Raw genomic sequence first — 72,089 nt, forward strand, 5'->3', positions numbered from 1 at the left:
TTCCCAAATTTGGAAAAACATGTATCGACAGGAGATCAAGAAATGATGTCGGATATTTTGGCCAAAAATGAAATAATCGGAGTTTCTGTTGAAACAGCGAAAATCGAAGACACAAATAAAAACTATCTAACTCTAAAAATATATTACGAATGATGTATTTGAAGAGAAAACTTTAAGATTTTGTTTAAATTTGTTAAGTTTCCGAACGTCTTATAACTAACATCATCACTTATTTTGCTGTCTAAAGTGCTCGCTTTAATTTTGTGCCGCTTGATTTTCATTACATTCATCTCAGATAATATCCATATATTACTCTTATTTTTGTATCCTCATTAATTCTTAGATTTATAAAATCATCTTCCTGCTGCTAAGCGGCTTTTCGAGTTCTTGGTTGTTGCTCTCGAGTAAAAACACTTGTAGATCATCCTCTTAAGTTTTGTGTAAATTTGTCACCTGAACGGCATTCCACTTAATTAACTATTCCATTCTTAATTTAGCAATACATACATCACGTTTTGATTTTGAAGGTCTCTCAAATAGAGTATACAAGTTTTACGAGTAAAAAGAGTAAAGCGTATGCGGCAAATTCGATAGATCATTCCAAATAAAAATGAGACAAGCAATTTTTTTCGATTTTTTTATGACGATTTTGTTCCGACATTTGAAAAAAGTAGCGGAAGATTTAGGCGTGGGTTTTCTCTATCCGAAGCAATTTTTGGGATCGAAATAACAACGTTCAACACATAAAAACGTTGAACAACAATAAAGGTATGATTCTCTGAGTTCAACTAAAAAACAAGATTTTAGACGGAAATTTTTTTATTCAAAAAAAAATCTTTTTAAATTCTATAAATTTTTAAAATTGCCATTTAGGCCATTTTCCGGACTACTTTATGCGCGCTTTTTTAAAAAATTTTTTCTATGATAATGAAATAATAACCAGACTGCTCGTATCAGGGCGAAGCCCTGAATGTTCCGACTGCCTTTTAATGTTTATGGAGCAGTAATAACCTATAAAAAAAATAATGAAATTTTTTTTTCAAAAATTTGAAATTTTTTTTTTTAAATAATCACCCCACACGCCATTTAAGGTACCAAAGGATAAATTTCGCTCCTTGTAACAAATCAATTATGGCAAATAAGCTAAGCTAAGCTAAGCAACCAATTTGGAATGATTTCTAAGAGGGATTAACTCTCCGCTTACTCGTTAATAGCGCGAAATATATCGCGAGTTAATTGTCCCAAATTGGCCAAAATGGCAATATTTAAACTCCCGTAGCTTTACGAAAAATGATCACAGGTAAAAAATCTTTTCAAATTTAAGCTCAGGACAACAAAACCTTTTGAGTTATATAAAAAAACAATTCCGTCAAAAATGGCTAGTTAAAAAGTAGAAATTTGTCTGAAGATAAAAAACCCACCCCGAGCACAAATATTGCGTTACTTTCGTATCGAAAGTCGGAACAACAAAGGTTATGTATGACTAACTATCCCGCACTCAAAACTGATCTAGTGTGGATTGTGGCAAAATGATCATACGACTTAAGTTGAATAAAAACATATAATTCCGACTTTCAAAGAAAGCGCGGAATATTTATACGTGAGTGGAGTGGAATTGTTTATTAATCAGTCAGTTCTCGACTGCTTAACTGAACATTTTTGACGTTTTTTTATACAATCTGAAAGATATTATTGTTTTGAGTTCAAAATTAAAATAGACAAGATTACTCGAATCATGGCAGAGTTCTGAATTTTCCGACTGCCTTTTAAGATCTCTGGAGCGAAAATAATATGAAAAATTAAAGTTAATAAAATGAAACCAATTTTTTTTTTTGATATTTTTGTAAAAATCATCCCACCACATGTCATATAAAGTACGAAGTAAAAGATTTTGCTCCTAGTAACAAATCAAACATGGCAAATAAGCTTCCTTCAAACAATTCGGAACGATTTATAAGACGGATTAAATCTCGGCTTACGCGTTAATAGCGCAAAATATAGTGCATGTAATTGTCCCAAATTAGCCAAAATGGCAATTTTGATCCCCCATAATTTTACGAAAAATGATCACAGTTGAAATTTAAGCTCAAGATAACAATTTTATAAATTTGAATGTTATAAAAAAATCCGTAAAAGTTAAAAATTCGAAAGTTGTCTGAAGAAAAAAACCCACCCCGGGCACAAATGTTCCGTTACTTTTAATACAAAAATTGGAAGAAAAAAATTTCAATTATGATTGTTTTTCGAAACGTTACGTTACGGGGGTGTGAAATTGAATATTTTGGTCAGCTTGAGATAATTGACGCGTGATACAATGCGTTTTTATAACATGCGTAAGCGGCAAATTAATGCGTTCAAAAGTGAATTGATGCCAGCAAAGTTTTGGTCAAAGTTTTTCAAAATGTTCTCAAGTTTGCCTTTTTTGGTCTGTTTTTTCAAAAACTTGCCTGCGTGCAGTAAATTTGGTCAAAATGGGGTATTTATAGTGATTTGGGAGAGCTTAGAAAATCAACTTGTTCGACCTAAAAAAAAGTTGACAAAACTTTTTTTTTGAAAATCCTTATGATGTTTCAATTTAATTCTAGTTGTGAAATCAGTGCTTTGAGCTCAATGATATGTCTGTAGAACCGTTCATAAAAAATCAAAATAATGATCATCACTGCTTAAGACAACAAATAATTTTTTTTTAAAAAAGACTAATACCATGTGTGTCAACTAAAAATATATTTTGAACTTCACCAATGATTTACTGACCCAGAAAACAAATTCGATCCAGATAAAAATTGAGTGAGTTTCTAAAACAATTGACATTCAACGTAAACGAGTTTTGAAAAAATTCTCAATCATTCGCAGTTATGAAGCTTAATTCAACTCAGATTGGGGCTGATAAAGAGTCCGATAGTTTTGAAAATTGAAGCACAAATCATGAAGGTCTAATATTTCGTCCTCCAGTTTGAGAAATTCGTCCTCCAGTTTTTGGCTTTTAAAACTGTCGCAATTTTGATCGAAAAAAATACAACTTCGGTTTTTTAGGATGGTTCAGTTCAACCTAACAGTTTGTGGAACATTTTCAGCCTAGCATTTAGTGTTTTGACAGAAGAGTCAAACAAGTTGCGTCAAAGAAATTAAGAGCTACGCGGGCAAAATTGGCGCAAAATAGTTTTGCACCTTTACAGGCTTTGGAGCAGGGGCAGACTTGAGGGGGGGGGGGGTTGGGAGGGGCTCCTTCAATGAGGGACTCAACGCCGCGCCAATCAATAATGTTTCCCTTTGGTACAGTTTTGCGCCCCTTTTCTAATCAACAACTAGACACTGATATCGTACATATGTGAATGATTTGTTAGTCCGCTCGAATAACAGTCACAGCTGTTGAATGCCTGCCAAAATCTCAGAAAACTATTTCTGATTATTGAAATGAACGTTTTTGGATGTACATCAAAAAGAAGTTGTGCGAATTTTCATCAAATTTTTTGCTCCAAATTAAAAAAGGACTGAAAAGGCTAGAGGAATTATTTCAATTAGGAAGGTCTTTTCAAATATTTCAAGAAACTTTTTATATTTTACCCAATCAAATTCAGGGATAGTTAAAGGGGCTTTCCAGTTATGAGAGGCGAAAGTTTAGGGATCTGATGAGAAAGAGTTTGGAGGTTTGAAATACTTTTTTGGAAACAACTGGCCGCTGATTTGGACATTGAGTGATTTTGATTGTAAAGTGGGCTGTAAAAATTACCCTTGCAGTCTCTATAGTCGTAAAGGGACTTGGGTGCTAAAAAAACCGACCCTGCGACTTGAATTTATGCCGCTTGTAAATTGAATCCGGCGGTATATTTCATAACAAAACTGATTAGCCCAATAAACAGCGCTTGGCCGGGTATATAGTCCATTTATTTTATACAACACGGGGGTCGGTAGGGTAATTAAGATGAAATTTAGAGTACTTTTGGGGGTAGAAAATACACGGGCATTGATAAGCTGTGCATCGATTAGTTTATGCGCCGATAATTATTATTGCACCCCTATTGCACCATAACTTATACGCTCCTGCTGTGTCTCTACCACACAAAGTGTATTCTCGCTCAGTTTCGGCTATAATTCGCTGGATGATGAGTTATTACTGTTATAACTAGTTAGCGCGAAGCCACACATCAACCGGAACCAGATAAAAAAGAGTATGAAAAGTGATAACGGTTGTTAACTTTGTCACGCACGCAGCGCAAGTTCAAGGGTCAAAGTCAGCGTCAGGATATATGCACAACAAAAACAGTTCGAAATTTAAAAAGTGGGGACCCGTTGAACTAAATGGTACCTGGAAATTAAGAAGGTGGCATGTGCAATAATCTAGCTTGCAATTATTAGCTAATTTTACCGGAAAGGTACTATTTTTCAATTTGATTGTAGTTTCTCAAAGTTATGAAAAAGTTTGATTTCTACAGGAACCATAAACCGAACCATAAACATAGGTTTCTGTGCAAGTAGCACAGCACTTTTTGACCAAAATATTACAAAAATACATATTAAAAAAAATTTTCAGAAACTATTTTTTCAAATTGCGTCATTTTTTGTTGGTGGTGGCTTGAAAAGATCTGAAAGAAAGCTTAGAATTTCGTACTTGCAGCAACCAATTTCGTCAACAAACATATTTAAATAATCAGCGTGCTTTGCAGAAAATTTTTTAAAACATTATTCCCAATAAAGCGTTATAAGAAGTTTCAAAAACTATTTTTACTGGAGTAAAACTAGGTTTTTACGACTTGCTTTGGTAAAAAAAGGCTACTATTGTGAGCATACTATGAGCCTGTTTGCTCGTTTTATTCTCTCGGACTAAGACTAGAGATTTTCAAACCGGTTTCTCTCGACACGGAGAATATTTTTTAAAAATATCTCAAGCCTTTGAATCACAAATGAAAGATTTGGACGCATTTTGAAGATTCCTTGTGGTAAAAAAATTAAACCAAACCTGAAGACATAGTTTCTCCCGATTTTCAATCGCCGGAACTCAAAGTAATATATTCATGATTATTGCCAATTAAGCACAACTAAATTAACAAACCACAACTAACAAAATATAAGTTTTTACCATTCACTAATTAATAAAAGGCCGAAAACAGAATCAACTCAGTTTTTGTTCCGACTTTCGATACAAAAGTAACGGAATGTTTGTGCTCGGGGTGGGTTTTTTTTTCTTCAGACAAATTTCGACTTTTTAACTAGCCATTTTTGACGGAATTTTTTTATATCATTCAAAAGCTATTGTTGTTCTGAGCTTAAATTTGAAAAGATATTTCACTTGTGATCATTTTTCGTAAAATTATGGGGGTTTAAAGATTGCAATTTTGGCCATTTTGACCAATTAGCGTAAGCGGAGATTTAATCCGTCTTAGAAAGCGTTCTAAGTTGGTTGAACGAAGCTTATTTGCCATAATTGATTTGTTACTAGGAACGAAATCTATCCCTTTGTACTGTATATGGCGTGTGGAGGGATGATTTTCATTAAAAAAATTCAAATTTTAGAAAAAAAAATTTCATTTTTTTTAATTTCATTTAATTTTTTTATGTTAAAACTGCTCCATAAATTTTAAAAGGCAGTCGGAACATTCAGGGCTTCGCCCTGATACGAGCAGTCTTGTTTTATTCTGGAATCAAGCCAAGATTCTAAAACCAAATTTGAGATGTTTCATTTCGAGTAATGTAAACAGCTCTAAGACTCAGCATTTAAACTAAAGGTACATAACATGCATCTATGAGTTTTTTTGTGTGTAATACTCTGTTGATAGCCCTTTTATTGTAGTATTCGTTACCAGGGAAGATTTTTGATGTTCTTTTTGCTCTCTTAACAAAAATTTTTGAAAGTGAATTAAAAACCAGCTTATTTTTTGTTGAAGGATTTTTTTTTCATTTTCTAACCCAGTTGATGAGCAGTTCTCACAAGATACAAACGTTTGAAAAGGGTTTTTCACCGGAGTTAAGCCATTACTTTTTCTATAAAAAACTAGTGATTAATTTATGGGCTCTAAAAACGCTGTGCAAACCATAAGGTATTGCTTGTTTATCATGCCCAAAAACATTAAAAGCTTTATATCTGAAAAACTCCTCAAACTGTTATTCAAAAATTTGATATGGAATTTTATTAATTTATGCTTGATCTATTCACACCAAAATATCAGTGAGCTCAACTTTAAAAAAAACTCAGATAGTCTTCAAAGCAACAAAACTTGCTGAAAAAGAGTTTACTCTTGTTCTTCCTTTATATATTTCTGATTTTTGTTTTTATTGAGCTAGATTGCGCGTCAGAAAAAGTCATTTAATACATCAAAAAAAGATTGCGCGTCAGAAAAGTCATTTAATACATCAAAAAAATTTAAAAGAAGTCCAAAAAACGGCAATTTTGGAAAAATTTCAAAAACTCACGATTGGCATTTAAATACTTTTGTCAAACTTTGATTTGTGATTTGTTTTGATAGAACATTTGATAAGAATTTTTTGGCTGGATCAATTTCTGGCTGGAAATTGGGTGAAAAATTTTAAACAGCAAACAGTCAACATTACTTATGCTAAAATGATGTTTCGGTCGTTTAAATTAGTCGGAACGCAAAAATATTAGTTCATGCATAACTCTTTTGGTACTTTCTTCATTGTTTTGAACGAAAACAGTCTGCTTGACCAATGTGCTCGTCTTTGTTCCTTTGTTTTTCTAGAATATTCAAGCAGAAACTATACAAACACGGCGTCAACATTACAAATTATGTGCACAACGCTTTTTTTTACTGCATTGCTCCAAAAACTTTTTCGAACAATTCACCTTATCTGAATTTTTTAATAACTCAAACTTAGTTATGCTCCCAGGACCCATTATTATTTCCGAGTTTCATTTTTGAAACAATTGAGTAACTTTTTTGACGCCATATAAAATGGGAAAAAGGGGTTACAGGTAGAAGCACAGAATATTTGAAAGTATGAATGTTTACTCCAGAGAATTTTCTTTTTTTTCTATTGACAGTTTTTGATTTTTTATTATAAAAATTCAAATTTATTAATGTCTTGAACTCAAAACAGAGAAATTTTTTGCTTGTGCCCCTTTGTCATTTTTGAAATGATAAACGCAAACTATATATGTTCATAATCCAGCGTGAGCGGCAAGTTTAACCATTCTTAATTGAATAATTTTTCGTCAAAAATTACACTTGTGAAAAATGAATTAAGATAAAAAAGGATAGCCGGTTGCTGCGCAAGCAACTCGTAGTGTTCCAACTACATTCATAAAAAATACTAATCGTTTTTGTGCGTGCGTAAAAGGAGAACTATACGAAAACGCAAAAAACGCTATTGAATTGGGCGTAACAAACAACGTTTGTCTTGAAACATGAAAAAAAAATAGAAAAAAACATAAAAAACAAGCTTTCAAAAATTTCTCTTTTGCAGACTTTTTTCCAATTTTTAAAAAATTTTTGCTAAGGAAGAGCTAATTGAAGTAACCACAACTTTTTTGTATACCTATTCTTACTAGCTCATTTTACTCGCTCGAAATTAAACAAAACCTCATATCAAACCGGAAACCGGGTTTTCAAACCAGGTTTTTTGACACTGGGACAATTTTTGAAGTTTTTTTTCCAGTCATTTGAGTCATGTCTCACTAGATTCTTTTCCACAATTGTTTTGTGGTACCTGATTCTGCGCGGAAAACAAAAAAAAATCTTAAACATATTCGAAGACAAAAGCTCCTCCATTTCATTGGACCCGAGTAGTTTTTTTTTCAAAAAATAACGTTCGAAAACAGAGTCAAACTTGAGCAAAAAAACTTGAAACCAGCATCATTCAAGTTTCAAAAAAAGCAGACAGTTCTGGAAAAAAACGGTTTCTATAACGGGAGTAGAAGGAAAATTTAACAAATTGAGTGAGAAAATGGGAGCCATCAGTTTGGGCTTATCTGCCGAAAACAAAATAATCAACAGGATGTCAAAAAGGCAAATGAGTCTGGGCTACAATTTGCCACTTTTAGAAACTTTTTAAGACTACATTTTTTATCGATCATTAGTCATGAGAAACTAAGCATCCCTTAATACTAAACCTGAATAAAAAATTAATTTAACAGGATAATTTGTGACCACATTTTGAACCAAGAAAGTTAATTGATTCACTGGCATGAAACGGCAAATACAAGTTATATGTTAAATACAAGGGCAACTAAAATGGGAAATTTATTTCAGAGAATGAACAGCCCATTTTTCAATTAAACATCCCTGCCAAAATAAGAAACCTCAATTTTTTTTGGGCTTTTGAGTGTGTCCTTTTCTGAATGAGGCCTAAAATATTTTCGTCATTCAGAATTCAAACCCGGTTATCTGGGCAAAAAAAGAAACCTAAGTCCGACCAAAAAGTGTAACTTGAGTAGAAATTGGTATTTTTCAAAAAAACTAACATCCTGTATTTTTCTGAAAATGTAACTTTTTTGAAAAGAAAACAAGAGAAATGAACCAAAATCTTGCCAATTCAGGAATAAGTTTTTACTTATCCAAGATTTTAAAAAAAAAACAATTTTGGGCTTATTCGGCTAGCATATTTGTTTCTTGTCAGAAGGGGTGACGTGGTTTTTTATAAGCAACACAATTATAAAGTCCCCCAGAGTAGCAGCCTAAATATTAGCATATAGAACTGCCTTTTTACGTGTATCATATTTGAATGTACGTTCAAATGCACTCTCTTCGTCTTCCCTTTTGCCTTTATACCATCAATCCCACATGGGACGACGGCGGAATATTATTCCATCACGTATCGAAGAGAAATGAAGGTAGGAAAAGAGAGCAGACGCCAAGGAGCTCATTGGGCAGATAGATCGAAAAGTAGAAATTTCAATTTCAACCCATTTTATGGCACACTCCATAGTGAACAAACGCTATCTTTTAGGAAAACTGCATAATAAAAACATTTTTTCCTAATTTTTGCAAAGAAAAAAACGCATAGAAATGTAAAAAATTATTTTTTCAGTTTTTTTTGAAAGTTCGTTTTTCCTTTTAGTGAAAAGAAATAAAAGATTTGAAATCATAACTTCAAAATTAAAAATTTATAAGATGATAATGTCAGTTTTTGATTTTTTTTCTGCTCTATTTAATTCTTCTTCTGTTTGAGTTGTTACCTTCCCTTATACATACCATTTACCTGTTCAAGTCTTAATACACGTGGCTTTGGTTATATTTTGTTGCCAGCAATGCAATTCTGTGTAAAATTATTCTTCATACACCATTCCCATATTACATAGGAAACCCTTGCAGCTTATCACATGTATTAGATTAGGAAATAGTTCTTCACTTTTATACATTTTAGTATTGTATTTATCAATCCACAATCAGCGAAAGCAGAAAAACTCAGCCAATATGTTAACATTTTATACAAAATAGGGTCACATACACAAAACAAAAACTTTTTTTGCCTTAATTGCGGTCCAGAATATTGCTACACGTGTTTTGACTGTATCAAAAACCATTCATGTAAAATTCCGGCTACGTTTTCAGGAATTTTTAAACGTTACTAGGAATGCATTTTACATATAATTAACCATGTTACCAAAAACTTTGAAATGCTTTCTGCAGTTTTAAACCATTTCATAACGAGCCCTTTTGAGCAACTCTCGTCCTTAGCCAACCCATAATGACCACTTATCGCGGTCGTGACTAAGACGTTTTTAACAGCAGACTAACGAGGGTTGTCTCGAGATTGTCAGAGTCGATCTATATGGTAAGTAAACTTTATCAATTTGCTTTTTACTTGAGGTTGGAAAAATCTGAAATTGTACATCAAAAAACCGCACTGATCTCATTATAAACGCAAATCTCAGATACAAACTTATAGTTGATAGTTATTCTAATTGATCATATAGCCCTTCTATAGCCACTAAAGGCAGATGACTACACAAAAAGCAACTCTAGATTTAGCTGGGGTGAAAGAAAGATGCCCGGGCTGAGGCGCTCGACTCATGATTCGACCAAAACGGTCAAACGATGTCCGTCGTGTGTCGAACGATGTCCGTTTTCGACTTTGCTCGACTTTGCCGGACATTGTTTAATTTTGTTCGACTTAGATCGACTTTTTCAACTATGACACACATTGTTTGACTTTGCTCGACTTTGTTCGACTTTTGTCGGACATTGTTAGATTTTGTTCGAATTACTCCCACTTTACATGACTTTGGTCGGCTTTGTTTGACAATGTATGCGTTTGACTTAATTTTGAAGGGTTTAGGCCGTGCTTTAATCTTCAGACCGTTGAATAACAAAAACTCAATATAAATATGAATCCACCCATGATTCGAATAATTCGACTCCTGATTCTGACCTGTTCGATCCTTGATTCTACAGCGTTTGACCTACGGTTTCACCCTCTTCAACCCATGATTCGACTCTGTTTGACCCATGTTTCGACCTTGTTTGACTCTCTCGACCCTTTTGGACTCATGATTTGACCCTGTTTGACCCATGATTTGACTTTGCTGACTAATGTCTTTCATCTTGCAACCATTTCCGTCCAATTATGAGTCGAGCACCTCATCTCGGGCATCCTCATCTTATTAAGAAGCCATGAAAACATGGATTGCTTAAGTTTCGATTAAAAATCAGTACAATTGATCAATTTGATAAAACGTTCATAACATTTTTCAACCTACTCTTAACACTTCAATTAAGACTTATTTCGATCGTGATATATGGACACTTCCATTTGACCGTTTTTAGCAACAACAAACATATTTTAACCGTTTTGGTTCACAATTTTTATGCAAAATGTTGCAAAACAAAAGTCAACACGCATCCAGTTTCATCCAGTTTTAAGATCAAATTATAATTAATTTTATAATCCATTATAATCGTTTATAATCGATTAATAATTTGTCCATTTTTCGATAAAATTATAACCAATTATATTTGATTATAATCCATTAACTTTATTCAAATTTTTACTTCATTAGCTTTGCACAAAAACCAATTATAATCGATTATAAATGATTATCATCCCTTTTGGTTATCCATTTTTGTCATCAAAGTTGCATCTAAATTGCTTATATTTTATGCTTTTTGTAGACGTTGGTTCCTATGAAAAATGAGAAAAATGTTTTTAAAGTTTTCCAATCAATTCAAAATTTTAAGATTTTTTTTTCCTTTCTTCCCCATTAGAGTTGTTTTGTGATGCATTTTTTAGCTTTTTAACCACCAAAACATCGGCTAATTGATTTAATTTCATGATTGATTCGGAAGATTTATTTTTCATCTACCGCGGGAATCTTTCCACTATTATGAAAACATCCCTATGAAACTTTTGTTTCGAGGTAAAATGTTGTGTTCAGATGAACCAAAGTGTTCAAGAGATCTCTCTTTTAGAGATTTTCGTATTGACACAAAAAAACCCATTAGATATAATTCAAATATAGTTTTGAATTGACATAATTTTGGCAAAATATTGAAATTATAATCGATTATAATTGATTCTAAGGGTTTTTTGTACGAACTATAATCAATTATAATCGATTATAATAGATTATAATCTTTTGGAAACTATCACGATTATAATCAATTATAAATCCTTGAAAAACATAATGTCAAAAAATCATCATAATAATCCGTTATAATCGATTACTTAGGCCTAAACTTGGATGCGGGAACTTTTTGGAACTGGCCAAAGTATCACAGCCAAGGGCGGATTTAGGGGGGCAGACACCCCCTCCCTCAGGGATTTGACCCCATGCCGACCCAAAGGGTCCCCCTTTGTAATATTTTGAGATATCCATTTTTGGCTGACTGACCCTAAAATGTAATTTTCAGGGGGGAGCGCGCGCCGAAAAAACGCGCTTTCTTGCTCAAAATTTTCCAAAAATTGTCTACAAACGCCCTTTTTGGCCTGTTTTTTTCAAAATTTTGCATGCAGCGCAGAAATTTTGGCAAAAACAGGGTCTTTGTAGTGCTTTAGGAGAGCTCAGAAAATCAATTTGGTCGACCTAAAAAACAAGTCGACAAAAAATTCGATTTTTTATTGAAAATCCGCCCCCCCCTAGAGAAAATCCTAGATCCGCCCCTGATCACAGCTAAGGGTGCAGAGTAAGGTTGATCATAGAGAATTATGAAATCGTATGTAACGTGGCTATCATAATCACAAAATTTTGGTTGACCAGAACTGAATCCCAAAAGTTTGTCAAAGCTGTGAAAGATTTCATCAAAAATTGCACACCATCGATTTGAGTAGCAACAGCAACTCGTTTTAATCAAAAAGTAAATGTACAAAAAGACGCTTGCCCTTAGCTACTTAAGAACATCAGCAGGAAATACATCCTAAAAAACTTTATTTAAAAAAGGTGTCCTTAAAGAAAAGAATATAAACAAAATGAGTATGTACAATGAAATCAGTTATATTCATTTCTTACCTGCTTCACCCAGCAATTGTTTTGCCATCGGGAGCTAGTTTGGAGCCAGGGATCGCCCAGCCCTTCAAATACCTTTTCAATAATTCAAAAAAATTTATCAATTTAGGATACAGGGACTATTCTGCTCTGGTTTTTGGAATGAAACAATTGATTTCATATATTTTTTGGACATTTCAAGAAATAATTAATTCAAATGGTTATTTAGAGTCTCCAAGTTTGCCAGTTTTATAACAATTTGAAGTTTCTTGGACTTTTCTAGGCATTAGGATTTTAAGTAGGCAACCGGAATTAACTATTCATTTTTTTATTCAATTTGTTTTAGTATGAATTTGGACTTGTCTCTGAACGATAAGTTTTTTGGCTTCATCGAGCGCTTTTTGAATTCATGTTTGATCTTTTTTCTCGAAGTACTAGCTATCATTTGGTGTCAGGACAAATGATACCGTACCAAAAATTCCCATGACAAAAGATACCTACCAAAAGATCCCTTGTACTAAAATTGCCCATACCATAAGATCTTATGCCAATTAAAAAGATCCCATGAATTATGATTAAAATTAATGATCAAAATGTAATCAGAAACAAATCTTGAGAAAGGATCTCGAAATTTGGTTCGCGCTATTAATGAACAACGCAAACCTAAGACAAACAATTTCAAACAGGAATCATTTTTCGGATTCACTTACTGCCAGAATGTCTTTAATTTGTTGCTAATATGGCCTTGAATTAAAAGAGTTCATGTGAAAAAATTATACACTGTGCATCCGTTATATCAATCGTTAACTCACTGAATTTTCAAAAATGAAATCTTTTAATTGGGGAACCTCACAAAAAATCCAAACCCTTATTATTTTTGACGCTCATGAGTTTCAAAAGCAAAACGATACAAAGAAAACAACACACTGGTGCTTGAGCAAATGGAGTAATATAAGTTTTCGAAAACATTGCCCACTTGTGGGAACGATATAATCACAAACAGCAACGATCACAGTCACAAACTCAACGCAGGACGGTCAAAAGCTCAATAACTAGTTCAGAAAATGAAGGAGGCAGTTAGGAATTGAATAAGTCGAGTAAATAGCCAGATAATTGCAGACAATATGCAATTGGTACAGGACGACAAGGCAACCTAACTGTCTTTGCCCTCTCGGTTGGTGATAGTGCGAACTCTTGACTGAAGTAAATAAACGAAATCCCTGCCCACTATAGATGACCGTCATTTCCAAATAACGGATCGTTTGAAAGCAATTTGTTTTTTTTTTCGATAGCGAAAAACCAGATGAATAACGCATGTTGATGTTTGACGATATCGAGAAACTCCTTGCACTTAAATTGTAAACAAAAAACCTGGCTTGTAGACGGTACTATCAAAATTTGTCCCAATCAATTCTTCCATATTTACACTGTTCACAACCAGATTGTCCCAGTCAATTCTACCAGCTTTACACTACACATCCAGATTGACGGGTCTTCTCCATCTTGCGTCTACAGATTCCTAACTTAAATCGCTTATCGGCGAAGTAACCCGGAAAGGCTTCTGATTGACTCTTAAATTGCCTGGTTGAATGCTTTTGCGTCTCATTACAAAACTGACAAAAGCGGATCACCTCTGTCAGATCTATATGCGGAAAATATCCAGGTTGGCACTTGAAAAACTTACGAATCAAACAGCGACATAGTCTTTGCGCTGAATATGATTCCTGCTCCTTTTTATGTGCCGGAGTCAAAAGTAGAGTTCTCAGTCGACCTACAAATTGAGGAAGTATGCAGTGTGGCAAACAAACTGGATAGTTCACGAAACGATCTCGAAAAATTAGACAAGCTCACTGCTAATTTCCAAAAAATTTACATTAAAGGGGATTTGATTGACCAAACATATTCTTTCCTATTTCTTTACGGAACCATTATCAAAATGCTGTGGGTGGCGATTACCCTTATTTACGAGACGTTAGGTTGAAGGTAAGGGCTAGTCGGCCCTTTGATTATTGCATCTAGTAAAAAAAAATTGATCAAAACTGAGAATTGATTTTTGTTATCAAGTAGAAGGGCAACTGATTCGCAATGAAAGATATTTCATAGCCACAGTTTTTCAAAACCTAGTTTCAATTTTGTTCTAACGTGAAATGTCTGGGAACAATGTCTTGATATGTCTGTTTGGCAAAAATGGTTTTGTTGAACTGAAAACTTTTTCCAAGTTCATTTGTAATCTAGTCTGTTTTTTGAGGTCTGAGTTTCAATTTGACGGCCAAGTGATTAGCAAGGTCATTCATGCTCAAAACTTGCTCACCAAACGTTTTGTCGTTTTTTTGAATTTAACCGACGCTTTTTTTTGCTTTGATTTATTAACTGCTTTTATTTTCATTTCTTTAGCTTTTTGTTATTTTACTACAGTTTCTTATGACGTGGATGATTTTAGAACGAGGTATCTTTTGGAATGGTATCTTATCGACTGGGATCTTCTCGTTTGGTACATTAAGGTAAGGTATCTTTTGTCATGTAACCTATAATTCGTTATTGATTTTTGTTAGCTTGCTTCGTTTGCGTTCACCTGAAACAAAGTGAGGAAATACGCATTTTCAATGCCGAAATCAGAATTTTTTTGAATTCATTTGATTTATATTTTAAACGGCTATAAATGTGTAGGGAAAAAGGATTTCAAGAAAAAAAAATATGATAAAACTATATAAAATAAAAAAATAGCAGGGTAAAAATAGGTTGTGTGATGCCATTCTTGCGCAATTTCAAATATATTAAAGAAAATGACGTGTAGCATGTTTTTTGTATTCTTATTTTCGAAGTTTAATTAGCAGCTTTTTCAATTAGCCGAAAAATGATGACATTTTAAAAAATTGGATTAAAAAGTTTCTGAAAAGTAAGAACTACTCCCCTCAAAATCATTCCCCCACAGGCTAAATAAGTTTCAAAGTGGTTGCAAAAACAAAGTTTTAAATAGACAAAATTGCTCGTCTCATTTAATTTGGAGCGGTTTCTAAGACGGAATAAATCTCCGCGGGTTAACATGGATTTAATATATTGCGAGTTAAATGTCCCAAATTGGCCAAATTGGTAATTTTTAAACCCCGTTTTTATCAAAAAACAATCACAGAATAAATATAGCGAGAAAAATTTGAGCAAAAAGACTGCTCTGATATCAGGGCAAAACCCTGATTGTCCTGGCTGCCCCTTACGATCTTATTAATAAGTCCTCTTTTTCTGAAATTTGATAATAATGGGTAAAATAGGCACTGTATAGGCGCACAATTTGGTGTCTGTACGTCAGTGAAATCGGGAGACAAATCTCTACACATACTCTAAAAGGTAGGTGGATTTCGTCGACAAAATTTCCGTGGAATCCGCGTACAAATAGTTTTAACGTAAATTTTATCTTCACGATTGTTTTGTCGCGGATTCCGCAACAAACTAAAATATCATATTGTTCTGGATTCCGCAAAATGTAGCTGAATGCCAAAAATTTAAGTTGAAATTGCAAAATCTTTAAGCTGAACCCGCAAATGTAAGCGGAATCCGCAATTTCAGTTAATAAATTGAACCAAACTAGTTCTTTCGTCTGAACAATTAAAATGTAGAACTAAAATTATTATCTAGTAGAAACAAAAGTAAAACTAGCAAAAAGAAGAACTTAAAATCAAGGACTTAACCATTGTCAGCAAATTCCACGAACAAGTCATATTCTTAAATCATTGGTTAACTAAATCGTGGATGCATCCTTTGGTATCTTGGATAAATTTGCAAGTGAGCACTAAAATATTTGAGTTTTTCGAGATAAATTAACTCAATGAAAGTAATAATTCAAGTTTGCATTTTTAAAGAATTTCAGATAGCAAATTCAATTGTAGTATGATCTTTTTGAGATAATAAAGCTTATTGTTTTAAACATATTTGAAAGAACGGAACCGATTGTCAGTATTTGAGATGCAACAAAAAATGAGCTGCAAAATTGGAACGAAAAGAACGGAACTTTTTGTCGGTCTCTGAGATGCAACTAAAGTTAAACTTTAAACTGGAACAAACTGAACGGAACGTAATGTCAGGATTTGAGACTTTGGGGTCCGCTACGCTCTATAAATCAACGAATTGTTAAAAGTATTTGGAACAAGTTGTCAGTATTTTAGAGAAATAATTGTGGACCTTGTTAGCTATTGCCCCATTTTGGACCTTGCATTTTTCCCTTATGCATTTAATTTTTTTGATGAAACACACCTGGTAAAATATAATTATTTTGAAGGTGCTATCATATATGTTACTGGAATCCATAATTTAAACAAGCATGCGGATTCTGTTTTTGGAGCGATTAAAAAAGTAGCATTATCGCGGGTTCCGCAACAAGTCTTATTTTTACTTTTTGCGGAATCTATCTGAAATTCACAGAATGCACAGTTTGGCCTCGTAATGTTAAATAAAGAAAAAAAATTATCTTCAAAGACAAAGTTTTGAGTTCGCGTCTATGACTGTCTTAATAGTTCCATAATACTTGCCTCAAAGCCAATTGGAACTATCTTTTAACCTGGTTAAATTGCCGCTTACGCTTTAAGAGAACGTAATAAACCGCATGAAAAATTTTAAGATTTGAAATTGAGGTTTGTCTGGAAACAAGAAATTTCGACCAGTGTGGATTCATTCGGACAAATGTCTGAAAGATTAATTGTCAGCGCACAATTTGTTAATTTTTTTGACATTTGTAGCAATGATAGAACAACAATTCTTAGCAAAATAAAAGTAGAAAAACAATTTTAAAAAACCGTCTGTTATAAATGCATATTCTAACTTTCTAACTATCAAACATTCTAAAATTCTAACATATTCTTTTTTTCATTCCAGCTACTCCGTTTACATTAAAATTAAATCAAAAATGAAGCCCATATTGACTCAAACAAAAAAAGGCGCTGGCTCGTAGACCCTTACTAGGCCAACACTCTATACCACCGTTACAACAACGCAAACCTAATAATATGAAAGAATTCAAATGCAGCGGACGAATTCATTGTCACATTAAACGTAAAACTGACCAAATAGCCATTTGTGCTAAATTCGTGGGAAATGAATTAACTTTGTAATCTGAAAAAAAAAATCTTCAATGACTTTTAATCTAAAAGAATTTGTCTCAGTGCGATCTTAACAAACGTTCCAAATGAAATCTGATCATTTTCCTCCTCATGAAAACAATATCTAGATGTGCAATCAGTACTGAGATAACAATGCAGTACTTTTGATTCTAAGTAGTGTTACTCAGTCAATAGATTTTTAAATTTTATAGAAAAATATTAATTGAATAGCGAATGTTTTTGATTCTCCTGACAAATTTCGACTTTATAAGTAGCGATTTTTGTTGGAGTTTTTCTCAATTTCATTCTAAAGGTTTTGTTTTCCACTCAAAATTTAAAAAAACGTTTTACCATTTGATCTTTTTTTGTTAAGTTGTGGAGCTTCAACTTTGCCAATTTGGTCAATTTGGAACAATTAAGAATTAATTAAAGAGTGATATATTTGCGGAGATTTAATCCGTCTTAGAACTCGTTCCAATTTGGATTGAGATATGCTCTTTGGTCTACTTATTTTTTTTGCTGAATACAAAAAACATTACTTTGTACCTTACATATCGAGTAGGGAGATAATGTTCAAAAAAATTTTTTGAAAATCATATCAATTTTTTTAGCTTCAACTACTCCATAGAAACTAAAAGACTGTTGGAACTTCTACGGCTTTGCCCTGTATTTTTTGTGCAATTTTCGAAGAAAGTGAGGATTGTATATGCTCGTGTAGATTTTTCAGTCAGACCAATTTCACAAAACCCTTTGCTGCCTTGGGAACCAGTCCCTTGATTTGCAAGGGCCCAGCCTTGTCGGAACACACTATAGTATTCTGCCACAAAACTTTCTCAGCTACCTCTTTATTTTTTGCACCAGGCAAATTGTTCCGCACTGCAAAATTGAACCAAAATGAATGGAGGCAATTAGCTAATTGGTCTCATTAATTCTATACGCATTTCAATATTTAACACTTAAAATTTGATATCATCAGTCTAAAATTCGAAATTGCCAATGAATATATTGAAAAAATTATTCGAGACAAATACAAGGGCAGTCGAATTATTCGGGGTTTTACTCTGATACGAGCAGTCTTGTTACATTTTCGAAGAAATTTAAAAATCGGCCGGCTTGGTTTCACAAAAAATTCATTTTAACTGACTGGATTTAGATCCATTGGCTATTGAATGTTCTTTTGTCTATTATCTAGTTAAATTACGTAACCTAAGAAGCAAAAAATCAAAAGTTTAACACAACCTTCAGTGATAATTCTTTTGTGCCATGAATTAAGATGAAAACTTTCTTATTTGAACTCATGAAGTGAAATTTTACGGTTTCTCTGATTTTACTTTGTTCAATTCGAACAACAGAACACACAACATTTTTTCTTTTTTCTCCGATGAATTACAAGACTGCTCGTATCAAGGCGAAGTCTGATTGATTTTTTTATGACTTTTTTTTTCAAATCATCACCAACACACGCAATATAAAGTACAAAGTGATAAATTTTGCTAAGTTTTAAGTAGATCAAAGAGCATGCCTCAATCCAATTTGGAATCTTTTCTGGAATAATTCCATTCAGCTTACGCGCTAAGGACACAAAATATGATACGCCATATTTTATAAACTCAGGTTGATTACAAATAAAAAATTTTTAACTGTTTTGATGAAATTTCCGTTAATATTCTTATTCAAAAAAGCCATATTTTCTGGATATTGGCCAATTCATGATTTTTTGTGAAGCGCAAACAACGACTAGGCAGATTGAAATTTTTTTACTACAGTATTTGAAAACTACACTATTATTTTAATGTAGATTTGTGAGCAAAAAAGCAGATGTGATGTTCATTCTTTTCTTCGGTAATCGTAGCAAAAACGTTCTTCTTTATCTCTTTTCTATTGAATTAACTTATATCAGATTACGTCTTTTTTCGAGTTTTGATCAATGTTTTTATAAAATCTGAAATAATGCTATATAATTTCGCTTTTTGTACGATTTTCAAAATCAAATCAACCAAGAAGCATTATTTTTAAAAACATTCTAGCAATCCGCGGTCCTTTTTTTCGCGTAAACTTAGCTAATTCAACAAAACTTCATGCATCGTTAAGTGATTCGTCATATTAAAGTAATATAGGTCGTGGTTCGGACTCTTTTGAAACAATTGAAAATAACGTTCTGGAAACTTTTACCTCAAGATGCCTAAAGATGCTTGTTAAAATTTTTTCTCTCAAAAAACAAAAGCGATGATGAATCACCCCTTACAACCGCTGACAACTTAAAGTGTTTTTACAGCTATACTTTTATTGAAAAATTCATAAAATATCTTTTAATGTCTCCTGACACCTCTGGATGAAAAAAAACGATGATGAAAACTGCTTTACGACAGTTCTTTGCATGCGAAAATTAGTCACAAGCGACAAATCGTCGCATTAAAAAAGCGAGGTTTTGTTGCATACCAATTTAATCAGGATCTTTTGCTTTATAATTCAGATAATTATTCCATATGAAAGTGCCCGCATGTTGAGCACCCGCTAACGCATGGCCGTTTCGATGCTGTGCACTGCTAAAATAATTTATATCGAAATACATCTAGAAATATTATGACAAATTGCACTGCAACGAATTTTCGCTTCGGTGAAGGCTACTAATTGTCGCCTGTGTCATTTTTTGCCTCGAGCTAAAAAAAATTCAGTTTGCTCATTTTACTTTTGAGTTTTGCAAAAATAGCTGGTGGTTGTAAATGTTTGCTATTTTTTCTATATTTGTCTAATGGATTTTTTGTAATGTTCCGACTATGAAGTGGAAGGAACTTCGTCTTCGTTGGTAATTTCCCGCGACTTTTGAAGTTTTTTTATGCCTACTAAGTTTTTCTTTGTTCATTTTCCGAAGAAAAGAGTTTTCGGGGGAAAATACAAAGCGAAAAAACATACTAGAACTGGTGTTAAGAAAATTTCCTGGGCTATAACTTGATAAAAGTCGTAGAATATGTTTCTGTTTTCTGCGAAATTGGTTCAAATATTTTGTTTTCATTTTTGCGTCTGGTTATCACATTGAGTTTGCCAAAATATTTTTCTCACACCCATATTTTGACTACCAAAGGAAAAATTTTAGATCTCAAACGATCGTTGGTTTGTTTGTAATTACGCGATTTCGCGCATGGCTAGTAGTTTTGAAAGTGGAATGGTAAAAGAATCTTTACTTGGTTTAAAGTCAGTGGATAGAAGGTTGAGCGTTCATAGCTTCAAAACTGTTGAAGGGTTTTAGCAGACTGTTACGTTAATTTTGTTACGTTAAGGCAAAACACACACATTCAACATGATTCATGTGCGTTTTCAAACACTAGCCTTGTCTTTAAGTTGGCCACTGGTTCCAAGTATAAATAGCTAAATCGTATCTTTTGCTTAAACTCTCTGCTAAGTTGGCTCTAGTTAAGTATGAATGGTGTGTTCTTCCAGGTACGTACGGCTTAGTTCAAAATTTAAATTTATACCTGGGTTAAGTGTCATATTTCGCTCCAAAAGGTTAACTCACGAAACATCTAGACAGCTGAATCAACTTTGGAACCACTGATTCTTATCCACGTTGCTGTTATTTTTTTTTTAAACCTGTAGTGAAATTTCTTCATAACTTGTATGACTTTTGTGAGTTCTGAGTTTTGCCGAAGAAGAAATGTTTTTCAAGAAATTTCAGATCATTTTACAAAAAGGCTAGTGTTTCTGTCCTCCCCCCCCTCCCCCCCACACACACACACTCACACACACACACTCACACACACACACACACACACACGTTTAAAACAAAGCATTAAGTAACTCAAAAAAAAACACTTGGGAAATATTTCTTATACTGAATTTTGTGCAACTCTTACTGTGGTCGGAACATTCTGTACTACTTCCACTGTTTTAGTCCTTGTATCCAAATATGGACATAACAGTCAATCAGCTCTTCGGTGATCAATCAGACTCCAACGATGCCACCTCCGAGTCCCCGACGTGGCTTGGATCTGCCAATCAGCTATCAATAAAACGTGCAATCTCGGACCACTACATCCACGACAAGCTTTCGTTCGACTCAGGAATTATATGTTCGGCAAATACTACGAACGCCGAGTGTAACGGGATCCGAGTCTCAAGTAGAGGTGTCCCGCAATCTCTTACGAAGTTTTTCGACGAAGATGACGAAGATGTTTTGGCGCTCGGCGGGCAAGAAATCACGAGCACTAGCGATGCTCAGTGTGCGAATGAGTTGTCGTGTCATAACCGAGAGCTTGATTGGGTCGTATACGTTGAGTCGTTTGCAGAGCGTTATTACATGGAGCAAAATGGAGTTATAGAACGAGTACCAGTTACGTCATACGAAGACGAAATCGAACGCATCGCTCGCAAAAGAACCGAGACGAAAACTCTCTCGGGTAATAGCCGGCAAAAAAGCTTTGGGTTGGCTCTTCCAGACAGTAAGTCGTCGGCAAAGTCGTGGGCCGCTCGGCGAGCTGACTTGAACTTCGCTAAGCAAGACACCGATTCGCCCTTATATTTTGGAAACAGTTCGGTTGTTCTCGTGAAAGAAAACTCGTTGTACCCACCGGATCCGAAACTCGAAAGCCCGTTTTCACCTGACGACGAAGATAAATTCAATTCGTCCGGAAGCTCAAGTAAAAATCTTACTTCGTGGAACCGAAAATTTAACTCAAACAACACGCCGCGTTCGGGTAAAAACCCGAACCGTGGGCTGCCATTTCACGAGTTCACTCGCAGTAGTCCGACCGAACGGGAGATTCGGGATAGGAAGCGGAATTTGAGGCTCTCTGGTCTGGTAGGGACCAAAAACGCGAAATGTCATCGGGTCGCAATGCGAAGCCAGATCTTAGCCCGGAAACGATCCATGTCTTGTTCTAGTGTGTCTCCCTCGCCCAGTATTCTCTCGACTGAAAATGAATTCCCAGGTAAGCAGATTTAAATTTCAATAAAAACTTCCTATTTTACTATCCGATTTCAAAAGATTTTGACACCAAAGATCAACATAAATTCTTCGCGGGAAAAACGTTTTGTTTAGAAAAGTTAGATGTCATAGTGGCAAGAACTCTTCATGTTTTCAATAAAAAAAAGATAATTGATTTTTTTGATACTTACCTAGATACTCAGTCCTTGAATCGTTATCTCGGGTATGTGATCGGTAAAAAAAAAACCAAAAAAATAGGTGTAGTTTCCAAGTTAAAACGGTAAGTCCGTCCACAAGACCGTCAGCAGGGTCACGAACTGGATGAAACACAACCATTTACGATATACTGGTTGGTTATCAATGACCTTAGACACATCCCGGGAGTCCGCATCTACGTTTGGTAAACTATTAAAACCCAAGTCTAGAATCATAGTGCATTCAACAATTGAAAGTGCATCCACTGGATACGTATGCAATTTTTTCTTCAATGCGAATTTCCTTCCAATGCCATTTGAAAACTCAATATTCTTAGCGAAAAAAAGTTAGGAAAACAACAAAAAAAGTTAATACTCAGCTTTTTTTTTGCTGCAAAGTAGTCGCTTAACAATAATTCTTATAGTTTTTTTTCAAGTCAAACTTCAGCACAAAAAATAAATTGAAAATCAAACATTATAACCTGATTTTCATTTTTTTAATCAAATTATTTGTTAGTCGAAAATTTACGTATATAATCTATAAAAATTCTGGATAAAATGATTATAAAAAACTATGATAAAAACCGTTTCCAATCTATTTATAAAGTTAAATTGTTCCACTCACTTATACCTATAACGTTTAAGCAAATTAACGCAAATTTTATTAACGCAAGAACTGCAGCTAACTGCGTCATCTAAAAACGTCACGATAGAGAAAACTTTATGCCAGGCGGACTATGAGGATATATACTAAATTTGAACAAAGCTGCTCGTATCAGGGCGAAGCCCTGAGTTTTCTGAACTGCATTTTATGGTATACGGAATAGTGCTAGTTTTTAGAAAGTGGGTGAAATTTTAATAAATTTTGAAAAAAAGCGAAACTTATTTCAAGTTTGTAATGAAAATCCCCCACAAACTATTTAAAGTACAAAGTGAAATACCTCCCCACAAAATATTTTAAGTACAAAATCACACACTTTGCTTATAGCGAAGCATTGAAAAGACAACAAAAAAGGAAGATAACAAAACTGCTTGTATGAGGGCAAGGCCCTGAATGTTCCGACTGCCTCCTAAAGTCTATGGAGCAGTAATAACATGAAAAATAAATGTGATAAAAAAATGATTTTTTTTACTTTGAGATTTTATGTGAAATTCATCACCCCACACGCCATATAAAGTAAAAAGTGATAGATTCTGCTCCTAACGTAGCAATTAAATTACTTAAATCGCTCCTAACAAATCGTTTATGGCAAATAAGCTTCCGTTAACCAATTTGGAACGATTTCTAAGACGGATTTAATCTCCGCTTACGCGCTAATAGCGCGAAATATATCGCGCGTTAATTGTCCCAAATCGGCCAAAATGGCAAACCTTAAACCCCCATAACTTTACGAAAAGTGATGACAGGTGAAATATCTTTTCAAATTTAAGCTCAAGACAACTATACTTTTGAATGATACAAAAAAAACCTGTCACAAATGGCTGGCTAAAAATTCGAAATTTATCTGAAGAAAAAAAAACCCACCCCGCGCACAAATATTACGTTTCTTTTGCTTTGAACCTTTTTTGTTACAAAAATTTCAGTTTTTAAGCAATTTTTTGTCTGCAAAAACATTTAACAAAATTTAGAGAAAGTTCTTATGCTGTATAACTGATCATTTGATGTCCAAATTCAAATGGTACACAAAATATTTGAAAAAGGTGTCAACAATGATAATTATCTCTAAAATTAGTTGCAATGCTCTAGGAAGTTAATTTAAATTAATATAAATTCTTGAGAGGCTGATCTTGAGAGGCAATACAATTTTGAAGATATGTTATTATTTAAATTTTCTTTTTAAGTAATAACGTTATTATTTAACAAATACTTGGACAACTTCTACTTCTGATTCCTGCATAAGTTTTTTTTTCAGCTGCCTTCTATTTCTCAAAATTTAATTTGAAGTCGATCGGAAAAAATTTTTGTAATTTTTTCGATTGTTTAAATATAAATATTTTGTTCATTTTTTATTGTTTCTAGCAAATGATTTTTCTTGTTAGAGTTGTTAGCTTCGTTTAAAAAAGATCACGAGAACGATAATAAATCGGCTTTAGAATTTGAGTTTTTCCACGGAAAACTAGGTGCTAGAAACAGTTTTCAAAAATTGATCGAGTACTACAACCTATCGAAGTTTTTTTTCAGTTCTGAATCGATCGCTTATTAAGAAGTCATAAAAGACCTAGCTTTAAAAAAAAGCAAAATTCTTGTTTTCAAGAGTAATTTCAATGTTTTCCTATTTTTGGCTATAAAAATGCTATGAAGGCTACTAATAAAACAAATAAAAACTTTTGTATAGATCGAGAAAACCAGTTTTTGAGGTAACATCTAGCGTTTCCTTGTAAACAGAAAAAAATGCAAATAAAAAGGATATAAAAAATGGAAAGTGTTAAATTTTTTTTGGTGTTTTGTTCATTTATGTTTCTTGTTCTTGTCTCATATCGAAGAAAATTGTAGTCAAAATGACTAGCTTACACACAAAATATAAGCTGTTGCTTTGCACTTTTTATTACGTCAGGCAAAAAAATGACATATTTCAATGGGGCCGGAACTTTTGTGTTTCTTGTGCAACAACTACTTCTTATTATTTTTATGAAAGACTTTGAAACATAAAAACAATTTCAATTTTTGAGACAATTAAGTTTGAAACTTCACTATCTGAGCTGATAGACTGATGGTAACGTCTTTGTCTCTAATAGAGGCGCTTAGCATAGTGGTATGGCGATTAAGCGCTTAGCATCAGATAGAATGTGATGAAGAGCTCTTGAGCTCCCGCTTCAGGTCCACAGCAGACTGACCGATTTTGGCTGCAATAGTGGTAAAACGTAGACGCAAAAAAACGCCCTTGAGTTGCTACAAAAGAGTGTCGCTTAACAAAAAAAAACAATCTGGAATGTGGGGAAGTAAAGAAAAACGGATTATGCTTTACAGGCTGCAAGTCCTTTGATAGATCCTCTGCGAATCGCAGAAACGCCAATTAAAATTATAATTATATCTCAAAAATTTGATTCAAGTTTTGAGGTTCCCACAAATATTAGCAATTTTGAGACATCTAGGCACAGGAACTTGTTCGCTAATTCTCCCAAAAATTATTACCAAATGAAAAAACATGCACCAATTTTCGATGCGCCAAACATTACGAGGCCAAACTGTGCATTTTGTGAATTGTAAGCGGATTCCGCTACAAGGACGCTCCCTTTGTTCTTCTGTTGTTCATTAATTCCATTGATCGTTCCGACAAAATTATAACATCTTTAGAGCATACAGACAGAAAATTGTGTGCCTATCCAGTGCACAGTTTGGTCTCGTAATGAAAAAACATGCGCAAAAAAATTGACACATTTCAGTGAGGCAGGACTTTTTGCGTTTTTCGCGCAACAACTGCTTCCCGCATCCAGTTTCAAGCGTTAATAATCGATTATATTACAATTTTAGTATCAGTCTTACTAAAATTGAAAAACAATCGATTTCAATCAATTTATAATCGTTTATAATCTCTCTTTTAAAAATCAAATGATAATCAATTATAATCCATTATAATCGATTATAATCGAATATTTATTCGTCTATTTTTCGATACAATTATAATCGATTATAATTAATTATAATCCATTTTTTAATTCAAATTTCTAGCTCATTAGTTTTGCACAAAAATCAATTATAATCGATTATAATTGATTACAATCCCGAAGTTGCATCTAAATTGCTTATATTTTATGCTTTTTATAGACATTGGTTCCTATGAAAAATGAGAAAAATATGTTTAGAGTTTTCCAATTAATTCAAATTTACAAGTTTTTTTTATTCCTTCCCCAGTAGAGTTGTTTTATGATGCATATTATAAGCTTTTTTAAACACCAAAACTTCAGCAAATTGATTTAGTTTCATGATTGATTCGGTAGATTTATTTTTCATCTACCGCGGGAACCTTTCCACTCGTATGAAAGGATCTCTATGAAACTTTTGATTCGTGGTAAAACTTTGTGTTCAGATGAACCAAAGTGTTCAAGAGATCTCTCTATTAGAGATTTTATTATTGACACAAAAATAATAACCCATAAGATATAATTCGAATATAGTTTCGAATTGACAAAATTTCGGCAAAAGAAGAAATTGTAATCGATTATAATCGATTACAATTGATTTTAAGGGTTTTTTGTAAGAACTATAATCAATTATAATCGATTATAAGAGATTATAATCTCTTGAAAAATATCACGGTTATAATCAATTATAAATCCTTTAAACGCCTAATTTTGGTAATTATAATCAATTATAATTGTCAAAAAATCATCATAATAATCCGTTATAATCGATTACTTACACCTAAACTTAGATGCGGGTTCTTATTGTTTTTTTTGTTAAATCTGAATTAGTTAATGTAATAATTTTCTCTAGTCCTTGGGATTACTGGGGAAAAAAATTGTCAAAGATGTGTATTGTTAAACAAAATTGTCAGAAATTGTCAGAGATCTGTTCAGATCTCTGACAAGATCTCTGACTAACGAAGCTGACAAATTAATATAGACCTTGTTAAATGAATAAGTTTATTGAGAAGGTTCATTGGGTATGGGGTTGTGATCAAGAACTCTGAAGTGATCAAGATTTTATGCGGCCGCCTCGTGTGCTGAATACAGAAAAAAAAGAAAAAAAAATCGATCGGTTGGTTGATTTCAGAAGTGGCCTCAACTGAACCAAACCCCGACGGACTCGAGCTAAATGATCTGGCTGTTTTACTTTAAATCTTATCAATTTGCACTTCTTACTAAGTATTTGCAGTCTTTGTTTCTCCCTAATTGCATATACAGGCTTGAAAAATGCTCAAAATACTGTTCATTGAGCCTAATTTTCAAGTAACATAAGAACTACAATTACCTTTGTTGTTCAATCTGATTGTTGAGGTTTTTCTAACAGGAAACAAAAACTGCAAAGAAAAAACTGGCATCAAAAATTACTAATTTTTGATTTAAGAAAATATTGAAAAATAAAAATAGGCTTTTTAGACAATATATTTGTCGATGCAGGACTGATTACAATGGAAAAATTCACAAGTGGGGGACTTTTTTAAAGAGTCTCCCTTTGCTTTTAGGAAATCAAATCTGATAAATTATCACCCCTCACAGGGCGTGTCCTAATGTGCATCTTATCTCAATTTAACTTGCATTGCCCCACTGATAAGTTCAAAATTACATTTAGTTAATGAAATCCCAAATTAAGTATCAGGTAAGGGGTGCAGCCATAATCTTCAATTCAATGGGGGGTGTGGTCTTCGATGGTAGCGCACACAAGGGATGGCCCATTTAGGAGCCCTGCCCTTTAGAGGGTGCTGATTTGAAATTGATTTAAGTGGGGTCCAATATCCCGAATAACAGATTTGAAATTTACATGTTGGATTCTTTGTATCATTTCTATTTACCGTTAGATTTAGTCTAAAAAACGTACAATTTTGTTTCCTTTTTCTAATGAAGTAACTAGTAATGACTTAATTCAGTTAATTTTCAGGAAAAAAGGCCATTAATCTCAAAATTTTAAGTTCATAATATAAAATATTAATAAAGGCTGTTTTGGAGAAAAAAAAAACAACTAAAACAAGCAAGCTCATGACTTTATCCGAAATGAAAAAAAATCTCAAATACAAGGATAGTCGGTTGCTCTGCAAGTAGCACAGATTGTTCCGTCATGTTAACATTCACTGGAAAACTTTTCCTTTTTTTGCAATTTAGCGTCGTTTGTTTTGTGCATGGTATGATGAAAGATCAGAATGAACGCTAGAATTTAATTATTTTTGTTATTAATAGTAAAAACGCAAAAAGGCACTTAGCATCGTGGTAAGGCGTTCCCTCTGAAATCGTTAGATCGTGCATTCGATCCCATGCCATTGCAATGATAGTTTGTGAGGACTAGCTCTCACTTGAGCTCTAGCTTCAGTTCTACCATAACCTGACCAACTCCGGCAAAAAAGGTAACACGTGAAAATTATATATGCAAAAACGGTCCTGAATTGCAAAAAAAAAGAGCTTTGCTGAACAAAATAATACAGTCTGGAATATAAGGCGATAATAAAATGGACTATCCTTGACAGTACTGTTAAGGCCTACTGATAGCTCTTCTGCGATTTGCAGAAACAACATTAAATTAAGTAACAGCTTTTGACAAAATATGTCAAGAAAAAAAGTCTTTAAAAAATTAGCAAAAACATTCAATTTTTTCTTGAATACTATGCTTAAACGTGAAAAACGTTTATTTTCAAGATGACTTCGCTAAAAATCTTTGAAAAATAGTTAGGCTGGAGGAAAGCTTAAGTTTCACAGCTTATCTTTTTACAGCAAGCCTGCTCGCTTTACTCGCTTTACTGAAACGCAAAAAATGTAAACAAGTTTTTCTATGTCGTTGGAATCACGGCTGAAAGGTTATAATATGATAAATCACTCCACCCAATCCGAGGATTAATATGGTACTCAGGCATTCGTCCCCCCCGCCAACCAAAAGGTCCTCCTTTAGGTAATATTTTATGACATCCATTTTCAACCAAACAACTAAAAACTTTCTAAGAGCGCCTCTGGCGCCAATATATACCAATTTTGAAGGGGAGAGCGCGCCGAATAAACGCTGTTTTTTGGTCAAAACTTGAAAAAATCAATGGTTTTTTACCTTTTTTTTTAAAAAAAAACTTGTTGAAAAACGGTATTTATAGTGTTTGGATAAGCAATTTGGTTGATTTGGAAAATAAAGTCGACAAAATTTATTTTTCGAAAATTTTTTGACAATTCGTTACCCCTCGAAAAAGTACTAGATCCGCCATTGCTGGTATCTGCTTTTGCGTGAAAAACAAAGAAGAAAGAAAAAAAACTAGAACACTCCCAAATACCAAGTTGCTCTCCATTTTCAATGGTCGGATCCTCTAAAACGCAATATAGTCAGGGGTGTTGTTCGGCATTTCTAAAAACCAGTTGAAGGGAACGGGTATCTTTTGGCTATGATGAGAAAAATAATAAAAATTCAAAAATGGGCGATCCGACCTAATCAGGTTACTCGAAACCTTAAATAAAAATCGCCAGCTTGTTATTTAAAATGACATAAAGAGACATTTATAATGATTCTCCCAACTACCTGCAAATCTCTAAGGAAATCATACCGCGATTCAATTTAGGCCCTCGTCAGTCACTCAAATGACTGCCTTTTATTGTACCTTTTTAGTACAGTACAATTAAGTCTTCTTCGTTTTCTGCTACAAAAAAAAGACGATTTGAGGTTCTAAATTGATGCTCAGTTATGTTCGGGCTTTTCCCTTTTGACCGGGTACTGTTACTGATGTTGCGTTAAACATGCAGAGAGGGAGGGGGTTGAGGGAAGGGGGAAGGGACATAATAGGCGGCTGGAAATAGGAGGGTATAGGGGGAGGGTATAGGGGAGGGTACAATTAGGGGGTTTATAATTTGGAATGTAGGTCTTTTTGGGTTGTTTTGCGTTTTGATGCTTTGGGTTTGTAAATTAGATTTGGAATTTGTGACTGGCTATTTGCATTTGGGATTCTGCGTTGCATCACTTTTGGGACTTTGGCTAAGTACTTTTCGCTTGTAGGATGCGCCGCGAGGCAGCGAGAATCACAAATTGAATTTAATTTCCAATGACTGCCCGGGTCGAGAGGCAACTCTTGCTGTACCGGCTGCATTGAGCCCCTTTGGAAGATTTAATTCAATTTATTACTGGGATTTCTAGTCTATTAGTGATGCTTTTATACTATGCAAATCAAATGAAAATACTCGACCGAATCACACTAAAAGTACAGCTCTGCCTTTCTGTGCAGTTAAGCGTGGCTTAAATTGAACAAATCGACCAACATAGCTCAAAAAGTCCAATTTTTTTTAAATAAACTGATTATCAATAGATATCAAAATTTCATGCAATTTATTATAACAATAAATGATAAAATATAGCAGATTGGATTAAAAAAGTTTATAAACTCGAAATGAAGTCTTAATTTGAAGTTGTAATTAAACTTCAGCACTTGAACTTGCTGCTTCAATTTCAAAATTTTGATTTAAAAATTTTTTTTGAAAATCTGAATCGAAAATTTTTCAGAGTTTCTTCTGGAGATCGAACGTTATATTGCCTAACGGTTTCCGCAACTCGACTGGTTTCAAAATCTTTTATTCTGGGTTGAGTTGTTTATTATATTTTTTGGTTCTTCCATATATATTTGATTATTGCATTGTGAAATTATAGAGATATAAAATAGTTCTTGTTTCACTAAAAAAAAGTTTCTCGGTTTTTTGGCAAACGAAACTTTTTTAGAGATTAAGTTACTACCAAATCTGTTTGGCAGAAACTTCACAAACATACTTTTAATCAACATATACGCACTAGCTTCATCTTTGCAAAAGGGAATTAAGTGAGGTATTTCTGGTGTTCGACCAATTGAGCTGTCTGCTAGATGAAGCTTCCAGATTCAGAGGGCGATGGTGGTAGCGAGAGAGAGAGAGAGCGAGAGAGAGAGAGTACTAAAAGGGTACTGGGTTTAACTGTGGTTGTGTATTCTAGCAGTGGTGTACTTTTTCAGAGCGGGGGATCTGTGATCAGTTTGGTCAACAGGGGCTGGAAGCGAGTAGTCAGTCTCCGGGGACCAGAGAATACACAGAAACACAATGTAAGTCCATTTAGAGATTGATTCCAGTATTGAACACAAATCCGGGGGGAAATTTAAAGTGAATAGCTCATTCAAAAAATTAAACCGGCTCACTTTAACTTCACAGTACTGAGAGATTTAGGGCGAATTTATTTACGCCGGTCGGAATAACAAATTTGAAAAAGTTACAAAGTATCATTGAGCCCATACTGCAGGCTAAACACTCTGATGTTCCTATATACCCCCATACCCCTATAAATCCATACAACCCCCGCCCGCCATACAAACGCCCATACCCGAATGACGGAATAGCAGTTAAAATAACGCCCCCGGAAAAGGGCTTGCATCTAGCCCACTTTAACTAATCGCCCCTCTACCAGCCCCTACTACTAACTAACCCCTCAACCCTCTGTACCCGAATTAACCCCGCTTAATGCAAAGTGCGATCAAATCACAATGCTCAGGCCTGTCCAGTAAAAAGGGGATAAAGCCACTGAATTAATCAAGAAAATCTCAGAAAACGAAAAAATTCAGAAAAACATGCTTGCCTAAAATTAAAAATACAGGAAGCATTTTTTCAGTACATCTTAAATAGTCAGCTTCAGACGTTTTTTTCAAAATTCAATAGTTGAAATCGAAAATTTATCAAATTTTGAAGAACAAATTTTTGCAAAAACTATTGAATTAAATCGAAAAAACTTGAATGAATCAAAAAAACGCATTCCTCATTTTTCAACTCTTTGCTGAGTAGACAATTTTTATTTTATTTAGGTAAAAAAAGTAGCAAACTTGATATGATTAACCCAATTCCGCTTGCAATGCACTTCAACTTAAATTATATTCTGAATACATTGGATAGAGGGTACTTCAAAAATTGGGACAATTATGCGTTTTGAAACTTATCAGGAATTTTTAACAGCCTTTGGAACACTTAAAAGTACAAAAATGCGCAACAAAAGCGGCTGAATTGTTTGAATTGAAGTGAGATAAGGATAAGGATATACATCAATATTCAATATGCATTTGGGAAGTGCTGAATTTAAATTAAAGAGTATTCTAATCAGACTAGGAAAACAGAGAAGAAAAGTGGCGCGTTTTGTTTTTTCCTTGAGGAACAAATTGCAGATTACTTTTATGGCCTATTCTACTGTGCTTCTCTTTTTTTATTCGAGATAAAAATGAAAGGGCAGTTATTCGGGGCGAATAGATAAGGTATCTCTCCACAGACAAGCACAGCTGCTCATTAAGATTTAGGTACAAAACACACCAGACCAAAAGATCCAACAATCGCCCTCCTCCAACCAGATCCACCGTCCCCGTGGAACAACAAAGAGTGGGCAACATTTATTTGTCTCCTTCTAGGACTTAAATTCTCTCCAGTTTTCATGCTTCTGACAAACAAAAGCAACAAATGTGCTAAAGAGTGGAAACAAGTCTCATTTTTAGTTTTTTTCTGAGAAGTAATTTCTAATTTCCCAACAAAAGTTCTGTTTTTAAATTTCAAGTAATTGTTGATTCAAATGATTGAACAAGAATTGTTATGACTATTCGCATCTGAATTCAATTTTTGTTCAGGTATGGTCAAGGCGGTCGTTGACACCTGTGCCGAAATCAGAAGTGTCTATTCCAAACACCTCAAATACACAAACGCCACAGACAAGGTTAGTATAACTTCTGCCAAGAGCAAACAGTTTTTAAGTGTCAAGGATTTTAGTGAAGTCAGAATTAAAAGCCGTGTTAATTATATTCAGTTTTTTTCTTGATTTTTTTTCAGTTTTAGTTTTTTTTGAGTTTTTTTGCTCTAGTAAACACAGAAATGCGTTCAAAAATATGAATGCACTTGTAAATGCATTTTTGCTCTGAGCTCAATTCAAATTCGTTTGCTGAATCGAATGCAAATTCCAATCTTTAACAACGAAAGTTTGGCGCGAAAAAGACATTTGACTTCTAGTTTCGAAAGCTAATTTCAATTTATAGAAGTTACAGCGTAATGAGAAAGCAACCTATTGAAACGGTTTTCTCAGCTTAGGTTACTTTTTCAAAATATGTCAATCAGAAATGGTTTCTGAAAAAAAATTGAACAGCCATTAGACTTTTACTTTGAAACTCAACAATTGCAAATTTTTTCAAACTGTTTTTCCAAAAAATTTTATTTGCAAATTCTTTTGCGGTCGGAGAAACTTCTCGTTTGACTTTTGATAATTGTTTGAAACTTTCCAAATTTTTCAAAAAAAAATATTCGGTTTTGACTACCCAAACAAACATCGTAGAAGAGCAATGTGCTATCAAATTAAAACCTTATTGTTTCTTCCTTATTTTAGGTTTCTTTTGCATAATTCTGGTTGGATCAATCTGTGCTAATAGTTTTATCTGGCTTAGGTTTTCTCAGTTTTTCTTAACTGTTTTACGGGTGTTTTTTGCTCATATTATTATTTTATTATGAGATATTTTTGAAAAAAAAAGTTGGTAACACAGAATGTTACGATCAGAATTAAGAAAAAAGTTCGATTTTTTTTCGGATTTGTTGCATTTTTAGTTCGATGTGGGGATATAAACCCATGAATTAGGCTTATATGTGATAGCAAAGGTGAACCAAACCTTTTCGGCAACAGTTTTATTCGAAAAAAAAAAGAAAAAAAAATTTTTTTTTCATTTTTTTAAATACTTTTTTAAACTTTTTTTCTCATTATATTCCCAGCCAAAGAGAAAGGACTGAAAAAAAAAATCGAAAACAGCCTTTTTAGAAAAAGTAAACTTTCACTGCTTAAGTAGAAGCCTACCAATTTATTCCAAGCCTGATCACTCGGTTTGTTTGCTTGAGTTTATACAAAAAGTTCAATTGAAATTTTCTCGGCACTGAGAACAAAAATTTGGTAAACATTAGCTGACAATGGAAAAATTGATCAGAAAGTAGCAAGAATCAGTAAATGCTTGAAAATTATGTGCCAAAACTTGATGATTTTTTTTAATCTATATTTTGGTTAATATTTGTTCATGCAGTTTTTTGTGGTTTTTTGAGCTTCCACTACTTTTCTGCTGAATAAACTAATGCAGTGCTGATTTTTATTAAATTGGGTTATTTCAGACATGAAATATTGGAGATAACAATTGCTTAGAACTGTTCAAGATTTATCATTTGTAATTTCAATTACAGTTTTCGGACCTAAAGTTTTAATCAAAACGAATTGGCGCGTGTAATTCGACGTCAATCTTTTCAAATTTAATTACACCAGAAAAAAAATAAAGCGTTTGCCAAATATGGCTATCCTGAGATTCCGGTACAGTTTGAAAAATCTAAATTAACTGACCTAAAAAAAGGACGACAAAACTTTTCAAAAAACTGTCCTCCCTTCCAATGCGCAAATAATAGCAAGGCTAGAGGGCTGCTGCGCAAATAGCACAAAATTATCCAAACATATGTTAAAAAAAACTACAAGAAAAAGTTTTTCATTAAAACTTAGTGTAGTTTTTTCTGTGTGGTGTGATGTAAAGTTCTGATGTCAATCTATAATTAAAACATATCTGACAGTTACGATCATGAAGACAAATTGGACAAAAATTGTTGTAGAAAATTGACTAAAACACAAGGAAATTGTTAATCAATTTAAAAAAATCCCCTTTTTTCAAAGTTTTTTAAAGAAAGTTTTTTAATGTTGCCAAAGTTTTTGATTACTCAAATGGCGTTAAAATTTTTGAAAAACCTAATTTGAAGTTTTCAGGTTTCCCAAATTAAATTTTCGAGGCCTAAAATAAACTGTTGCAAATCACGACTGAAATCACTTCAATTTAGTGTATCATTTCACCCATTCCGATTATTATTTGTGCTACCTGATTTGGCGGGGGAAACAAAAATAGGAAAAACAAGGATACCCGGTTACTAGCACAGAAGCAAGTAGCACAGAATTTTCCGACCATAGTTTTAAAAAATTACATTACAAAGTGTCATTTTCGGCCCGGTATGATAACAGGACCTGAATGAAAAGTAGAGACAAGGTTTTTTCGTTCGTGAGTCATAGTAAAATCTGCGAAATGAAAATTAATTCTTCAAATTAACATCTTAAAAAAATGACAAAAGAAACAAAAAAATTCATTTCTCAAAATTTTTTTTCCAAATTCTTCAAATTTTTGAAGTTTTTGATTCCTTCGATGGCGCTTAAAACTCCAAAAACTAACTTTTTTTCGTAAAATTGAATTTTAAAGACTTAAATTGAGCATAAATAAGCTACTGTCGAAAAATCAAAAACTTGAAACCTGTTTTTCTCAACATTGGGAAAAAAAAATTTTGAAATTTTTTTTGTCATTCAAATCACGAATAAAACGACTTTAATTAGAATAAATGGCTTTCACTCAAAGCAGTCCAATGATCTGATTTTGCGTGGAAAACAAAAAGAAAAAAAGTAAAATACGTCCGAATACAAAGTTCCTACCCATTTTCAATGCTCGGATCAAAAACTAAAACACACCCGAAAACATGATTTCTCCACAATTTTCAAATGTTCGTAAAAAAAATCAATGTTACAGTTCAAAATTTTTTGAAATCCATTTTGCTCTCTAAAATTATTTTGGGCGTGGCTTCTTCAATTTTGAAACACTTTTGTAAGCCAAACATGTTCATTACACGCCATAGGCGTAGTAGTCAGCTTCAACTTGCTAATTGCATCATTAAGTAAACTTCATCGTTATCTAAATTGATTGGCGTCAAAAGGCCGGAAATTTCATTTGGATCCAAAATCCGAGATTTGGATGTGCTGTGTCTTTGTTTTGGTTATCTGGTTTTAGTTAATTGAGATGAAAGAACTCAGCGCCTTGTAAAGATTCTAATTGATTGGCGTCTAAAATCGGTTTCCACAAAGGTCAAAACATAGAGAGCATTGATCGCGAAAATGAATATGTATATTCAACTAATTCTAAAATGTGAAATAGTTACCTATTAACAAGCCAGCAGATGAAAATCTCCTAATCTGAAAATTAGCAACGCTACGGCACGTATTTTTAATGTCAAACCGCTTTCTATAATCAATTTCTATTTAATGCCAAACTAAACTCTATAACTTTGAAATTTGTTTCAATCTCAACTTCTTACAATGAGTTGCAAAAATCTGTTAACGTTCATCCGAATTTCGGCATGTATTGCCTTATTTTTTGCCGAAGGCTTTCAAATGAGTTTAAATGGACCATTTTACCCCGAAGAAGCCAGCAAAAAGGGTCTGTCCCAATCGATGATCGGAATTACGACTGGAGCCCAATATTTAGCCCGACTTGTGGGTTGTATAGTAGTGATGGCGAGCGCCAATGCGCTTAACCAGAAATATTTTTTCACTTTTGGTGCTTTAGTTGTCGGAATTTCGCTTTTATGTTTCTCTCAACTGACTTTTGGACCTGGAGGACAAATTTTTGCAACTATTTCCACATTATGCCGGATTTGGATTGGATTCTACAGTGCCGGAACCTGGGGTACTGGATTTTCAAATATTGCCTCATTTTACCCAAAAAACGAAGGCTTGATTGCGGGTTTGATCGAATCAGCTTATGGTGCGGGCCAAATGATCGGACCTTTTATAGGTAATTATTTATTTGCTATGGGAGGGTTTTCTTGGCCTTTCATTTTCGCTGCAACTGTTGAAATTCTGATCGGCATTTTATGCATAATTCTTGTCCCAAGTTTCGAATCGTTGTCCGAAACGGCCAAAATATTGAATGATGGAAGCAAAAATTTAGAGCCGCAAGAGGAATCTCGGCTTTTACACGAGTCATCATCAACTAGTTCCTCGGGGTCTGATTTTACAATAGAGGAACCGAGAAACATCTCGGCTCTCAGATACTTAACATCGGTTCCAGTTATTCTCTCGTGTTTGCCGATAGCGACTGTTAATTCATCTCTCGGGTTCATAAGCGTAGCCCTTGGCCCTTTCCTTCTTGAAGAATTCAATGTTGGCTCAGAAGCAAATGCGAAGTACTTTTTCGCAATATTCGGGGTTACCACAATTGCCAGTGCTTTTATGGGGATGCTTATAGACCGTGGTTTTGGAGGTAAATTCTACGCTTCAGCCATCATATTTTCATCAATTGGATATTTTATGTTATTTTTACCCCAAATTTGCCCAAGAGCTCATAATACCGCTTTTTTCTACACAGCTTTAGTTTTACTAGGGTTCAGTATAGCTGGAGCTTATACCGGTAGTTACATTGTTACAGAAAAAGCTTCGATTTTGATTGGGGTTCACGATCCAAAAACGGTCAAAATCTATGTCGTAACTGGGCTGAATTGCTGGCTCGCCCTTGGTATAACCAGTGGTCAAATTATAACTGGAGGTTTCATTTATAACCAGACTTCGTTTTATATTGCCAGCTTAGCCCAGTGCGTTATTATCGTATTATTTGGAGTGCCGACAATTTTCTGGATGTGGAAAAATAAATTGCTGGATCAAATTTACTATCATGAAAATGATCCGACACTATTCGGAGCTGAAAAGATCGAAAATGGACAGATAGTTCCGAGCACATTGGTTAATCATGAGAACTCAAGCAAAACTAATTCTGGATATTTTCTGTCTTCGGGAAGAAGGAGAAATGGAGAGTCAGTCAACCTGCTCATTTCTTCTAGTTTGAGACTGTGATCAATGAAAATTGTTGCGAAGATATTTAGACTGAAATTCATAACAGACTTTCATTACTGAACAACTATTTTAAGGTTCTTTTAATGCTGTCAATCGTACAGGATAAAAAAGAGATGGAAAAACGGTTTCGAAAATCTTAAGAAGTTCGCACTCTGTTTACTCAAACACAATCATCGGAGTAAATCTTGGTTTGAGAGTTTTTCACCATTGTTTTAATTGATTATGTTTCGTTGTTTGTAACTGTTTCTTTGATTACAGTATTTTAAATTATCATTTAAAGTTGTAGCTACTCAGAGTACTTTAATTTATATTAAATTCAGAACAAGCCTAAAATCATAAAAAGACAAGTTTAATTTTTTTAAATTGATATTTAAAACTATAAAATCACTAGTTGATGATGCTATTAGTGTCGAGGCAATGCAATAACTACTAGTCGAGGAACCTCTGGCAGACAAAGATATAGCCTCAATTTTTCCTTCAAAATGTATGACGTCGAAAAGGATCAATTGAAGTTAAATACAAAAGTGGTAAATTTTTCGACTGCTAATGCAATTTTTGAATCAATTAGCTTGACCATTTCCAGCTCCAGAAAATTCCATTCGATTTTCAATTTCAGCTTTAATAGGTTTAAAAATGTTCCCACCTTTTTAACTCTGAACAACTTAACAACATACAGTTTTAATCCCTACTTGTTGTGGCTATAGCCAATTAAAAATACTAGATTTTGAAATTGTCTCTATAACTTAACACCGTTTTGATTCAAAATAAAAAGAGAACCAACTTCAAAAGGGTTTCCGGTAAACATCAAAGACAAGAGCAAGAAAAATTATGGCCATTTAAAATCAGAATATTTCGCGCTATTCAACTCGCGTACGTTTGGAATAGAAATGATCTTACCAAAACTTCGGACTGTTAAAATGATTCGAATGAAAAACGAGCAATCTTTCAAGGAACGTCAAAAACCAGTAACTAGAAAAAAACTCTTTGACTGAAAACGGCGTGTTTTTCCAGATATTTTCAGCCGATACAGAAATTTTTAAAATTTTCTAATAACCCAAAACGCTAGCAACCATTCAATTATAGAATCATTCTCAAGCTTAAATTTTTAACACGATCGCTTTGTTCTTTTTTTTTGAATTGTTGGCACATAAACGCAAAGCTAAGGGGGTTCACCAGCCCCTAGATTCAATCTATCATCCCGAATTCCGAAACAAAGAGTGATTGTCCTGGTATCAAAATGCTGGGATCAATTTTGTGCGTTTAGTATTTTTTCGTGGATTTGGCAAGGAAAAGTTTTTTCAATAAAAAGCTGAACAAAACTTCTAATCAAATTAAACTTCAGTTTTAAAATACAAAAGAATTGAAGAAAAATAACATAAATTTTAAACTGGCCCAACATAAGCTAGATGATGCGCTAAAAATTACAGAACCATTTTGTCTTCATGAACAGGCAATAATTTTTTTTGAAAACCCGGTTTTTGTACAAAGGCGTCTTTTTGCAGGATGCCCACTATTTTCCACGTGTTAGGATGGGCTCCACTCAATTTTAATTTCATGCCGAATAGCCTTTCTTCGACGTCATTTGTTGTCCTAGCAATATCAAACACGGCCGCATAGTGATTTGTTTTGTAGATCACTTTACGCTTTGATTGGTTAAGCCAGGTCAAAACCTTACAAATATCTTTCAGGCCGACAATTTGGTGCTAAATCAATTAAAGCCGGCGAAAAAAAAACGCAGGTTTTTTTTGATTTTTCGTGAGTGGAGGCGTATATGCAGGCTGATGCAACATTAAACATACTAAAAAAATGTCGAAAATAGCTGATAACATTACCGGGAGTAAGTTTTCGGAACCAGAAAAATAATTTTAATTTTGTACAAAATGCTTCACGATCATTTGATCCACTGTCATATAGAATAAAGTTTTCAAAAACTTTTAGAAACTGAAAAACTTTGCGCAATTTGGATGGGTGGCATATTAGCATCTAGCTGCTTACGTGTGCGTTCATCCGTTAAACCAATTCGTCTTTACTTGGGAGGGCAAACTGAAAAAATGACTCATTAGTTACTGCCACAGTCGGTGTATGTCTCTCCGCTGAAATGTCATGATTGTGTGTTAGATATTTTGCGAATTCGAAAGAAGATTCAATCGTAACTAGTCTTTGGTGGTTGAAAATGTTAACAAATTGAGTACATCACAAATTGAGAGTCAGATTTTTTTGTCATAAAAATTACGTTTGAAATATAAGTAAGCAGGTTTTGTTAGTTTTCGTACTGGTACGAATCTGTCGATAAGGGTATTAAGTATTTCGTGAAGCCTATTCTTAGCAAATTTAACTGAGATAAAATTAGTTTCCCAAGGTGATGCGAGTGTTAATTGTAGGATTTGCTTTGATGTGAAAGGAGTTAAGATGAGGAGTTCGTTCAGCAAAAAGTTTGGTGTTAGGTTATAAAAAGGAGTTAAATTGTTGTTAATTTAAATTGTTAAGTATTTAAATGACTAGGTAGTAAACTTTGCGGCGATAGTTATAGGTTAATATCTCGTAGAACACCAAAAAACACAAATTCAACTTTTTCCTTCAAAAGTCGAAAAAAAACAACCCTTCTTCTTTTTTTCGTTTTCTGTAAGCACCCTAATTTTGAATGAGTGTAGTCCATCCAGCCAAAATTATCTTTTCTATCTCGGAGACAAAATTCAAGTCGAACCTGTGCCATGAATTAGCAACTAGTATCTCTAAAGCAGTTCTTCGGCAGAAAAATTTCCGAAGAAAACACAATTAACCTTTTTTGACAAGCTTTTCTCGTTGCCAGACGTTTTACGAATTAGCCTATTTTTAATGGAACTGTAATTTCGATAGAAGATTCAACCTTATTTTGTTTTTGGTGGTTGCAATTGTTTACAATTTGAGTGAACCACAAAATTAATATTGCATCATATTCTTATGAATAGGCGTAAGCAGGTTTTTTTAGTTATCATACTAGTACAAACCTCTCGATAAGAAACTCAAACAAGTCGTGAAGCTTCATTTTAGCAAGTATAAATGAGATAAATTTAGCTTTCCAAGGTGATGCGTGTTTTAATTGTAAGATTAATTTTGGTATGATAGGAGTTCAAATATGGAGATTATACAGCAACAATTTTGGTGTTAAGTTATAAACAGGAGTTCAATTGTTGTATATTTAAATTGTTCAGTAGTGAAACGACTAGATAGTAAAATGTGTGGCGATAAATTGTACAATAAAAAGTTGTAGAACACCGAAAAAACACATTCATTGGATTTCATCAAAAGTCGAAAAATACAAAACTGTAATTCGACTTTTTTCAATTTTTGAGAACACGTTTACTTTGAATGAGTGTAGCCCACCCAGCTAAAAGCCAATTTTATATGTCGTAAACAAATTTTAAATCGAACTTGTGCCATGAACTAGCAGCTAGTAGCTCTAAAGCAATTCTTTGGCCAAAAAATTTTCAAAGAAATCACAATTGTTCTTTTTTGACTAGCTTTTCGTTTAAGTAGGTTCAGAGGGGTTGCTGAAAACGTATAGTAAAAACGCAAATATTTGTTTTTTTTGTTGTTGAAAGAAATTATTTCGTTCAATTAGCATTTGCAAGCTGAGAGAGATTTTTTAAATTTTTTGGCCTAGTCTTTTTTGTTTTCTGTGGATTTAAAATTGCCTTCTATAAATTTTGATTTCGTATAAATAAAAATTGAAGTGCAGGTGAAAAAATATGAAAATTTTTGCAAAAAAGAAAAAGCATATAATTATCACTGGTAAAAATTTATTGCAATGACTGAATTTGTTTCTGTTAATGGCTGACTTAGTTTTCGCTTCCTCCTACACAAAATCTTACAAAATTAAGGCTTCTCATTTAAAAAAAAAGTTCGTTTCTTTTGTTAGAAATCTAGTTTGCTCAAAAACCGAAATTTCTTTTCCTTTCACCAAGATGTAGATCCCTTTCTATCGACACTCAACAGACATCTTATTTTACATCATTTTTTGGTCAATTGAACCTGATATTTTTCAGGAAAAAACTCTTTTGTAAATGCATTCCCTCTTGACTGAACCATCCAAGTTGGCCACAGGAATCAAAATTTGGCCGTCAAAAAATGCGAGCAAGCTGGGAAAAGTTATCTGAAAATAGTTTACTTTTCTTTCTCAAGATTGCATAAAATTAAATCATTGGTTGAACCAAAACAAATATGTTTGAGTTTTTTCTTTTGAAAATCTCGCACATGAGTTTAAGCATTTTAGCTTCAAAACTTTTCGAATTTTGAAATTGTTCGAAACACTGCTATAACTGAGAGCCCATGTTTATTGATGTGACTCAATACTTTTCGACGATGCTTATTTTAACTGGCGTGTCATTTGTTCCTGTTTCCAGCCCCCTCCCCCCATTAGTTAGAAGTGCAAAGGGCGTGAACAGTGTTGCGCAGAGAGTGTGCAGATCAAAAAGTGCTCAATTAGGGGCTCACAGGGCGTATCCCCGCTCGCAACCAGGGGGTGATTTATAAGGCCGCTATAATATCCTTTTATTTGAAGAAACTGTTTCATCTGTTTTAAAGTGTGTTAAAACAGGAAACTAGTGTATACCTATCGCGAATTAATCTCAATTCGTGTTATAATTTATAACCAAGATATCAGTACGAATCACCTGGTTTTAAGTAGTGCAACTTTTCCTACTTCCTTTTCATTTTAATTATACCTAATCTATTTCCAATGCTAATCAATTCGAAGTTTCCGCTATTGCCACTTCCGAAGAAATAAACAAAAGCAATAAACAAATCAATTATCATGCACATTTTCAACCACCAAGTACTAAGTGTGACCTAAATTTTGGTATGTGAAATAAGCTGTAGGTCTGATTAGCATAAAAAACATATAATACTGTCTTTTTGTATTATAACGCAGACGGTTATTTACTGCCTAATAAGCACAATAAATCAAAAATTTAGAAATTAAGTGTTCGTATTGTAATTAGAACTATGCAAAATAATTTTTAGTTTAAGTTTGATCAAATAATTTTCAAATAGAGAGCAAAATACTGTTCCCAAAAAATTTTTATGATATCAGTCAAAAACTTTTGTCATCACGTCTCCAATTTTTTTCTTAGGAAAATTTACTTTTTGTTAAATGTTGTAGAAGGCTTAAAATTGTTATACAAACAGCTTTTTTTGAAAGCTCCTTGAGGAGTTTGTTGGTCAAAGTTTGCATTGACTGTGGGGAAACTTTGGGGAAACTTTGGGCTTTTCGAAGTCGACAAATTTTTTGATCCGTTTTTTATGTGCAATGAAAACAAAGTTGCAATAAATGTATCCCAAATAGTTAAAGCAAGAGCTTGAATGGTTCGAACTGCTTGAAAAGCTACCTGGATTTTTTCCAAAACAGCCCTAAGTATGAGTTTCTGTTGTTCTCGTAGTCTTAGGGTTAAATTAGCTCAGTTAAACTATTAATTAAAAAAACATAATAGCTCGATCTAAAATCAAAGCCGCAATTTAAAAAAATTATAATTTCGGGTATTTTTTATGAATAATTTTTGTATTTGACTTTTTCGTTGTTTTTTTAGTTTTTATTGCTTGTACTCATTTGACTGGTTTTGCTCTTTTTTCCTAATTTCATTCTTTTTGTCTTTTTGAACTTCATTCTGGGCTGGCTCTTCAGAGGTGGTTGGGCTGAGTTGACTGGGCATGAGATAGTGGCGATAAGGAGCCGGAGTAGAATAGACCAGATGAATTAATGGACTTTTGAATGCCCCTGAGAGAGCATTTGCTGAATGGGCTATTCTACCCAGAAAGCACCTGTCCCGCCCTAATCAGTGGGTTGAGAGGACGCTCTTTGATAAAATCAATTTTATTGTATGGCTCAAGTGCTCCCAAAGCACCACTAGGCATAAATGCACAATTAGCATAACAAAGCCAGCCACACTGTACTCGAACGCCGCCTTCGTCCCTACAGAAAAATCAAAAAGTCACTGGTTATAATTTAGTTCACGTTTTTTCACATATTTGTTTACTAATTTCAGACACTGCTAACTGATAAGTTTAACACGCTATAGAATTTCAATTTATTGAATTTTTGTCTTATGAAATTTTCGGGTTCTTTTATATTTTTCGATTTTTAAAGACTTTTTCTTTTTATACGTCATCTTGTAATAAATTAAACTAAGTTACATTTTAATTCTATTTCGAAGCAATGCTGAATGTTTGGATGGCCAAAAAAGGCGTTAAATGAAATGCAAAACAACCGTTTGACCTTTCGGCTTCTCTTCAATGTCTTTCATCGTCGGCTAAATGACCAGCCGTTGAATTCTGAATGCACTTCGGACGTATGTATGGATTTGGATTTGGATTGATTGACGGCGGCGGAGGATTTTCACTTTGGACAGAAGGGTGGGTGGGGGACAAGAGAAGACAACACATCTCTTTACCTCTGTCTTGTTTCTATTTACCCCTGTCCCCCCTATGCCTACACTATAGCCCAGATGCCCCCATAGCTATAGGCTATGTATTGTGATGGGTGATAGACAGCCATATCGACACATAGGCAGACAAAAATTTGATCCCCCCTTACTATGTCAATCATTTTTGACCGACACTGATGGGAATGACAAACTTAAAATTATTAAAGTGTAGGTAATTGTATAAAATGTAGTGAAGATGATTTTATGGGTTATCGTTGAAGGTAATTTTTACATGTAATTGGATGTGTGGTACTGAAATGATGAGGTTTCCTGAAAAGCACGTACTTAGAGCAAGCTTAAAAGCCAAACTCTACTGATAGCAAAAATGAGAGGTCGTTTATGGGAAACTGATTGGTAAATTGTAAAACTTCTGCCGCTTTAAGCGATAAACTCATGTTCAGATCAAATTCTATCCGTCTAATGATCTGAAGGCGCCTTTTGAGAGCACAATAGTTTACTAATCTTGTTGAGGAGCGACCGTGCGCTGAAAAAAAAATAATATTCAGTAAATAAATCAAAATTTTACTTACGGCGCAATTTTTTTGGTAGAGCATTTTGTATTTTGTGAAAGAATTTCTCTCAAAAAAAACATATATTGATCAACATATTTAATTTAAAAAAACAAGGATATAGCAGGTTGCTGTGTAAGTAGCACAGAAGTTTCCGACCAGCAACAATAATACGAAATTATAAGCAATTTGATCGTGGTGTGATGAGAGGATCTGAAAAAAGGCTAAATGAACCCAAAAACTCCCTTAACTTGATTTTATTGTATTTGCTGATGATGGGAGTTCGTTTGAGGTTACTAGATATTTTCTCGTTCACGCGAAAGAGGTGCTATTTTCAGCTTTTCTTTAAAATTTTTTTTTTTTTGAAAATACATAAACGGTCTTTTATTCAAAACTATCGCTTCATTTTGTCCCAATGTACATTTTCTGACAACTGAAAACCAGCTTAGTGTTTCTAACTTAATTTCTTCCCAATAATATCTTTTTGCGTTTTTGTTAATCGAACTTGACAGACAAGTTTGACTTTTACTATGAGCGGCTCACCATTTTTTTTCCACACAGCTCTTCGAGAATTATTTTATCGTACTGTTGGAAATCAAATTCTGTTTTGGCATCATTTTACTTTAAATAAACACACATTTCAAGATTTTTTGAAAATGAAAGTTCCTCAAAATATTCTGAAAAGATAAATAGCACAATAGTTTTCACTTTATTGGCATCGATCTCAGTCGGTACCTGATGTGATTTACGTTATTCTGAGATATTTTCGGCTTCAAGCTATGGCGGTTTGTTGAACATCCACACGAATTTATTGTAGCCGATCATTATCAAAAAATGCATAATTCAGGATATCTGATTATGTAATTACGTTAGAATTGAACAATTATTACGTAACAATTACGGTGATTTCTCGAGACATCTTTTGTTTTTCTTCCCGTGACCTGCTATCTTTTTGGGAGGTCCCTCTCTTTTGTGCGAAATAAGTCAAGTTCGAAATCTTAATCCTTTGAATAGCTGTCAATTTTGGATAACGGCTTCAAATAAGCGTCAAGGTCAATTAAATACTTAGTTGCTTTTTAAAATGTCCAATTTCAAAGGTCAGTTACCTATTTTGTTTACGCTACAGAAATCATATTGTGATCAAGCGTAAAATAACACATTAGATAACGGATAAGAGAAAATTTGTGAACTTAATTGTCAATAAGGATCATATCACAATTAATAAATCATACTGTTCGAGTTTTTCAATCCTTCGGTTAAATTTTTTCATGTTTCTTCATTGCAAACAACTCAAAAAATCTGCTTTTTCGGAAGATTCTTGTTTCAATAGTTTTCAAATTCCTTCTGTTTTTTTTATTTCTGAATCTTGAAGAAAAAGTAGAAGCAGTTTTTGGGTCTTAAGTTTTTTCGTTGCACTATCAATTTAGACAGTTAAGTGAGCTTGTGCAATTTTAGCAAGATATTTCAAAGTAACTACTTTGCAAATGAGCTTTTGCAATTTTTCTTTCAGATACTCTAAAATATAGCGTGTTTTTGTTTTCAGGGTTTCACAGAGCTCAACTGCAAGACGAAGAAATCTTCCTTCCTGGCGGGAACATCCTCGGGCATAGGAGGGGGAGTTGGCGGCGACTGGAGGCGAAAGCGAGACGAGATGCAGAGTCGTGAGCATTCGTCACTTTTATTATGAAAATGATTTTTAGATATTGCTGACAAATATATCGTTGCAACCACGTAGTGTAGTATACCGGAATTTAATTTTTTAATTTTTTTTGGCAATGATTACTGTGATCCGAGCATTTTTTTATATTTGAAAAACTCAAAAAACCTGAAAAAACTCATGATCTTTTTATTAACTCGGTAAAATTTACAAAAATACAAAAAGTTTCCAAAACAAAATCAATTGAAATCAAACTATTGAATATAAAACAGCTTTTATTAACTTTTAAAATTATGAAATATTATTAGTAAATTCAGTATAGGGCACTTTCTAGAGGAAAAAGATTTTCAGGTGAGTTGTCCCATCTGGTGCTGAGTGGTCTGTGTCCACAGCTGTTGCAGCTGGTCGCTTCTGGACTCTCCCCAAAGTACACTCCCTGGGAGGTGGTCAGACTCGGCGCGGTGCCTGGTGAGCTCCATTCAATTGTGTTTTGTCATTTTTTTGTCACTTTTTCCTTTTTATTTGGGCTTATAAATCCACAATCGAGAGAACCAAAAGCATTAGGTTTCTTATCTTTACCTTTAACTTTTCGATGAATAGATTTAACGAATGCATTTAAGAATAGTTTCTCAAAATTTTGATTGATGGTAAAAAGTCGCAACTTAAAATGAACATTTCAGAAATTGACGATCATAATTTACGAGCTTTAATCTGTTGATCTTAATGAGTTACGCACTATAAGTTATTCTTCCGGCACTTTTTTTGACTTTTTTCTCAAACTATGGGTGTTTTTTCAGTGCCTGGCGTGACCTGCATTCATGAGTTGTGTCTGAGTGTGTCTGTGATGAGCGAACTGGAATCCACCGAGGAGAAATTCAACTCGTTCGTTTTCGGACTCCTCAAGTGAGTCATAAGCACATTTGTATTTCTGAGTCTAAATTTTGATTATGAATTTGGTTAAAAAGCTGGTGTAAGGATTCTGATAAAAGTTGACTCACAACTGGATTCGAATCATGGAATCGAGTTTTTGTTGTGTTTCAGTCAAAAAATCATGGAAACTTGGCTTCTATTGCTGCTCAAAAATTCATGTGAGTGTAAAGTATTTCATTGGGTTCAATTACAGTCATTAAAACACAGTTGGGCAAGCATATATTTAAAGCACGCATAATGGTCTCAAAATTCTCTAAAATCGTTGTATTAATTTTAAACTCGACTGTTAATGATATGGGAAAATCTTACCCGATAAAAATAAAACTTAGGTTTCTGTGCAATTCTCGTGATCGATTTGAACGTGTTTGCAGCTTTGATCAGTGGCTGCTATGACTCACACAACAGACGACCCTCCTCCTCCTTCTCCTCCACCTCCTCTTCATTCAACTCCTCCTCTCTTCAGAGTCAGTCACAACAAGGAGTAGTGAACAACAGCAACAGTTGGCTCATCTCCAGTCCAGGGCTTCCCACTCTACTCAGTAGGAGTTTGCTTCATCCTAAAAAATAAACTTGAAAAAACCTAATTTTTCTGATCGCAATTAGACAATTTCGACAACATTTAAGAGGCAAAATGGGAAAAAACACTGACAAAAACTATAAACATTTCAATATAAAAAGAAATAATTTTAATCGAAAATAGAAGTTTTTGACATGATCCAGTCTTAAACCATAAAAATTATACTAAACATACTCTTGATATTTGCCGCTGAGAGCTTCACTAAACATAGAGGAAAAACATATCTCAATTTAAATTTCCTTGTTTGAAAAGTTCACCTACTGCTGGTGATTTGAAAACAAAACTGATATTTTGAAAAAACTGCGTTTGATAATTTGACTGCAGAAACATTTCTAAAAAACACATTTTTAGTCCTTCTGTTCTTTTTAATAGCCTTCTTCTCGAAATCGGTTCTTGCGTATGCTGGAAATAGATTATGTTCGATTTTCCAGAGAAGATGACAGACTAGTTTCCAATCAAGGAACATTGAAACTGTAGTACAAAGTAAGTTGGTGTAAGATCGGATGAGGCTTCAAAAAGTCTTCTGTCACATCAGGTCTTAATTGCCCAATTAGTTATTTTTGAGTGATAGTTTTATATTTGTGCTAAAAGCACTTGAAGTTATACCTAGTTAAAGAAAATGGCTTATACTAAAGCGTTCATTGAAAATTGAGCAAGATACTGATAATAATCTAGATAATTCACCTGTTTTGCTTCTAAAGTTTTTAAACTAAGTAGCGTAATGTTTTTCGTTTTGCGTATATGCCGTGCTAATTTTTGCAATAAATTATCAGCTCACTTTTGTTAGTATTAAATTAAAAGAATGTCCTATTAGTTAGTGGACAAATATTGACAAGACTCCTACAGTAGCTGTAAAACATAGTCCATGTTATCTTGATAGCAAAAGAGCAGCTCAGAGTATTTTTGTGTTATTTTTTTAAGGAATTTTTTGCTGCCATCAGCTTACATAACTTTTTATTTCTGGTTCAGAGAAACTCAGATTCTGAAAATTATTCTAAGAAATTGAATCAAATGCTTTTGCTATTTCAAATGATGAATTTGTTTTTATTTTTGTTGTGCTTAAAATACTACTGAGCAAGTCAACACGGTTATTAATATCTTTTTATAAACAAAACAGCCGAAATTTGAAAATCTATAATTCTCTAATTTCGCAGTTTTAAGTTGTTTGTTTGTAGACCTCCAAAAAATTGTGAAGAATTTTAATTTAAAAGTAATTTTAAATTTTGCTTTTTCTCCATCAATCGCTCCGGCATTTTTTTTTGGTTTTGCGAAGGAAGTTATCGTCGCTTAGCCTATTTTTTAGTTTGCTTTTCGAAACAATTGCTACTTTTGATTTATTATCTGTTTTCAAGCATTTTACTACAGTAGAATTTAATTAATTTTTTTTCTTCAGGTATTTTTAGCTTTAATGATTTAACAGTTCAGAATTATTAGGACAGTCTTCAAATGTTTTCTGGACATTTTATCAAATATTTCAAATATTTTAGATTGGATTCAACTTAATGATTTTGACAAATAATTCTATTTCCGATAAAATTTTTGCAACTCAGGGGTCTTTTTCTGTAGAAGGATACAAGTTTAAAACTTGATCTTCAATTCTACTGAAGTCACTACTGTGATAGTATAACAAATCAGTGCTTTTGAACGCGGTGATAATGATTGATTTGCAATTTTTGTAAAAACTAAATTTCAAAAAGAAATTGCGTCCAAAGATTTCATTTCTCAGGCTTTGTCAAGTTCAGATTTCCAGAAAAATCAACTTGCAGTCATATAAATTCGCAAAAACAAAACAAATTTGTTTAAATTACTGAATCTCTGGCACTGTGTACAATAGGGTTCAAGTTCTTGTGAGTGAGAATCACGACACCTCCTTTTTTCATTTTCGGCTTGACACGTTTAATGTATCCATTCGAAAAGCGGGATAGTGATCCTCAGCTATTATCATAGGTTGTTGTTTTTCAAAACAAAGCGCAGCATCTCAAAAGTCCATAAATTGTTTTGAGGCCACTCTTAATGACAAGTTTTTTAAGCCTCCTACAGTCTGATGTGGGATTTTTATTTTGTTTTCGTAGTATCTTTTCTTGTTATTTTTCTATCAAAATCTCTGGTATATCCTTAAAGTCTAAATGTCGACGTGGTCTTTATTGAAAGTCGCTGGAGCATGATACTCGATAGAAACAAACCCTTAGTTATAGTAGTAATCTTGATATTTCTATAATTTTAGTACCAAAAAACTGATAATACGTACAAATATATTCTCAAAAAGTAAACTGAGAGACCAACGGCAAAGCGATACTTTTTACTTATTTTCATCCAATCTCACATATGTTTGATTTTGAAAAAAAAAACCAAATTCTTGGAAGTTTAAAAAACAATATGGCTTTCATTTGATTTATTAAATAGCTATTTAACTTAGGGATTTAATTTCTTCCATGTGGCATTTTTATTTCATGCAAGCTTCTGCCAGTAAAAATCAAATAAACGATTTCAATAATTTTTTGGAATAAAACTGCAGAGGTTCTGACCTGACAGCTTGTGAGAAAACTGATAAAACCTCTCTTGAAAAATAAACAACTGAAAAAACTTAAAGCACAAAAATTAGATGTTTAAAACTATGAAAAAAGTGGTTTCGAGTCAGCATAGAGAATTAAAAAGTTTGCAAAATTTGATGATTAGAAAATAAGTAGCATTCGATTAAAAAAATAGCCTCTGTTTTTTTTGGAAAACTCCAATGAGAAAAGATATACAGTTTTAAATACAAAATCCAACAGCGGAAAAGATTAACTAAATTTCAATATCTTTGTTTTATATAGATTTTTCTTGAAAAAATTTCATCTTTTGTTTCAAAAATTAGCGTTCAAAATCATCGTTCAAAATAGTTCAAAATAGCGTTCAAAATAGCGTTCAAAATTATCGTTCGTGTTGTAACCTTAAAAAAACTTGAAGTTGATAACAGGTTTTAAAAATACTGTTTCACAAAAGAATGACAAAAATTTTTGTAAAACAGAACAATTCAATGTTGTAGAACAGTAGCAATCAATTTTCAGTGGCACAAATTTTATTTCTTCTATTAAAAAGAATAATTAAAGCAGATAAAAGTACCTTGGCTTTTGACTTGCAACAACGGAATGTGTCTTTCATCTCAACTGCCATCACTCATTGAATCTTTTAACACAGCTTGTTCGAAAAAAAGACACAGTTTTCATCAAACTACAGAACACATTTTCATAGACAAATGATTTTACTTTTACTAAAAAACTAGTGAAAACGTAGACTAAACATAAAATTTTTTCCAGCCCTTGCTGAAGCCTTCAATTTTACAATTCTATATCATTTCTAAAAACTAGAACAAGGCGTTTGAAATTGTTAGTCTCGTCTTGAACACGTTTCAAGTAAAAAATCAAAAACACTAATTGAATTGGGAATATATTGTGCTATTTTGTAGCCAATATGACCATGCGCCAGAGTTTTTTCTAATTGCCCAATTTTTGCCAGCAGAAGTCTTCATTACTCCATCGAGCCTAACAAAATTTTTAACAGTTTTGAAAACAAAAACCTAAATGAACACGATATAGGATACGTTATTAAATAGTTTTTCAATATTGTTCTCCTAAACTATATGCCTATCTGTATATGCCACAGGCTGGTCAAAAAATAGAACTTGATTTACCGTCAGGAATGAGTAAATAATTGTTACACTGCAGTATAATTACATATATTGCAACTTTTATAATAGGATTTTTATAGTGTTCTGGCAGCGATCATTCTGGTCAGCCTAAAAAAAGATCGAAAAGTTTCGAAAAAGATTAGAAAAACTCCCTTCAAGAAAATCCTAAATCCGTTCCTGGATATATCACATTAAAGCCCTTTCTGTCGTTTTTTTTTGTGTTTTGCTATTCTTTTATCCAGGAACTCGTTTATCCAGGAACTGTTAAAGGAACTCGTTTATCCAGGAACTGCTATTCGTTTTGCTATCCGTTTAACAGTAAAAGTTCTAGGCTTTTGTTCATATCTCATTACATCACGAACAAAAAACGACAGAATTTGAAAAAATAAAGAAAAAACATTTTTTAATTTTTTATTGAGTGTGCTCGAAACATTCTGTGCTCTTTCACAAGAACTGGCTGTCCTTGATTTTAGTATTTTGATCCACTTTGATTTTTTATGCGCGAATGGCGGCAGTAAGACTATTAGCAAACTATAGAGTATAATTTAGAGAGGCGAACTTTCATGTCTTTTGCCCTCCACACTCATTGCAAGAAAGCGACAAAATATAAGCAAAAAAATCCAAAAATGTACATTTTCAGTTTTTTCGTAATCGGTTTTTGTAATTCTTCAGATTCAAAATATTTTGCTTCTTGTTCGTCTATTATTATCGCATTTTTGTTGGTGCAGGTAACAAGGTGCTATTCACGGAGTTGTTGTTGGCGGTGCAGCCATTGGCCTTCATCTGCTTCTACACTGATCTGCGCTTCGAGATAGACTACCACGTCAAACACTCACTCACTCACCAGGTCAGCACAGAATTAGTTTCATAGCAAAAAGTGAATGAAATGATAGAAGTTAATACTCTCAAGCAGTAGGTTGGTGGTTCGAAGCTCATAGAAGCCCTAAAATATAGCTGAATATAACGAAAAAAAAAAATTCAGGAAATGTACTAGTCAATTTGTTCTAAACGTTACATATTTAGATTTTTGAGAGATCATCATTGGTTTAATTCTTGCTGTGTATCTTTACAAAATAAACTAGAACTATACTGCTCTACAATCATAGAACATTTTCACATAGTTTTTTTTTCATTTTATAGGAGTAAGGTGCTATCAAAAAAATTTCTTATAAAAAAGTATCGGTCTTATAATTTTTCTAATTAGAAAACTTTCTTTTTCATGTAACACTCTCAGAGCTAAATTTTGCAAGAAGTTGTGTTATTTTCGAAAGAACGGGTTCAAGATAGCGACTATAAGTCAACCCTGAAAAATACAATATCGAAAACCAGAGAAATATGAGTCGGTTTTCTGATAAATCTGGACGCTGCAGTAGCTTTAAACGCTAAGCCTTGAATCGTTCTTGCTTGTCTGATCTAGTATAAAATTTCCGCAGTTTTCGACTAAAATTACATGTTGCGGATTCCGTGACAAGTAGCAAAAAAGAGGATGCCGCCCTGTCCTAGCAGTTACCTGGACACGGCTTCTGCAACACGTTTTCGCGATACTATATATTTAGGTAAATGAACGGAATCCGCGTACTTATAAGCACAAAAGTGTGTTTTGCAAAAATCTCACGCCTAAGCATCGTGATGTTAAATTCATTTGATCTTCCAAAAAATAAACCTGTCATACTTGATTGAGTTTCAGGCGCCAACAAACAACCTTGACCTCACACCTGTTTCGTCTACTCAAAGCAACTCTAATCACAATCATCGCAACGTTTTTACAAATCAGCCAATGGGAAATAAGACGCCTGTTTTCGGCAACGAAAACTATGACTCATCCGCCCGAGTGTCTTCGACTTATTGGGCTTTGCCTTCGGGAGGATTCCACCGAGAAGCATCGTCGATATCGTGTAAAGAGAGAGGCGGTTCTTGTGGTGATGGAAATAGCCGAACGCGCCTCGCGGCTGATGACATCTCGGGTGATTTGCCGCATGTCGGAGGCAATTATAGATGCTGGGATTTAGTCGAAGCCAGGTAAAACCTTCAGGGAAAACAGTTCACAATATCAGCCGCTTCTACAATTTATGTTAGGCAGACTTCAATCTAAAAACCAGCGGTTTTTTGTTTTAAGGATTTAATAAACAAATAGAAAAAAAACTGATTTCGTTTGCCGCTTACGCTTTGCTAGGACGATATATATCGGGGCTAGTGATCCCGAATTAGTCAAACTCGCAGTTTTCAAACGCTTATAACCTTACGAAAAAAAACACTGATAAAATATTTTTGATTTTTGAGCTCAAGACAACAATAGTGTTCAGTTGATATAAAATTGCTGTCACAAATGATTAGTTCAAAACTCAAACTTGTCTTAGTTAAAAAATCACCCGAGCACAAATATTCTGTAACAATCTTCAAAAATTGGAGCAATAAAGCCAGCTAATGCGGTATAATGAAACAACACTGCTCTCATCAGAGCGATTCCCTTAAAAACCCTTATAGTCATTTCGCGTCTATGGATTAGTTTTCAAATGAAACAAAAATGATGAAATTTTACATTAACATTTCTGATTTTTTTTGAGATTTTTTATTGAAAAACCAATCACACACGCTTTATAAAATACAAAGGATTTTTTTGCTAATAACAAAACATTAATTACATAGTATTCTTCATTTCAATTTCGATTATTTCGCCGCTTGTGCTTTAGAAAAAAGATATAGACTGCGCATTAATAATCTCAAATTGCCAAACTTTACACTCGCATATTTTCATGAAAAATGATCAGAGGGGAAATAATTCTTTGAATTTGAGCTGCAGGCATTGATGCCTATCAAGTAGTTTGAAATAATCCATCCAAATGAATGATTAACATGTCGAATATTGTCAGGATTTTGAAAAAAATTACCAGAGCACAATTATTCCGACACTTCTTCGAAAGTCAGAACAACAAAACCGCTTTTACTTAAGACAAAGCTTTGAATGTTATGTGTGCCCTGAAAATAATCTCGAATAGTTTAGATTGAGAAAATTTGGATGAGCTAGAAACCATGAACAGTTTGTTTATCGTTCCTCAACAGCCAGTATAAAAAAGTTAAAAGTCAAATATTGAGTCGTATAGAGAGAATGATAGAGACGCATAGAGATGCAATAGTTTGGAGTTATACAGTGCTGATTTAAATTAACCGAACAAAACGCGTTTTTCTCGAAATTTAAAACCCGTTTTTCTCAAATTGGGTTGAGTTTAGGTGAAAACTTATGAAGATAAAATTTGCTTAAATTTTTAGCAGAATTAATATGGTGTAATTTATTTTGCGAAATTCCGGCCCGAAATGGGTCATTTTGGCTTTTCTTAGTTAATCAAAAATTACGCCAAAAATACCCAGTCGATCACAGACATAATTATATCAAAGTGAACCCCTTACGTAGCCCAATAAACTTTAAGAAGGGTATAATCTCCAAAATGTTGTATAAGTTAATTTCTTTTTGTTTGATAGACAAAAAAGGTCATTTTTACTATATAAAATACCAACTTTTTATTTAAGAACAATTTTTAAACAATTTGCAATTTATTTTTGGAGAAAATAGCCTTCTTAAAGTTTGTTGGGCTACGTAAGGGGCTCACTTTGATATAATTATGTCTGTGATCGACTGGGTATTTTTGGCGTAACTTTTGATTAACTAAGAAAAGCCAAAATGACCCATTTTTGGGGTAAAATTTCGGACCCGAATTTCGCAAAAAAATTACACCATATTAATTTTGCTAAAATTCTAAGCAAGTTTTGTCTTCATAAGTTTTCACCTAAACTCAACCCAATTTGAGAAAAACGGGTTTTAAATTTCGAGAAAAACGCGTTTTGTCCCGTTAATTTAAATCAGCACTGTAGAACTTCGCCAATTTTCACGCCGACCCCCATTTTTTTCAAACAAGATTGCAGGTAAAACAACCTCATGAACATGAACACAAGGAGTCAATATCTTCACGGGGGTAGAAAATTTTTTAGTTTAAAACCATTTTGTTCTTCAAAATTGTTCTGTTTAAAAAACCCAATCAAATAAAAACATATTTAATCAATTCTTCAGCACAATGGGGCTTACGCTGGCAAATAGTGGCGGCTCAAAAATGCTTGAATTGGTTTTACGACAAATAGTTCCAAGTAAGTTTTCACTAGACACAAAATTAAATGTTCACTAAATGCATGAAAACAGAATTGGAGCAGATTCAAAACAGAAGGTTTTAATCAATTATTGTTTTTTTTTGTGTTTTTGAAGAAAAACTACCTTAAAAGTTGTCAGTATGCTTAAATTACTATCTTTAATTTCATCCGAATTACTGTCTCGCTGTTACTACTGCCAGCTTATAGTTTTTATTCAACCATTGAAAATGGGACGTGTTTTATTTTTTTTTTTTCATTTTTTTCATTTCTTCCTTTCTTTGTTCATTATTTTCTGGGTCAAATGATAAGTCCGAGTATAAGGTTTTCAGTCGTGAATCGCATGACATCAAAAAATGCGGAAAAATTGTCCCAGTGTTGAAAAAAAACTGGTTTAAAAATTTTAAGTTTCAACCTAGTTTTGAGCGACCAAAGCAATCGAGTAACGTATAGAAATTAGCCATTTAGGCTAAAAAAAACTTGATTTTACCACAGAAAAACTAAATTTGGAAGCTTCACGTAGTGCTTCTCTGGCCGTGCAAAAAATTGGGAAACGTTTTAAGAAATTTTTTTTTTCATTTTTTTTCCTTTTTCTTTCTTTAGTTTTTGAAGACAATCGTAGTTTTTTATGCCTAATTCACTAAAATTCTTCGCGTTTGTATAGTTCTATCAACATACGAAACACAAGAAAAGACACTAATTTGTAGAAAAGAAAATTTCTGAGAATATGCTTAGAGTAATTTGTGATACTTGGGCAGCAACCTGCTATCCTAGTTAATTTATACTTGAAATTTTTACTGATATACAAAACCGGGTCATGTTTCTTTAGCTGCGGGTTTTTCTTTCAAATATCTACTTTTTGTGGCACAGTCCGATGAAATCAACACATAGATATCCTGCAAATTTTTTATCCGAACTATCACAGTAAAAGATGAACATTGCATTAGGATGTGTTTTTTATGCAAATCTAGTAGTACAGTTTGCTAGGGCTTAATTTTGTTTCGACGTTCAAAGAACGTAAGGAATGTTTAGCGGTTGGCGGAGCCATTTTTGGTTTCTCTCAAATACAATTGTTTTGTCGAGACGACTTTCAATTTTTGAAACGACTCTTCCATGACACTGCTCCTTGAGTTTTTTTTTCCCACAACATTACGATCCATTTGGGAACAATTCAATTTTAGTTAAAAACTAGAAGCTTCTTGAACTCAACTGAAGGGCAGCCTGTCGAAACTATGAATGCTTGCCAATTTGATATGAGCAGAAGTCTTGTCCTAATTTTACTTGAATCAGATTAATAAGTAGTATGGATAATGCAACAGTACATAACTGCTGCATTATATAGAGATATCCGTTGCATTATATTCACTTTAACAAGCAATTAAACCCAAAAATATAAATTCATTTTAGTTTGGGCAGTTTGATCAGAAGAGTCGGCTGTGAGAACAAAAATCTCAGCCCCGAAGAGTCAGAAGATCCAGTCACTTACGTATAGAGAACCTTCGAGAATAATCTAGAATATGTGAATGCAATCTTTATTGTGCAATTGAAATCAAGGAGAGAGAATGACAATTTGCTTTTAGATTTGACTGATTATGCATCTAAATTAGAGTTGGTAGATTTGTAATTTTGTAAAGAAAGTTGAAATATTGTATTGAACTCGAAATTCTTATTAATTGAAATTATGCCCAGTTTCTTTTAAAAACAAAATGAAAAATATGACCTTTTTTGCAATAAATTGAAAATAGTTTTGTCTTTCTGATACTACTTGCACGTAGATTTAGATCTTATAATGGGAGGGAATCAAAACATCTGTGCTAAACTTTTGGGGTAATTTTTTTGAAGCTTTCCTTGTCTCGAAAAACCAAACAATGAAAAAAATAAGGGGTGCTTTCAGTGACCCGATGTGTAAATAATTTACTAGATCAGTAACCCAAATAAATTAATTCTTACAATAAGTTGTCATATTGTACACAGTGGAGGATTTAGGGGTTAGACTGAGGGATTCGACTCCTTCACCAACCAAAGGTTCCCACCTTCGCTATTTTTTTATGACAACCATTTGCGCTGAACAACCCTGGAATTTTTCTAAAAGCCTCTTTGGCGCCATTGCATATTATTGTTGAATGCAAGCGAGCGCCGAAAAAACGCAACTTTTTGGTCAAAGTTTCCAAAAAGTTCCCAAAAACGTCACTTTTGACCTTTGTCACTTCAAAAAATTTGCAAGCGGCGCAAAGTTTTTTTGGTCATAATACGGTCTTCAAAGCATTCTGGAAGCACTCAGAAAATCAATTCGGTCAACCTGTAAAACAAGGTCGATATATTTTTTTCAAAGTTGCCCCTGATAAAATCTTAGTTATATCCGCCCCTGAGCTTTCTGATGTCAATCTTCAGCGCAATTGACCTTCAACCTGAGTTAACGTAACTGAATGATGCAAATTTGGTTTGAAATAGCCCACTCCTTATCAGTTTACTGACACATCGATTCACTAACCTACCGCAAGAACGGCAAGTTTTTTTGCATTTCCTGGGGGTAGGTCCGCCAATTATGCCGGGAAGCTTAAATATCAAGCGTGTTTAGTTAGACAACTTGTCTTTGACTTCAAAAACGTAGTTTCTTTAATCTCTGTTATGAAGCTCACTCTATATTTCTACTTTCAAAAACGATGCTCGGCCAAAAACACAGCATAACATAAAACAAAAGTTGTGGATCGATAACAAACTGGAAAAACAAACCTCGAGCATGGTCGAAATATTAGAAATTGGTTGAACATGTTCAAAACATACCCGAGTTTGGTCAAATATAAAACTTTTTTTTTTCATTTTAATAAAAAAAAAAACATTTTCTCAAAGCCGGGAAGCTTAAATATCAAGCGTGTTTAGTTAGACAACTTGTCTTTGACTTCAAAAACGTAGTTTCTTTAATCTCTGTTATGAAGCTCACTCTATATTTCTACTTTCAAAAACGATGCTCGGCCAAAAACACAGCATAACATAAAACAAAAGTTGTGGATCGAGAACAAACTGGAAAAACAAACCTCGAGCATGGTCGAAATATTAGAAATTGGTTGAACATGTTCAAAACATACCCGAGTTTGGTCAAATATAAAACTTTTTTTTTCATTTTAATAAAAAAAAACATTTTCTCAAAGCCGGGAAGCTTAAATATCAAGCGTGTTTAGTTAGACAACTTGTCTTTGACTTCAAAAACGTAGTTTCTTTAATCTCTGTTATGAAGCTCACTCTATATTTCTACTTTCAAAAACGATGCTCGGCCAAAAACACAGCATAACATAAAACAAAAGTTGTGGATCGAGAACAAACTGGAAAAACAAACCTCGAGCATGGTCGAAATATTAGAAATTGGTTGAACATGTTCAAAACATACCCGAGTTTGGTCAAATATAAAACTTTTTTTTTCATTTTAATAAAAAAAAAACATTTTCTCAAAGCCGGGAAGCTTAAATATCAAGCGTGTTTAGTTAGACAACTTGTCTTTGACTTCAAAAACGTAGTTTCTTTAATCTCTGTTATGAAGCTCACTCTATATTTCTACTTTCAAAAACGATGCTCGGCCAAAAACACAGCATAACATAAAACAAAAGTTGTGGATCGAGAACAAACTGGAAAAACAAACCTCGAGCATGGTCGAAATATTAGAAATTGGTTGAACATGTTCAAAACATACCCGAGTTTGGTCAAATATAAAACTTTTTTTTTCATTTTAATAAAAAAAAAACATTTTCTCAAAGCCGGGAAGCTTAAATATCAAGCGTGTTTAGTTAGACAACTTGTCTTTGACTTCAAAAACGTAGTTTCTTTAATCTCTGTTATGAAGCTCACTCTATATTTCTACTTTCAAAAACGATGCTCGGCCAAAAACACAGCATAACATAAAACAAAAGTTGTGGATCGAGAACAAACTGGAAAAACAAACCTCGAGCATGGTCGAAATATTAGAAATTGGTTGAACATGTTCAAAACATACCCGAGTTTGGTCAAATATAAAACTTTTTTTTTCATTTTAATAAAAAAAAACATTTTCTCAAAGCCGGGAAGCTTAAATATCAAGCGTGTTTAGTTAGACAACTTGTCTTTGACTTCAAAAACGTAGTTTCTTTAATCTCTGTTATGAAGCTCACTCTATATTTCTACTTTCAAAAACGATGCTCGGCCAAAAACACAGCATAACATAAAACAAAAGTTGTGGATCGAGAACAAACTGGAAAAACAAACCTCGAGCATGGTCGAAATATTAGAAATTGGTTGAACATGTTCAAAACATACCCGAGTTTGGTCAAATATAAAACTTTTTTTTTTCATTTTAATAAAAAAACATTTTCTCAAAGCCGGGAAGCTTAAATATCAAGCGTGTTTAGTTAGACAACTTGTCTTTGACTTCAAAAACGTAGTTTCTTTAATCTCTGTTATGAAGCTCACTCTATATTTCTACTTTCAAAAACGATGCTCGGCCAAAAACACAGCATAACATAAAACAAAAGTTGTGGATCGAGAACAAACTGGAAAAACAAACCTCGAGCATGGTCGAAATATTAGAAATTGGTTGAACATGTTCAAAACATACCCGAGTTTGGTCAAATATAAAACTTTTTTTTTCATTTTAATAAAAAAAAAACATTTTCTCAAAGCCGGGAAGCTTAAATATCAAGCGTGTTTAGTTAGACAACTTGTCTTTGACTTCAAAAACGTAGTTTCTTTAATCTCTGTTATGAAGCTCACTCTATATTTCTACTTTCAAAAACGATGCTCGGCCAAAAACACAGCATAACATAAAACAAAAGTTGTGGATCGAGAACAAACTGGAAAAACAAACCTCGAGCATGGTCGAAATATTAGAAATTGGTTGAACATGTTCAAAACATACCCGAGTTTGGTCAAATATAAAACTTTTTTTTTCATTTTAATAAAAAAAAAACATTTTCTCAAAGCCGGGAAGCTTAAATATCAAGCGTGTTTAGTTAGACAACTTGTCTTTGACTTCAAAAACGTAGTTTCTTTAATCTCTGTTATGAAGCTCACTCTATATTTCTACTTTCAAAAACGATGCTCGGCCAAAAACACAGCATAACATAAAACAAAAGTTGTGGATCGAGAACAAACTGGAAAAACAAACCTCGAGCATGGTCGAAATATTAGAAATTGGTTGAACATGTTCAAAACATACCCGAGTTTGGTCAAATATAAAACTTTTTTTTTCATTTTAATAAAAAAAAACATTTTCTCAAAGCCGGGAAGCTTAAATATCAAGCGTGTTTAGTTAGACAACTTGCCTTTGACTTCAAAAACGTAGTTTCTTTAATCTCTGTTATGAAGCTCACTCTATATTTCTACTTTCAAAAACGATGCTCGGCCAAAAACACAGCATAACATAAAACAAAAGTTGTGGGTCGAGAACAAACTGGAAAAAAAAACCTCGAGCATGGTCGAAATATTAGAAATTGGTTGAACATGTTCAAAACATACCCGAGTTTGGTCAAATATAAAACTTTTTTTTTCATTTTAATAAAAAAAAAACATTGTCTCAAAGCCGGGAAGCTTGAATATCAAGCGTTTTTAGTTAGACAACTTGTCTTTGACTTCAAAAACGTAGTTTCTTTAATCTCTGTTATGAAGCTCACTCTATATTTCTACTTTCAAAAACGATGCTCGGCCAAAAACACAGCATAACATAAAACAAAAGTTGTGGGTCGAGAACAAACTGGAAAAAAAAACTTCGAGCATGGTTGAAACATTAGAAATTGGTTGAACATGTTCAAAACATACCCGAGTTTGGTCAAATATAAAACTTTTTTTTTCATTTTAATAAAAAAACATTGTCTCAAAGCAGAAAATTTTGAGAAACTAAATGATTCTGAAGAAAATGCTTTTACTAGAGCGTGCTGCAAAATCAAACACATTCAATTTAGAATAATTTCAAAGCAAACATCAAAACTCTGAGGGAATGCTTTTGAATTTAGAGACAAATATGAATCTTTTTGAACATTTGTGACGCCAATTGATAAACAAGACCTGTGGTTTTCAACAAAACCGTGTGGTTGATAAACAAAAGGCCGAAATTTTCAAACATATCTCCAATATGATCAAATTATACTTTGAAGACGGCCGAATCAATTTTAAAATATGTCGACCAAGGTCAAAAAATGAATCGAGTGTAGTCAAACATTCATTTTAAGTTCGAAGAAAGACCCTACATTTTTATTTGGTCGAAGCTAACTCGAGTTTGTTTGATACGGTTCGAATATTTCTGGCTTTGTACAAAAAAAAATGCGAACATTATTTTTTATCAAGGAAGTCAAAACAAACCCAAAATTTTTGATCAAGGGTGCCAAAACACATCAAACTTAGCTCGAAATTGTCGAAACACAAAGTGAGCATTTTGCTCCGGGAAGTTCAACCTGCAGCAAAATTTTTTAGCCACAGTTATTTTTCGAATCATATTTAATTTTTATTTACTAAGGGTATCAATTAATAATTGTTACAAAGTTCGCTGAAGTAGCTTTTTACTAAACTCAAAATCTTCCATAAACGCAGACTGCTTTGGTTTCGAAACTGTCTTGGAAACAAATGCAGGTTCCGAAAAAGATATATTTGATCTGATTTTTGAATAATTGATAAAGAGACCGAATCGTAACTAAACCAGTATACTCTAGATCTATTGAGACTAAGAGATATAAGAGTAAGATTAAGATCGGTATTAGACTAAGAAGTTGCACGAATCTATCCGGCCGAAAATAAGATAGCGTGACGAGCAGACGGTGTACCCTATCTGAAATTACTCTATGAGTTGACCTCCCATCTTAACTCATCTGGTGCGACCAAAAGTCTCGAACAAGACCTTAAAAAAACAAATTAGCTTAGAACTAACCAAATAGATTAGACTTAGACAAAAAACATTTCCAAAAATTTCCAAACATTTCCCTACTTGTGTTCTAATTATACCTGAACTCTGTGGATCGATTTACTATTCTCCAACCCTTGATCACAATCACTACCCCTAAGTAAGATTAAGTAAGTTAACACCTTAACTTATACTAGCCACGAGAAAATAAAAATCATTCTCAGGAATCGATATATACTTTTCTCTCCAACCCTGAATACATGACCCAAGCAAGTTAGGCTAACCCGAAAAAATTGTAAGAACTAACAGTTTAAGATACTGCAAACCACTAATCCCAAGATTGCATCCCTCATCCTAAACCTTATGTCACTAGACAATTTAGGAAATAAACAAACAATCATAAGTAGTATGCATATAGTGCGTTAGGATCGGGGGGGGGGGGGTTGTCATACATGGATGACCATTAGGTATAAATCATAATGGTCACCATGTATTAAATGATCAGCAATGGTCACCATGTAATAATCCTAATTGTCACCATGTATAATTTTATACCCAATGGTCACTATGTAATAATCCTAATTGTCACCATGTATAATTTTATACCTAATAGTCCTCATGTAAAACTTCGGTATATTATTGAGTATTCCCACGGAACGTTGTGGAAACAGGAACGGATTAAGTTTTGGTCGGTGCATGTTTTCCCTTCTAAAGTTTGGGGGTATTGGTTTGTTTACATGTAAAATGACGTTTTATACCTATTATATGCGACCAAACTATATGGTATATAGGAAAGCACAAGATTTTGGCAGCGTAGCTTAACTGTTGCCTGCGGTGAACGATTTCCTTCAAAAATGCATGTTTTATTGCTGAATCTCGAAGAAAGGAAAATTCGTCAAGTGCGGCGGCCCCCACCTCTATTTAGGCAAAAATTAATAATCAATTTGACCAAAATAAGAATGAAAAATTACTTTAAGCCAAATGAAGCTAAAAAATAAGGAAAAATTACGAAACACTAAAAACTCTAAAATAATGAAATTGACTTAAAAATTTCGACATTTCCATTTTCCATGTCTACAGTAGACTAAAAAAAACGTCTGAAATCTATGACAAAAGCTTTGAATTTATAGAAAGATTGAAAGAGCTAAAAGGTTGAAGTGGCTAAAGATCTTGAAAAACGAGAACACTGATGAAAGCCAAAAGTGCCCATTAATTTTGCTGCAACCATTTCTAAGACTTGTACCTAACTTGTTACTATAAAATTGAAGTGGAACAAAATTTCTTGAGGTCCGAGTAGAGGAAAACGCATGGCGCTCGACTCTCAGCCGAAAGGCGGCGTTTCGAAACCCGTCCGGAAATTGTACTGAAAGGAGGCAACAGTTGCTGGTATGGTGATATCCCCCCATAGATCGATTTTGTACTTTTTTTCTCACTTTGATAAAAAGCTTAACTTCTCGAATTACTGCTATTCAGTTAACAATTGGGTAAAATTTCAATTACTGAAAGAATGTATTGTTCAAAATTAAATTGTAAAATGTATAAATCAACCATATTAAATGGTTAGTTAATGGGTAGGCATATGAGTTAGGAAACGTTTCAAAACATGATCAGTTATGTAAACAAAATCATAAGCATCACCATTAAAGTTTTTATCAAAAATCAAATGTGCAATATAAATACAAAAAGAACCGCACATGGTAGAGTTTGAGTCTTGCATGGGAAAGTTTGTCATCAATTCAGTCACCTGATGAAAATTCTCGTTCAATCGTTAATACAGATTGGTGTACTGCCAAGGAGGAAGACCGAGAGGATCAGCGAAGTATAAAACATTTCTTCTGTTGCATATCACAATCCAATGTGTCCCCGGAGAATCTGATTTTGAAGTGTTCACAATCATAAAGATATTGTTTGGGATGTGAGGTGGAAAATTGTCGGCTGCAAGTACTCCAAAAAACTTATATTTCAGATGTTTACAATTCTGAATGAGGTCCTGCAACTGGATTTCATCCATTTTCAGACTGTCGAAATGGGAAGGACGTTCTTTGTAACTTTGCGGTCGGAGGTAATAAATACATTGGATGAGCGTATACCCCAAACAAAAATTTCCAGGTTTGCTGTCAAAGCGTTTGAGAATTGAAGATCGAGTGAAACTGAGCAGTTAGTAAGTTCTGGATGCAAGAAGTCATGAGCTGCCTGCTGTGTGCTAGTGAGATCAAAACACATAATAAAGTGCTGTTGGTAGTTATCCAGAGTGATTCCCAGCCCGCAGTGCAACAAACCCAGCGCTGATAGTGTGTTGAAGAAGAGAGGTTTATGATCTTGTGTACTGATTGGTGTACTTGCTATTGGTAAACCATTTCGTCTCAAAGTAACTTGCTACAATCCAAATTTTTGATAATGAAAAGGATTCGTTCGGTTTGTTCCTAGAAATGCATTATTTGTCTCACCGGTTCACGAGCAAAAATATCTTCCTGTTGCCAGCTGCGCTGACCAGCTGTTGCAAGAAATGTTTTTGTAATTTCTTCTTGATATGGGTAGTTCGCAGGAGTTTTGAGCAAAGTTGATTCAATGGCAGAGAGCACATGGTCGGTCACAGTCATTTTTCTAACATATAGGTTCGCTTCGAGTATTTGCAGCTTGTAATGCTTGGCAGCATCTTCCGATATAATGAGAAAGTCTTCATGAGAACGTCTGTAGGAAAGTCTGAGGGTAACACCGCTCAACAAATGCTTGTCATATGTGAAAAAATCAACTCCAGCAGGTCCATAGAACCAAATTTCCCTCGATTCACGGACCAGTTCTCGTTGAGATGTGAAATCAGCTGTGTCTATTGCAACGGGATTGTTTTCAAAACGATATCCCTGACACTTAAGCCATAAGTCCTTGGCTCCTTTGCTGTTAGAAAATTCTGTTCCAATAAAGCTTTTATGCGCAAAAATACTATTGGCATTTGAGATTTTGAGTCCATTAGCAGAGAGGGTACAGTCAGAGAAAAGGGAATACAGGGAGTTGTTTACGAGGAACGGTGAATCAGACACAGTAAGATCAGTGCTGTCGTATCGCAGATCAGCTCCATTTGATTGCGTTACTTTGCATCGTATTTCCAAATAAATTTTTTGCAGGTCATCAAAATTATTACGGTCACCGGTGATTTCAAATTCAAGCATTGGTCCATTAGGTGAATAGACAGGTCCAATTTTTTGATCAAAAGCGTTTTCAAAAGTAATCAAAAGAGGTTGTTTTTCAAACAAATCCAGAGAGCTATGGGTAGCTTCATTGGGTAACAAATTAGCGATCATTTTTTATGTTTGAGAAAAAATCTGCTCGACTTCTCACTGGTCTGGTTTTTCTTCGAATGGTTGTTTTTCTTGTTCGAGCCCCTACTGACCTTCTTCTTCGTAATCCATTCATTGGTGTCTTTCGAAGACGACGTCTACCACCACCGAGTTTTTTTCTTGCAGTTTTTGTGACAGTGTTTTTCAATGCTTGTTTAGGAGACTTCTTTTTTCATAGCGACATCAATTAGTTCTGGCGCTGCACTCATCAAAAGTTCTCTGCCCAGTTTTTTCGCAGCCGGTAGAATAACCCGTCGTGCAAATGGTATAGCAACACGACCAATACCAGCAGCCAAAGCGCCAAATCCACTGCCGCGTTGTCGGTAGTAACCAGAGAAATGAGGAAGTGAAGCTTGCTTTGCATAATATTGTTCCATTGGTTTTCAATCAAAAAGCTTGAATTTTAGAGTCAACACAACTTTACCAGTTCCTGCAAAGGGCACTAGTCTTCCAGTTTCTGTGCGCAACTGTACCGATATTGATTGTACAGATGAAGTGAATAATTTTTTGTAGTCTAAATTAGTGAAGTTTTTTCGATGATTAGGTTCAATGCTGCAGGCACTACCGTTTTTGATGCGTCTATTTGAATCAATGACGCGTAACAATGGGGCCTTTGCATCACCAACAGTTTGGTATTGAATAATGTCAATATAGACAAAAATTAGACTTGTCCCACTTGAGAAGTCATATGGGAAATGAGATTCGTACAGTTCGTTTCCCTCATAAGATGCATCGAAGGAGGGTATCATTTTGTAACCAATGTGATATTCACCGTTCTCATCAAGCTTTGCATTGTAGCCTAACAGACTGGGTATTTGGAGACTTGGGAATGAGATTCCTTCATTTGCTTTCATCCAAATGCTCATGCTATTCGTGATTTCTTGAGGACTCGCATCAAAATGAATTTTGTCTTTGAGTTTTGTTTTTATCTCATTAATCAATTGTTCTATAAAAGTGTACTCTCCTGATTTGATAAAAACTTTTTCGCCATAGTAGGGTCTGGAAATTGTATTCCGATTGCCAGCGTTGGATTTACTGGCTACTACTTCGGATGCTCTGAAGTACGTAAATTCCTCATCAGTAACATTGTTTAATTTTGTGGGGAAAATTATTTCTGAGAGAGCAACTCTACCATCTCCCTCTAAAGCTATTTCTTCTTTACAAAAATTTAAAAAAAACTGGCCAAAGTGTTGTCTGGGAAATAATCTATTGATGCTGTTGAAATCAAATGTACAGTAAACTCATCACTGCCCATTTTCGTTATAATCAGCTTTGTTTCCAATTAAACTAAGTTCTTTGGAGGGTTTACAGTCGGAATGGCAACTATTTCAAAAACTTCGTCTGTAAAAATCTGCTTGTAACCTTTTCTAAAAGGCAAGTCAGTCTTCGCTATTCGCACATAGTCACCAACATAAAATTTTGGTTTCTGTACCAACTTCGATGAACTGTTTGCAATTAACGAAACTAAAGCAGGTACATGTTTTCTTGTGACCTTGTTTGGAGCCAATTTTGTTACTCTATTAACGCGTGAGTTAATCGTTTGAACAAAACTTTGTAATTTTTCAATATAACTGTAAGTCCATTCAAACTCCAAGTATTTGTACATAATACTTTTCAGCGATCGAATGTTTCTTTCGGCAAACGCTGATTTTTTTTCACTGTGAGTATTGTATTTGATGATTTCTCGTTTAGTACATAACTTTTCGAACTCTCCTTTAAACTCGGTGCCTTTGTCAACCCAAACTTTTTTTGGTTGTTTTGTTTTGATCATTTTTTGAAAGCTTTGGTTGTTTCCTTAGCATATTTGGTCTTCAGGGGTTCCACTCGTAAGTAGCGAGAGAGACAATCGACAGCAACTAACAAATATCGTACCCCTCGGTTATATTTAGCCAATTTATCAACATAAGCCAAGTCAAGAGACCAAATTTCGTTGATATCGTTAACAATCACTTTTAGCCGAGAATATGTTTTACGAAACAATCCATACTTTGTATGTGATGATTGAGATCTTAGAAATTTTTAAACTTTTTTTGGTGAGAATTGACTAGCATTTGTTAAACTTTTAACGCTACCAAATGCAGCTGGACCTTTCGTGTAGAGGAATTTGAGTTTCTTTTCTTCACTGATAGTAGGATTTCCATTTTTTGTTGACGTCGTCGCAAACGATTCTTTACTGCTTTCATAGTTTTTATCATCGTCGTCATCGTCGTCGTTGGTGGTGGGGAAAAATTCTTTTTTCTGGGTTTTTCTTTTGTCGGATTGCTTGGTTTTGGGTTTGAGAGTTGTCGATCGAGTCTTCGAAGAGGATGGTTTTGATCTCTTCGAGTACTCAGTTGTCGGGTTGTCGTCGGAGACGAAGGAGGAAGAAGTTGAGGGCTTAGCTGCTTCGCTCCTAAGCGAGCGGAGAATCTGTTTGGCATAAGTTTTGGACACTAAGCTAGGATCAAGATTCAGTTCTTTCAAAATTTGTGGATAAAAAACACCCTCAAGTTTTTTTGTGTTTTGCTGTGTATCGTACAAAAAAGATTCAATTTTAACGAGTGTTGGTTTTCCTTGAATTAAAACATATCCGTCAACGTCTAAAGTCAAGGATTCAACTTTGAACAACTGCTTTAGCACGATGTTTGCCCTTTCCAATTTATTAGCTTCCAATAGCTCTTGAATGGATTCCATAACCTTTCGAAACACTTCAGCGGTTTTTCCATTACTTTTTTCATCGTTTTTTTCTGTTCTCTCTGAGCTTGTCTGCTGCAGTGAATTGTATGATTCAAAATTTTTTTCTGCTTCATCATCACCATCATCACTGAAATTAGTAAGTGCAGATGAATTTTTTTTTCGAAGATTTGGTACTACATTATTCGGGGTTAAAGGAATAGGAGATGTTGGGTTTATTGGTGGTGGAGAGTCACGGCTGATATTTCGTTCTCGAAATCGTCGTATGTAATTGAGTTGAGATGATTTGTCGTTAATTAATGGATTATGAAGGATTTGAGATTGTGATGCAGTTTTTTCATCTGGAGCTTATGTTTTTCGAGGAATGAGGATGAATTCTTCAGCATACATGCCTGAGGTTCTAGTTTTTCAGGTAAATGTAACACGATTCTCCGGTTGATTTAACCAGTGAAATATTTTTTGCCAAAACTTTTCGTTTTTCTCGGATACTAAACTTAGGGTCAACAATTTTTCCAAATGGTATTTTCTTACTCTCGATGAAACTTTTGTAACAATCGCAAAGAAATCTAATAAAATTTGAATCAGCTCCTGTCAAAATTGATCTACAATGGCGACTATTGAGCATTTGCTTCAATATACATAACTCTTTCTCTTTCATTTTCAAGAGATGTGATAACTGCTTTTGAGGATGGTAAATAGAAAATGGTTGGTGATGGTGGAACTATGTTTGACGAATAACGAAGACATTCTGAAGTTTTGGGATCCAAGTCTATCAACAGATGACCGAAATCTTCTTTCGTTGCCAACTGATACGCATGACGGAGGAATTTGGCATTATTCAACTGTCTGCCTCAATAATCAATTTGTTGAATGTCTCGAGGTGATTTGAACAAAATTAAGTGAGTTGTATTCAAATCCATTGTACGTGATTGCTTACTTTGCTGAAATAAATTGTGCATGACATAAATAACATGAACATTTTTATGTCGGCCTGCTGTAGCTAATTTAACAAAATCTTTTTCATTAAAAATTTCTTCACAGGTATCATCAAAGACAATCATACAATCCCGTAAGTTATTAACAATTTCAAAGCTGGACAATTTTATAAATTTAATATCAAATTTGTTGTGAGAAACAAAGGAACGGTATTTGGGTTGATCGTGAAGATAAAAATAAAATATCTTGTTATATGATGGATAGAATGTACCTTTGAGAAACATTTGAAAAATTAAATCAGTTTTGCCAGATCCCGAGGGACCTGAAACGGACATAAACAGACAATCTTTTGTTGAAATGATCTTATTCATTATTTTAACTTGGGATTGGGTAACATGTAACCAACTGTACTGGATAGTATTGAAAGCCAAATGGCAGTCTCGTCACAACTAAGATTGTAAAAAGACAATTTTGAGATAGATAAAGAGAGCAAAATGAAAATGAAACAGACTTGTGTGAAAAAGACAACTTCTGCAGACGGAAGAGAAACAGAATTACAAAATTTCCAAGATCTGTTTTCGTGAGATAAAGACTGTTCGGCACCACCAATGTCTACAAAGTCGCAATCATTGTTCTGTGGTGGTTTCTTCAATTTCCATGTTTACTGGAAGACTTTTTTTGCTTATTTGTATCAATGTTGATAGTTACAACTGCATTTCAATCGCCTTTTTTTCTCTCTGATCTATTGCCGTTTGGTTTGTATTTTATTATATATCTTGCTATGTTTTTGTCTGTCAGAGGTATCCGAATAATTTTTTCTACGTTTCCGGTACTGATTTCGTCTAATAACTCTTTTGGTAAATTCTCACCTGTTAAACTCACATTTTGTGTGTTTTCTTTTGGCAAAAATATTTTTTCGAAATTTTGAGTTTTCAAACACGACATGTTAGCAACTAGTAATCACACAAGATCAAAAGAAAATGAAGAGAATCAATAAATATATTTATTATGATTCACAAAACTTGGTATATATATGTGATTCGTCATTTCGGTACAACAGGCAAATCAACTCCTCGTTCAATGAAGAAAAACTCATATTTTGTGAATTTGTCATGGTTACAATTAGATTTGAACTTTACAACAAAATGAGCAGCAACTCTGATAGTGGCTTGAACTAAATGTATTTCCTCAACGTTATCAGTTTTGACTAATTCTTTCAGTTCAGCTGGAAGCTGATGGTCATGCAAATGGATTTGTCTTCTCTCTCCCACCTGAAGTTGCAGCCCTTCCAGGTTGAGATTGAACAACTGAATTGACTGGCGAATTGTACAGGTGAAAGTAGTCAAGAACCGTAAAAAATTTCCGTAAGTTGTCGATTTCGATATCGTTCAGTGTAATTTGTTCAAGTTTTTGCAGGAGAGGTTTTCCTCGACAATCTAATATGCCTGTCCGCGTAAGAGTAACTTTAATTCTTGGTGTTAAATTGTTTTCAGGACTCTGATTAGTCATTGAAGCGTAAACCACCAAATTTGGAGATAAGGTTGTTTGCATCATTGGACAGTTCATTTTGTAACCAATCGAAAAAAACTTTGGATTTTCTACGGGTACAATACTTTAATAATTGATGTGAGGGAAGTAAATGAGAATGTCGTTTGCAAATATGTTTTTCTTGACCCAATAACTGTTCAATCTTTGGGCAGCCAAAATCTTCCAAATTTGTCACGGGTAATTTCAAGTATTCAGCTAATAAAACAGATTTTTGTTTACCTTTAGCAAAAAAATGTGAATTTGGGTTCCTCAAACGAATGTTGTCAAAAATTTGATCCAAAAATGAGTAAGGGTATTCATCTTTGTCCCAACTAAGCCCGTGTAGAAATTAAGATACCCAATTGTACGCTTTTTTCTCTTCTTTTGATAAATTGTTGAATTGGACTGGTGGCAGAAAATGAATTGTATCAATTGTATTAGCAGAGCAAACGGAAAGTTCCTTTATGATCAAAGGTTTCTTGCCACATTTAAATCCTTCAATATCTAAAATAATGAGATGGTTGAAAAACAATTTTTTAGTTTTCTTTCTTTGGGTTAACATGACTTTCACTCAACATTCCAACAAACGAAATAACTTTGGTTTGAATGCTTTAAGAAATAAGCAAAACGCAATACCTGTCACGTGACCCAGGTAACAGTTTTTTATTGGACAAGGCAAAACATATGTGTACCCACGACCGGTATAATTTTTTTCTTGCAAAGATCCTGCTGCGTCATGCAATATAGCATGTATTCTAAGAAATTTGAAATGTTTCAAATGTTTAACGAGCGACGAATTGTCTATTCCAATTAAACCACCATATGGTCTGTTTTTCAAAACAAAATCCAAATTAATATCAGCATCCAAATACAAACAAGTGGCTAACAAATACTGAAATCTGACTGATTTGTCTGGATATTGTGATTTTAAGTCTATAAAAACTTCATGAATGAGTTTTAAATCGAAAGTTG

General features: G+C 33.9%; 2 protein-coding genes across 3 annotated transcripts in view; both read left to right on the forward strand.

Moving 5' to 3' along the window:
* The window catches only part of LOC134854575 (uncharacterized), a 3,281-nt gene extending 2,770 nt beyond the window's left edge, over positions 1-511 (forward strand). The window contains exon 1 of the mRNA XM_063870883.1: positions 1-511. This exon is cut by the window's left edge and continues 2,770 nt beyond it. Coding sequence (XP_063726953.1) covers positions 1-153 — 153 coding nt within the window. The 3' untranslated portion in view covers positions 154-511.
* Positions 512-8,723: 8,212 nt separating this feature from the next.
* On the forward strand, positions 8,724-57,470 carry LOC134854544 (uncharacterized). Of its 2 annotated transcripts, XM_063870843.1 has the most exons (13): positions 8,724-8,785; positions 9,124-9,729; positions 21,353-22,388; positions 31,176-31,262; positions 32,817-32,902; positions 46,369-46,486; positions 46,834-46,950; positions 47,280-47,385; positions 47,524-47,570; positions 47,784-47,951; positions 52,385-52,503; positions 53,344-53,675; positions 57,198-57,470. In XM_063870843.1, the coding sequence occupies exons 2-13, from the start codon at positions 9,727-9,729 to the stop codon at positions 57,280-57,282; spliced, it is 2,304 nt and encodes a 767-aa protein (XP_063726913.1). In that variant the 5' UTR covers positions 8,724-8,785; positions 9,124-9,726; the 3' UTR covers positions 57,283-57,470. The 2 variants fall into 2 exon arrangements, with proteins under 2 accessions (XP_063726913.1, XP_063726912.1); XM_063870842.1 differs by lacking the exons at positions 8,724-8,785; positions 9,124-9,729 and adding an exon at positions 20,786-20,901.
* Positions 57,471-72,089: the final 14,619 nt, after the last annotated feature.

The sequence above is a fragment of the Symsagittifera roscoffensis genome, chromosome 9, assembly GCF_963678635.1.
Source record: "Symsagittifera roscoffensis chromosome 9, txSymRosc1.1, whole genome shotgun sequence".
NCBI lineage: Eukaryota > Metazoa > Xenacoelomorpha > Acoela > Convolutidae > Symsagittifera > Symsagittifera roscoffensis.

What these genes read in the sequence shown, in the direction of transcription:
- LOC134854544 (XM_063870842.1), top strand. Translation starts at nt 20,881, where the DNA reads ATGAATGGTGTGTTCTTCCAG. An exon ending in GACTGAAAATGAATTCCCAG is followed by an intron (nt 22,389 to 31,175) that starts GTAAGCAGATTT and finishes GTACTTTTTCAG; the next exon opens with AGCGGGGGATCTGTGATCAG. An exon ending in TGGGATTTAGTCGAAGCCAG is followed by an intron (nt 53,676 to 57,197) that starts GTAAAACCTTCA and finishes AATTCATTTTAG; the next exon opens with TTTGGGCAGTTTGATCAGAA.